This window comes from Tauraco erythrolophus, chromosome 9 (assembly GCF_009769465.1).
Source record: "Tauraco erythrolophus isolate bTauEry1 chromosome 9, bTauEry1.pri, whole genome shotgun sequence".
NCBI lineage: Eukaryota > Metazoa > Chordata > Aves > Musophagiformes > Musophagidae > Tauraco > Tauraco erythrolophus.
The window spans coordinates 7,550,072-7,622,160 of NC_141473.1; the positions used below are offsets into that span (position 1 = coordinate 7,550,072).

General features: G+C 38.2%; 1 protein-coding gene across 1 annotated transcript; it reads left to right on the forward strand.

The window, feature by feature from the left end:
• Positions 1 to 26,914: 26,914 nt before the first annotated feature.
• Positions 26,915 to 55,952, forward strand: RAB11FIP2 (RAB11 family interacting protein 2). The gene is made up of 5 exons (XM_009977493.2): positions 26,915 to 27,267; positions 38,593 to 39,035; positions 39,759 to 40,221; positions 52,351 to 52,396; positions 55,725 to 55,952. Exons 1-5 carry the CDS (start codon positions 26,915 to 26,917, stop codon positions 55,950 to 55,952), a joined length of 1,533 nt encoding a protein of 510 aa, XP_009975795.2.
• Positions 55,953 to 72,089: the final 16,137 nt, after the last annotated feature.

Consider the following 72,089-nt stretch of genomic DNA (forward strand, 5'->3'; position numbering starts at 1 on the left):
CAGAGCAGGAGTCTGTCTGCACTAAGGAAAGAACAAATCAACCTGTGTTATAAATCAGCTTTATTCTTCAGGAGCCAACCTCAGAGGTTCCTTTGCGAGCTCTGGAGGTAAAACCAAAGCAGTCAAGCTCCTGTTTAGGCAGTTCCTGCTCAGGCTGGCATATTTTGTCCAACCGTGCATCACTGATGCAGAGTCTCAGACAAATGACCAAAATATTCCTATTCATATAAAATTTCCAAGTAGAAAAATATAGATTATGTTGTAGAAACCTAGGTTGGTATTAGCACTTTACTTTTTTTTTAAAGTAATAACACATCTGCATTCTAAAATTCATGATTGCATCATTTAATGGCTGTAGCTTGTGCCAGCCCTCTGGATTAGTAAATCAAAATAATGAAATTGCAAAATATCTTCCCGCCATCAAGAAAAGAAAAAAAAAAAGGGTTTTAGGGCTTTCCCAAGCACTTGCAGTGACGAGCTTGCCAATCACTTCTTGTTGTGTAGCAAGCAGAAAAGAACTAATTATGTGATTTATATATATATTTTTTTAATTTCAGAACAAAGAACATATAATAATTGTTGGTCCTGGAAACTTAAATATAGAATATGTTATAATCCAAAGTTCATTATGACTTGAGGGACTCGTAATAATAATAATGCATTATGCAGCCCTAAGGAGCTTCATATCTAGAAGGTAAATACTTAAAAGCCATAATACATCAGCAAATGCAGAGGCAGGAATAGAGATTATTATGGTTTTAGGTGGGGAAACATTATAATTCTTGTTTTTAAATCAGCTTTAAAGCTGATTGCAGAAGACCTTGATTTCAAAAGGGAGATTTGGTGTTCAACAACATGGGAAAGACCTACATTTCAGCTACTTTCTACCACTTCTCTCTTGGTATTTCACAGTAAAAAAACAGCCTGAAAATCATTAAGAATTAAACAAACTGAAGTTAAAAGCTTTGATTATGTAGTGGAAACAGGAAGCAGAAAAATGCGTAGTGTTTTCCTTTATTGTTCTGCTCTCGGACCAAGATGACTGAAATTTAAATTCACTGTTTGCTGATTTTTTTTTGTTTGTTTGTTTACACTCGATACATGTAATGTTTTGACCATCTCGGTTCAGTTCTTCACACAGAAGGACTCTCACTGCAAAAAGCCACCAGAAAACTGCCCTTGGTTTTGAGAAGCTACAAAAACTGGGTGGTTAAAGTTATTAAATGACCTCCTTATCCTTAAAGCAAAGAATAGCATCTCAGCCATAATTCCACGTCAATAATAACATATAATATATATTATATACCTCTAGTTGTAAAGTCTAACTATAGTTAATCTATAACTCTAGTAAATATATTATTGGTAACTAATTAAGGGTTGCAATGGGGTGTTCTGTCTCCCGAAGGGCCAGGTTGCCCTCGGTCACCTACCCTGTGCCTTGCTTTGGCCCTGAGTAGCGCAAGGAAGGAAGACAAGAAGAGGAGAGATCACCTTTGGGGCACTCGGGATTTACTTCTTGGAAGTGTCAGGGGTTTCGTAGTCCTGCTCCAAAGCAGATAAAGGATTTCAGTCATGGGCTACCCACGTTCCAGCTACCTATGCTACCCATGGGACTGCAGGAGAGAGGGACTAGGGGAAGACTTGCTCTTTGAAACACGAATTTGGGTTAGAAATGAACCCTACAGAACTGATTTTCCTACCCGTTGTGTTTCTGAACCGCTGTTTTAGCTGGCCTGGCTGCTGTGAATCTTCTCGTTCAGGTGTTACCTCTCCACACACACCTCGAGTAGCAGAGGACCCAGAGCCCATTAGCCAGCATAAATATTGTCTTTCTATAATGCTTGACTTCAGCCATAAATTGCTTTCTGGATTTAGCACTGATGAGTGACAGAGTGACCTGTCATCCTATAAAAATGGACTTGCTCCTGCAGCAAGGGACTCTCGGGCAAATGTTCTGTAAAACTAAGGGTGGAAAAGACAAGAAGATGAGAAAAGCGTCCCAAAGAAGCCCCTGAATTGAGGGAAAGGTAACGATGGATTAATGTTCAACTGCTTCATTTTGGGGTTTGCCATGAATAATTAAGTGCAATTAATAAATAGTGCCCTGAAGATAGGATCAAACAGACTTTGGGTGTGGTGCTTAATCCTTCCTGAGTTGGGGAGTAAGGCCAGCAGCCTATAATGGATTTAACTAATTCTCTTAATTGTAGCTTCATTTGCCTGATCTTTCTAAATGGTATTAATCTAGTGATTTGCAGAATAAGCACTTGGAAAAGACTTACCAAAATCACATTAGAATCTCAAAGATACATTTCTCTTCTTAGATTTTTTTTTTTTTTTGGTGGGAGAAGAGATTTCATTGACAATGCAAATTCCATTAATTTGGCTAAGCGTTCACAGTCTTTGTTGGTATAAAATGAGAATTTTAAATGTCATTAGCAAGTTCAACTTTTAGCATCAGTTTTTGTAATGGCAAATTCTGCAAAGATCCTAATTAGTTATTTATAGATTAAATATTTTGTAAAAACCCAAAACTAGAGCATTTCACTCTCGTTTCTACGCTGGGTACTGAAGCATTGCACAGATTTCTGCATCTCACAGAAGCATTCACAAAAAACACCTCCTGTGTGTTGGCAACCACACTGGGAGATGACAAGATAATCACATTTCTTGATCACCCTTTGCCTGGACAACAACAAATCTGCACAAGAAGCCTTTAGCTCTGAGGACATTTCATATCCTCAGGTTTTCCACATCAGATCTGCCCTGTGCTCCCACCACACACCACCACTCAGGTGTTCAGTTCCCTTCTCTGAAGTGCTCCCTAAGTTGAGCCCAGCAGAGCTAAAGCAAGTAACGATATCTCGAGAAGCAGACTACCACCATTTTTTTCTCGGACAGGTTCATCCGAGAAAAACATAATGAAGTGTAGCTCACATGAGAAGAAGTGAAGCTCAGTGAATGCTGTTGACTTGCCATAAGTGACTGACTGCCAGTTTCGACTCTTGAGCTATTCTGAGTTTGGCCCTGTTCATAAGTACTGCAGAGGTAACTTCTGCTCTCCTTGCCTGAAACTCAACAACATCATTTGTGCTTTCGCTCATGCAAATAAATGGCAAAGTTCCCACCGGTTCAGCAGCGCAGTATCTACCAGCTAAATCCAGTTCTGCTGTGCCTTTAGCTCACGGGGAGGATCATTCTGTCTTTTAATTACAAGCTATGAATAAGATACCTAAAAAAACTTAATCAAACACGAGTAACGTGGGCTGTCTGACCATCCACACAGCTGTGCTGACTTAATGCAGGTTCACACTGCTTGTCCTTTTCCTTCCCATGGTTTGCTGCCTCCATTGCTGTATTTTGCCTTCAGTTGGACTGTAAGTTACTAGGAAAGGCTTTTTTTTCACTCTGTGTTTGTGCAGCACTGTGAGACTCCAAGGGCCTTTCACTCTATTGTACTATTAATAATTAAGAACAATCATTATTTTATTCTCATCATCAAATCAAAGAAATAACGCTGCTTCAAAGCTACACATGCTGTTGCAAGTAGCAAAGTGCTTGTGATACCCATGGCCCTTTTGCTGCTCGTAGCTAGCCACTAACTCACTTAATTTTGTGTAGTTTAGCACATTACAAGATTGTTCAAGAGTGCCATAAATGATGTCAGGCACCATCAGAAACCACTTCAGAAAATCATTGCCTGTAGCCAGATCAAAAGGTGAACACCTGGAAACTTGCAGCTCTGGGAAAGCAGAATAAATCTTCTTTTTTTTTTCTTTTCTTTTCTTTTTTTTTTTTTTCCCCGTTCTCTTCCTCTTGGAGATTTGTTTCTTTTTGCCTTAAAGAATTTGAAAGGTTTATTTACAGCTTTTCAAATGACCCCTAATCTATTTAGAAAAACATAGCATGGCAAATTCATCTCGGGTGTAACTCCATTTGTTGACTTAAGCAGACTTGTGCCAGAAGGGAGCCTGGCCCAGGAGTTTCTCTGCGGAGAAAAACACAGCATTTGAATACATCGTTTAATTGGCTTGTTGAGTGCCATCACAGACTGTCCTGGAATATATTTATTGAAGGTAATTCTCTTATTTTGGTAAGATTGTATCAGTAACTGAAACTCATGGTGTAGCTTTAAACCTTGTCTTGTTCCCCAGGCTTCGCTGCTTGAGGCTGAAAATTTTCACAGCACCTGACAACATTTAAAGAGACACTGTGTTATGTAGTTCAGTGAAATCTAAGACCATAAATAACTGGGAAAGTTGCTTTTTCTGTCAGATATCAGCAATATAATTAATTAAGCAATCCACCAGGGTCAGCTTTTGGGAAATAATATTAAAAAGTTATTTACTGTAGTACTACAGAATTTAGAGATGTGCTGGGAGCCTGTTACAAGACACGCAGACTCCTTAAGTAATATTATAATGATGTCTGCTGTAGATAATTTAATCAAAAGATAAGCGGTTTGTTTAAACTTACAAATTGCTGCTGGCATTCTTCTCTTGACCAGGTTTATATATATCAAACAATTCTTTTTCTCAGTGAGTCTCAAACCACAAATACTGTTACTAACATACAAACCCCAGAAAAAGAGTCTGGACTACAAAGAGCCTCATCAAAAATGGTAGCTGACACTTTCCATGTCATAACTGTCCTAAATATACAGCATGAATCTGTCTGCCAGAGCTCTCTCCGTATGTTGTATATGGAGCATGGGCACCGCTGGATGGCGGAAGGACATTGGGGGAAAGGATTGGCAAAAAGGTTAAGGAAAAGAGACAAAGCAGAAAGCAGGGAGAAAATCAGGAAGGGGGAAATACAGAGATGTTCTGAAAAGTAGAAATCAGCAAGTGAGATTGGGCAGTAGAGACAGAGCCAGAGCATCAATGAGCAACCAACCCGCGTCCCTGCATGGCTGTTGAGCGGATATAACAGTTTATAGTATGAATCATAGAATCATAGAATCATAGAATGGTTTGGGTTGGAAGGGACCTCAAAGATCATCTAGTTCCAATCTCCCTGCCATGGCAGGGACACCCTCCACTCCACCAGGTTGCCGAAAGCCTCATCCAGCCTGGCCTTGAATACATCCTCTCTGTCCCATCCCAAGAAACAAGCCTTATTAACAAACCGATGTTGAAGTCAGTAGAAAACTGGTGAATAACTTGAATATGTTGTGGAAGAATCACTTCCTTTGCTTTCATTTGGACGCTAACGATGTTGTGATTGCATTGGGGTAAGCTGGTTTTTTGCTTTCTCAAGCTCTGGACAATCTTAATGATTTTACTATGAATGAGCTCACTCTAGAGGGTTGCATTTCGTGTAGATTTGTAGAAGATTCATCCCTTTTTTCTGACTTTAATACACCAATGTGCAAGTTGTGCTTACTGTACTACTCTGGCCTTTCACCATGACTTTGGTCATACAGTTTCACAATTTATAGTAAAATCCTGAGGCCACAGAGCATATGCAAACATAGTTCAGGCTGAACTGATGCAGACAGAACTAAGAGGCAGATTCGTTTCAAAAATGAGAATAACCTTCCGTGTGCAAACAAAATGATTTGCAGAAAAAAGAACTAACAAACAGTCTTTTAATGAAACATCCAGACAACTTTTGTTTACAAACCAACTTCTTGCTAAAGAAGCTGGCTGAGTATATGCACACACACTGCTGGTAAAATTGGTTTACTACATATGCTAATAGGACACATGTATCGTTACCTAATTCATAAGCTAATAGTTTCAGCCAGGGCAAAAATATTAGAGGAAAACCAGTAGTATTCTGTAGAAGGCTGGTTTTGATATATCCATAAAAATTTTGAATTTATACACTGAGACAAACAACACTTTTTCTCATAAAAAACAACAGCATGTAATTTAAAAGCAACAAATATAAACAGTATCAAATGCCAAACAATTCTTTTGAGATAAAGTAAACGAAATGCCCAAATTATTTCTGTATATTTTTTCTGATCCAGCATGATTGGGATTTTAAAACTGACTCCATGAGAGCAAGATCAAGCTCTGTAGCAACAACGGTATTACAGACTGTATTTTGATCTGGAAGTATAGTCTGAAAACTTTTGTTTTCGCTCTGGTGAGCTCTCCTGCACGAAGTACACTTACAGTTCTTTCAGTGATTCCAGGTTACAAACAACAAATCTAATCTGAAGAGAAACATTTATATGTTTGATATTACAGCTTTATTCAGTCAGACCTCTTAAACCTCTTAATAAAGCAGATACTTGACACATAGTTTTTATTTTATTTTTGTAATAGATGTATGCCCCAAAAGTTTGAAGTGATAAATCTGAACATAGACTAATATTTCTCAGTATTTGCCATATAGTTTGTACGCATTAGTATTGCATAATAAATAGATGGTTTAAATATTTGTTCGTAGAGGTCTTTCCTTGAACTTAAGCATAAGTTATCTAAACAGTTGAAAAAAGATTTATAGTTATGAAGAGGCCTATATGTCAAGCAAAGTTTTATGATATGTTCCATAATAAATTAGCAATAAATGGATACAGGTGACTGTGGAATTTATGGCCTTTAATGTTTTAATGCTTCACTAAAGAAAAACCTATTATTAAGGTCCTAAAGGGTAATACAGGAATACCATCTACAAATTGTCAAATTAAATAGTTGTTGCCAGGTATTTGAACAGTGGAACATTTTGGCTTGACCAGCAGCAGGGGCAGGCAGCAAAGAAAGTAACAGAAAACTAGATCATTTCAGAAGTACAGATGAAGATTTCACCCTGCAAAGCCTACTCAAGCATGTCACCTCCGCTCCAGTCATATGGAAAATGATGGGCCTGATCCTTAACCATCTTGCACTGAAAAATCTGTAACTATCCAGCTAATCTCAGTCTACTCACAGGGCTCTGAACTGCCCATACAGCTAACGGCTGCAGGATTCATCCCAGTTTAATTGCTGGCTAAAAGCTGGTGAGTGAAGCACTTGGCTGAGACCTTTTCACATGTTTCTGTCCACGTGAAAACTATTGCTTGGATTCAGGAAATAACACGCTGTGGGGAAGAAGCAGATTTCACTGTCCTAACACTGTGACCTCAGGTAACACTAGAAAATGCCCTAAAACAGGTTTGGACAAATGCCAAAACCAGACGACGAGCCTACCACAGATACCTGCGAACCGTTTCTGCTAACATCTCTTGAGTGATTAAGACAAAGATATGGATAAAGCTCATGAAAATCTGACCAGAAAAGAAATAAAACCTTTGGGTCAAAACAGGGATAGTATTTGGTGAGGTAGAGGGAGAGAGATTTATCTTTGAAGGGAAATCAGACTTGGCAGTAAGGAGTTAAGATTCCAAAGTCACTTGGCATTGCCTGCTCGCTCCTGGGAAACAGCCCCCCCCCCCCTCCTCCCTCCCACCCCGAGATGTAACAGGCCCAACTGGGTCAAAATTACTTTTTAAGATATCCAAGCCATTAGCACGATGTCTGCACGTTAACACATCAGCACAAAGGTAGGGCAAGGGGGAGGGGGAAAGAGTTATGCCAAAGTGCTCTGCGACTGCCATTGGGGCAGTTCATCTCTAAGAGGAAACACATGTTATCCAACCCTACGCCTAATAGGGTTGGACAGTAATTAAAAAATATCTTTTATTTGGAGAGCTGGGTCTTGAAACTACCAACTCGCACCATTAATCTTTTTGATCTACTGCAAAGATCTGCAGCAAGGGTCAGCGAGCAGGATCTCTGCCGTTCGCAGGGGGACGAGCACACCAACAGGACACCGAACCGTAAACCAGACACAGTTGTTACATACAGTTATCCATGAGCGGTGGTCAGGAAAGGGGTTGTACGGTAACGATTACCTGATCACCTCACCATCTGCTCTCACACCCTGAGCCGCCATTGGTAAATCGCCTGAAAAACTACCACAAGTTTCTCAGAAATCAAATTTAGGTGAGGCAACTGCACAGGGAAACTCGCTGGGTCAAACGAGAAGCAGGAAGAGGGCACAGGGAAAGGTGTCATTGTCCTCAGGCTGCCTCCTTCTGCTCATCAGTGCAGAGCAAAACCTACTGCTGGAGATGTGCTCAGGACATTTGCACTCCCTCATGTGAATGTGTAAAATGAGTTGTCTAAACTTCAAGATTTTCCATGTTAACTGTGCCATAACAGTTAAAGCAGCAACTCTGTCTCACCTGTCCCGTGCTACGCGCTTTCCTCCCAGAATGAACCCTGGTCTGCTCCACCAAAGGGTTACATCAGTCCGATTCGCCCCAGCTGGGGAACCTTCTGGTGTAAAGCACCTCAACATCTTCTATCAGCGAAACTAAATTAGTGAAACTGTAGAGGGGCTACCACTGGTGTAACCAGTGTAACCAGGCAGAGTTTGTGGTCAGGGGAAGATCTATTCGTAACCAAAACAGTCACCAAATAACAGTCCCTTAGCAGAGCGTGGAGGGCAGTGTTTTAGCCAGTCTCTAACGCTATCTCAGAAGATGTCAGTTTAAGCCTTGTTGTCATCATATTAATCTCCAGCACGGCTTCAGTAAAGAGAGAAGCTCTGGACTTCAGATAGCTGGGATAATCATTAATTAACCCATTAGTCTTGCTCACTTCACAGTTCCTTTCCTGTCCATGCTCTACTGTCATGCCACCACTAGATATTTTTCCGTATTTTGACAGGGCTAAGAATCTCTCTTAAGGACTTTTTTTTTTTTTTTTTTTTTTTAGATTTTGGGGTGTTTTCAAAAAGAATTTGATGAACACCTGTGATTTCATCTGGAAGTTGTTTTTATCCTCGTGCTGTGAAGAGCTAACTTCCAGATCACCCTCCCGTCCATATGTCTATCAGATGTGTTCATGTTGTGCTGGGTTGGGCAGGATGGATTTTTTTCACTATGAACTATGAGTTTATCTGACCCTTAGCAATGACTGCTGCAGGTGAGTTGTAAAGCTATTTGCTGTTCTGAAAAATCTCTACAGGTACGACCTCTGTTCCCAAGAGCCTTCTGCTGTGCTCTGGCCAGAGGGCCACCAGCTGCTTCCCCTGGGAAGGCTTCTTTGTCCCCAGAGAGCCTTATCGGCTACAGCAGAGTCCAATATTATAGAAACCCTAAATAAGTGCTATGTTTCCTTGTGCTTGTATTTGTTATTCATCACTTGCCCTACAAATTCTGTATCACTGTAAATGATAGATTATTGTATAAAGATCCCATGATTATTTCTTTGAATTCTTTCTCCCTCAGGACAGAACAAACTGAGATGACTGTGTGAGCAAAAGATTAGTTTAGCTTGAGCCCAGATCTGGCTCTAGGGTATAATATCACCTTTCTGTTGTCTCTGAAGTACTTCCACTCAGGAAATATGGGGGAAAAGATACCCTCAGATAAATTTCTTTTTCTCTTTAGACAACAGAAGTTAGCAGATTTAGGTCTAATCATGATCTCTCTTAGGTAAATAGTGGTTTTATGACTGACTTCAGTCACTATGACAGAGTCTACATACAGAAATACCCTGGAAAAGTCAGTTCACAAAACACTCAACCTCTGGAGACAGGGAAAGTAGAACAACTCTTGTGTAAAGACAGTTGATATCTTCTTCTAAATAAAAAGTTACAAAAAAATGGGACAGATTTCCTGGTTCAGGCCAACATATATTTAATTTACATATTTAGCTAGCACACTAGTGCACTACTACTTTATCACGGGTAAGGTTCTTCATTATAACCAGAGGCTTCTCAAATATGGTTTTCAGGCTATTCTGCCTCTATCTACTATTCCATCATGGTAAATCTTTACACATATTATATGGCTATGTTTCTTGAGATTTCAAATGTATGAATATTTTAATGGCATCTACAGTAGTGTTTAAATGAGCATAAAGAATCAAAATTTATGGATTTCAGATGCTTCCGAGTTTAAAAGCAGACTGAAAAATATGAAAGTGAGGAAGTGATGAGGTATAATGAACTACAATTGCTTTGCATTTGGGATTTTCAAACATGTTGAAACCATTGGAGTCTCTTCTTGCATTCAGGCAGATTTCAAAGAGCTTTAAAGATTCTTTCTTCATATAGATGCTGTGCATTGGGAATGAGTGTGAACCAAATCCCTACTCTGAACGCTTCTGTTCCAGTCTGTGGCTCTGCACCACAACCCCAAATTTTGCAGCTGAGGTCCCTCCCTGGTATGTGCAGGATTGCCAATTCTTGTAACACTTTGTGCAAGGCGCCGTTTTGAGCATTAAAACTGTATCAGTGACCTCTGAGGGCTACAAGTGGGCAGAAGGGATGCTGGACTTCAGCAGCAGCCACCAGACTGCTGCTTGGAGACTGGACTGCAGGGACTGATGGTGTTTGTCAGATGGCAGGTCCTGCAAAATATGATTGCCCTTCTTCCAGAGGAGCATGTACCGAGCTAAACCAGTACACGCTGAGGTCAGTAGAGATACAGGAGGTGCATTACCTTCATGCCCAGGCTGTTGGAACCTGTCTCTCTGTCAGAGAGTAACCAGGACAGGAGGGTAAGGGGAGAAAAGTTTGCTTCCAGACACAAAGGCGAAGTGAGCTGGATGCAAGCAGGAGGTCTTCTCCTGACAGGAGACAACACAGAGCTATGTCCAAGCAAAGAAGAATAAATTAAGATGGGGGTTTTTCTTCTGGGGACAAGACAGGACTACAGAAAATCAGAAGTAGTGAGAAGAGGTTAAGCCTGTCAGAAGAAAGGAGTTGCTTTTTGCGAGACGAGAAGGAAAATGCTGCATTCAGCTCTGGGGCTTACAACATAAGAAGGACATGGAGCTGTTGGAGCGGGTCCAGAGGAGGGCCACAAAGATAATCTGGAGCACCTTGCCTATGAAGACACAAAGGAACAAGGAACTGCTTGAGAGAGTCCAGCACAGGGCCACAAAGATGATTAATGGAGTGGAGCATCTCCCTTATGGGGAAAGGCTGAGGGAACTGGGTCTCTTTAGCTTGGAGAAGAGGAGACTGAGGGGGGACCTCATTAATGTTTATAAATATGTAAAGGGTGACTGTCATGAGGATGGAGCCAGGCTCTTCTCAGTGGCATCCAATGATAGGACAAGGGGAAATGGATATAAGCTGGAACATAGGAGGTTCCGCTTAAACATGAGGAAGAACTTCTTCCCAGTAAGGGTAACAGAACACTGGAACAGGCTGTCCAGAGAGGTTGGGGAGTCTCCTTCTCTGGGTCTTGTGTGATCTGATCTAGGTGGTTCTGCTCCGGCAGGGGGATTGGACTAGATGATCCTTTGAGGTCCCTTCCAATTCCTAACATTCTGTGATTCTGTGAAGACAGGCTGAGAGAATTGGGGTTGTTCAGACCAGAGAAAAAAAGGCTCTGGGGAGACTTTAGAGCAGCCTTCCAGTACCTAAAGGGGCCTACAAGAAAGCTGGAAAGAGACTTTTTACAAGGGCACGTAGTGATAGGACAAGGGGCAATGGCTTTAAACTGAAAAAGGGGAGATTTTGATTAGATCTAAGGAAGAAATTTTTTACATTGAGGGTGGTGAGGCACTAGAACAGGTTGCCCAGAGAAGTTGTGGATGCCCCATCCCTGGAGGTGTTCAAGGCCAGGTTGGATGAGGCTTTGGGCAACCTGGTGTAGTGGAGGATTTCCCTGCCCACGGCAGGGGGGTTGGAACTAGAGGTTCCTTCCAACCCAAACCATTCTACGATTCTATGATACTATGCTGAGATATAGCACTGTTTGAAAGAGTTGCTGTGCCATACCATACCGATGAAAAAAGAAACAAAAGAAAAAGAAGTATATTTTTAGATATATGTCATATGATTTTAGACATTTCAGGAATTACTGTAGAATCTGCACAGAAAAAAAAAAAAAGGCCAATGATGCTGAAAAAAGGAAAAACAAAACAGGACAGAGAAGTGAATGAGTCAGCCTCAAGATCTATGATGCTGGTGATACTTTCCACTTGCCCAGTAGAGGCTTCCTAAAAACTAGAGCATCTTCTGGTGCTGAAAGAGAAACAGGTAAGGAAAGCACCAGTAGCTACAACTGTATCTCGATAAAACTTAGAGGTACGCTTGCACATGCAGCTTCCCTAGGGAGAAACGGTCTGGGAGGTCTGGGTTACTGTCAGACTTCCTGGGTTAATTTATTTATAGTCTATTTTTTCATGGTAGATATTTCAAGGTTGGTGATAATGGAGCTTTTTTTTCTTCTCCTCTCCTGAAGGTATGCAGGAAGCTGAGTTTTGTATCCAAATACGTGTCTCATTCGATCTCAGCTTAATGGCTACTTTCCCAAATACACCATTGCCTACCCTCAGCATCGTTTCTGCTGTGATTTATATTACAGCCAAGTTCAGAGCCATTTCTCTTTTTTTTTGCCTTCTCTGACAATATCTCCTTGTCTTTTTTTTTTTTTTCTTGTTTATTTCAACTCAAGAGGAACTCACTGGGGAAAGAAAAAAAAAGTGGAAGTTATGCTAATGAAATTCTGTGTTTTCCTTTTAAAGATATAAGCATAATCTTTTGCTAACATGCTTATTGCAAATTCAAGCATGCAGGATCAAAATTCGAAATTATTCTCACTCTCAAAAATAAAACAAATACGTAAAAATCTCTAGAACACAAATCTAAATCACTGCAGAGAACACCACACGTTGAATCAATAGTCAAGTACAAATATAAACCTGAAATTCCACCACTAAAGATGCTGCATGGTGAATCTAGCCGAAGATTTTGTTTGTAGATGTATTTTATCAAACATCCCCGCCCTGGGACTGGGAGAATGGATGGACAGCAGAGAGTCATCTCTCCAGGAACTAAACCGACTGCAACTTGTCTGGAGTTGGATGTCTGTTTCTGGTTTTATTTCTACAAGGCTGAAGTTAAACTATATATTCTTGCCCTCTGTCATTTGACAGAAGAATGTACTCAGACCCCTAACATTTGCACTGCCTGCCTTGCTGCCATCGTTAAGAGAACCTACTGCCTTGTAAAAATGTAACTACACGTGTTTCATAAAAATCGATATAAAAATAACAACAGTGGGGTACTTACATCTTTCTGGAACAATTGAATTCTGAAACAAGCATCTCTGGTTCTTCCTCCTGCAAATGGATCAAATTACATTTCACTAGGTAATAAAATGTGGTACACTCGCCTGCCCAATCTGTTTTCATCTTGTCTTGTACAAAGTCTTGGATATATTTACTCATTATTCAACCTAATGGGTCTGCGTTTGGCATGTATTGAACGTTAGCACTCTCCTTGGAAGTTGCAGAGGTTAACTGCTCCTAACAGTCTCTTTCCTTCCTTTCTGGGCATGTTTTCACCATGAATAATAGGAACAACAGAACTGAATGTCGTAATACCTTAGAATGAAGGTGCCAGTACAAACCACAATTATGAAGTAATGGTAGCATTTTCTTCTGTCCTAATCTCTGATCATCCCAATGGAACCTGGTCCATACCTGGAAATATTTTGAAACGTACCAGGGAAGGAACCCACTCCTGCTGAAATGCTTGCAGAATTGAAAGCCCACATTACAATGCATTATTTTAATTCTTTATTCATTTCACTGGTAGCATTTGTGTGATTGTGGCTATGCATGAGCAAAAAAGCTGTTGGAAGCTGAACCCGAGATGTTACACCATTCACTCTACTATCCTTTCAGTGGAGGAAAAAAAATCTTTCTAAATACAAATGACCTAATTTAATGTTAATTATGAGCTAAATCATAGTCATTGTAGTCCTGTAAGAGGTCCCGGTGCAGCCAGTTAAAACCAAAATTGATTTTGAAAACAGAAGCTTGAAAAATATTTTTATATAATTCATAGGCTCTACAGCAAGGAATGACACAAATTGCTAATTGCACACAGAAATTAATAAACTCTTGATACAGTTGAAATGTTTTCTTTGCTCTTGTTTTGCACTATAATATTTTTCTAGTCCCTGCACTCAAAGTAGATACATCACATTTTGATGTGGTTCGGCTCTTTTCAAGGTGTGAAATTGGTAAGAACCAACACCAAAGGAAAAAAATTCTTTTAATACTGTGCTGTGCCACTTGAAGCAGTATTACCCTTTGGCTTCGAGCCAGCAAACTCCAGTGAGAACTATTTTATAGCACATGACTACAATAAAAGATATTTAAACATGGCCTAACAATGGATTAAACTAGTAAGACATAGTTTGTGTTAGATCCCAAGGATGAATATCAAAAATAGAGGCAATAGTTTTGAAACAACAGCCAGCAGTGAAAAGTTTACTTCTAATATAAACCAGACAGTCCCCAAAATAATTTGTGGTTTATTTAATTCTTACTGTTCATCTTGTGTTCTTTTGAGTAAGCTAAAGTAAGACACCCGCCTGAAAACACCAGCTGGTTTAGATTTTGATTCTGGATCTCTAGTGAGCTAAAAAACTGTAATCTGCATCTGCAGGGGTGGGGAGTCATTTCTGTAAACACGAAAAATAAGGATTTGCCGGGGGGAAGGGCAGCTTGTGGGAAGGTGCATTTTGGGAGAAGAGAAAAAAAACAACCTCGCTAATATATTATAATAAATTACTGTTTTGCCATTATCTGGTTATATTTGCACAAACATCAGTTGCATGTGAGCCCTGAAAAAGAATGTCTCATTGCCTTTAATATGCACTGCAGCGTGCACCCATACAAAATCATTACTGTAACAAAACCAGCTGCGTGTAATAGAAAGCAAATGATTTACAATGTTACTATAAGAAACTACTTTATTTCACATTATCATAAAAAGAACAGCACTGAAAATTTGCATGACAAACACAAGAATCCAGGAAATTCCAAATCTAATTCATTTCTAGGTTTTAATAGGTATTAACTTACGGAGGTGAATTGTTAAGAACATTTCTTGAAGAATATTTCCAGAGAGTTTAGCTGCAATATTGAAACTCGTATTCAATGAAATGCAAACTAGTCCAGTAGATGAAGAAAATGCATAAGCCTTAAATAGTTCGGGTTCAGTGACGGACCTAAAAAAGCATTTATTTCCATCACCATGCTACGGCTGAAGGTTTGGGTCTATCAAGGATCTCTCTCTTAAATCATTGGGACTTCACTCCTCTGAACAAAGACCACTGGATTAGGTGCTGTTCTTAAAATTTCAGTTGTGTTATCAACCTGCACAATTACAGTTTTGAATTATTGTGAAATGATAACCAATAAACATAAGCAGTTCCAAACCCATGTTCTGTCCAGCCATACGGAATAGTTGGGTTACTCAAGTGATTCAGCAGATTGCGAAGCATCGACTCCCCTGAGTAAGGATGCAGAACTCCATCTCACACAAGTCATGAAACTCATTTCTGTTGCATGGCAGAAGGTAAGTCTATTTTATGCAACTATCGGAGGAGATAACAGCTGTTACCAAAAAGGTGGCAGGCACGTAAAACAAAAACTAAAGTCTTGAACAAATGAAGCTTTATAAGACCCAGGCAGGACTCAAACAAACGTTCAATGAAAGTCACTTTTATGGCTTTACTTTGGTTTATCGCAAGGCAGTAATAAATGTGTCTCATTAAAAGCCAGTAAAAGAACACCACCTACACCACCAATTGCTGTAACTGCAGATAGAGCAGATCTGGAATAGTTACCTAAAGACCCTCATTTCCTAGCATTTAATGCTTCCCTGTCCATATAAACTAGACTTCTATGGATTTAAAGACTGTTGGATGCTAAAAGCAGCAGCTGTTGCTGGGAAAACGACACTTTGAAAGCCCCGTTTCTTTCTCAAGGTGAAGTTAGAGGGAGGTTGAATGAATGTGGAGCTCTCCTTGGGTAAAAAAATTGCCTGAGGTGAACACGTCAACGGAAAGACAAGCGATTCCCCCATTCTGGCTAGAGTGTAAGTGTTTTGCCTCCGCTTTATTGCTCAGCGGGTCAAATTCATTCCTGGTGAAATGGCAGTTCCCATGGCGGAGCCGCAAGAAAATTCTGAAACCTTCTGGCACCTGTCAAGAAAGGGGGCTGTGAAAGCGGGGGGAGGAACTGGCATGTAGAAGCTGGGATTAAGGGTGGGAGCCACCACATAAAAGGTTATTCTTGTTCTAGTTGTTAGAACTTTTTTATTGCGTAGAATTTACATACATGCTTATTAAGTGGTTTAAAAAAGAAGCCTGACAGATATTAAACAGCATGCCACACTCTTTATGCTGCTGCCATACAGATGTGTCCAAAGCATAAACAGACTTACAGCCAGCACTCGGTTCCTCTATGGGAGAGTATCTCTGTAGTAAATTTCTCCAAGCTTTTCAGGACAATTAACTTGAGAATTGGAAACTGTTTTTTCCCCTAGATTTGATCCTTTGCTTGATCTCTCAGTGCTTTCCAATTATGCAGGGAAAATATATAGCAAGTGTTTTAATACCCCAGATTGAATTTCCTAAACCTAAGCTAGCAGCAGAATTACTGGGCCAGGGATTCTGGCACAAGAAGTACAGCTGTGTGTGAGCTGGTGGGAAAACTACTGGAATATCATGACTACTCTTGGTGTTCACACTTCAAAGAACCCATGGAAAATTGAAAATAGATCAGAAAAGAATGATTTCAAGATCTGGAATATCTGCCTTGTCGGGATAGATGTATGCAGGCTAATCTGTTTACTTTATCAAAAGAAAGGTTAAGAGTCTTGATCGTGATATATTAATACCTACATGTGGAGAAGATTTGTAAAGGCTGTGTAATTTAGCATATAAAAATGAATCAAGACCTAGGAGCTGAAAATGGTCAAATTCTGAGTATGGATAAAGCAGACAGGATTAACAGTGAGGTTAATTAGTCATCAGGAAAATTTCTACAAAAGGATCGTGCGCTCTTCAGCCCAGAAGCTTTTCAGTCAAGACTGGATGGCTCTTTGACACAAGGAGACCTGTGCACTGGGCTGGGTGCAAGATTCCCAGCTGTGGCATTCTGGCCAAGGAAAATTTGTCAGTCTTGATCCCTATAATCAAAGATGTGCCAGGGCAGGTCAACCTTATTCAGTTGAACCAGCTGGCAAAATCAACGGCAGTATATGAACCACAGTAAACCCTACATGCTGAATGGTTCCCTCTTCACAGGATCGCTAGTGCTTTAGGAAGCCCTGTCACCTGTGCTTGGCTTGGTGTGCAGCTCCTTCTTTCCTTCCTGATAGCCTCCATGCCTGGAGTTTTCTGTATAAATATAAAACTGGAGTCAGGTAATCTGCTTTGTCTAATCCCATTGGTGTCACGCACAACCCAACTGCTCTAAACTTTCTCCTACCTCTCTACCTTTTGTCTCTCATGAACTCCTAAATCTCAGGCTTGCCACTGGATAGAAAAGTCTGGGAAAATGTCTTCTCTGGGAACATATGCTGGATACTCAAATGCTGAAGTGAACCTCTGTTTCTGTGATTTAAGTCATTTCAGGGATGAGCCTGGAAAGAGGTATCTTGGCTGGGGTGATATTTAAGCTAGTACTTAAAATTGCCTGTGAATTTTGCTGAGTAAGGTTATTTGCACAGTAATGTCAGTCTTCTCCCCCTTTAGTCAGCATTATTGTGCCGCTCAAACCCAGCAATGGTGCAATTATTAGTGCTTTACTTAAAAATTTCCATGCCCTCTTGATATTGTCACTACAGATGGAAGGACACAGGTAGCGGCAGGACACTGTACAAAAAGATCCTGAGATAAACTAATTAGCTAGAACGTCTGATTGCCAAAGTGGAGCAAAATATATAGATATTGATATAAATATATATATATAATATAGAGATATAAAATATATTGCCAAATATATAGACTTTCCTATCACCGTAAATGAAGGTGGACATGCTGTTGCAATAGTATAGGGGAGAGAAAAAGTGAGATTGAGTGGCAGCAAAAAAAACAAAGGAGAAGCTGAAGGAAAACAAAATATGGAGATGATTTAAAACCACTCATGAGACCTGTGCCTGCTAATGTATTTTTTTCAAATGATTACGACTTACATAAAATACATTCAGACATCTTCTCCTCATTAGAAATACTGAGTTGAAAAAGATATAACCAGTATCTCAGTGTGTTCCTCTTACATGAGCTTTTGAACCACAGCTACGAAGTCGCTTCCAACATTGGTATGCCTTAACATCATATGCTGCTGGATGACAAGACGTCTGTGCTCTTACATGGACAATCATATTTACTCCACCACCAGTGAGAGTGTTTCTAGAGAACCATTTCTGCTGTGTTAGCATGGTTTCTATTTTTCTATGGACACTGGTATGCTCCATCTTTGATTTCATATTTTTCCAGTAGATGGGAGTTTCAAACGAGCTGCTACAGAGAGCTTTTACTGTTATTCACCACTTTTTCACAGTTAGATAGACAATGCTGTCAAACATCAATGGAAAAAGTGGGAGCACCATTGGCTTAAGCCATAAAGATACAGAGCAAACCCTAAGGTAATGACCAAAGTAAGAAAACAAATCACTTTTGCTAACAGGTCCATTCACAGTGGTGGGTGAAGAAGCTCAGAGGGTCACATCTGTATCCTAACGCTGTCAGTACTGACTTTTTGAGCAAGGCTCAATCAGAGAGCACTCCAGTGGCACACTTCCACAGCAATTCTTCTTTTAGAAGCAAAGACAAAGGAGCATGAAGAGCAAAACTATATATCCAACAAGAGATTGTAACACCAGGTAACTTACCATTTTTATCTACTCAGATTCCCAAAAGAACTAAATCTGACTGCATCGCTTTGCTTTCATGTGCAGGTAGGTTTTCTGAGCACAACTCTCAGACGACAGTGGACAAGCTGACAGAAGAAACTCAGTAGATTTCTAGTGCAGGGGAAAGGGCTCCAGAGCTGCAAATAATAATCGGAGACTAAATTCTAAATTCTGTCACACTAGAGAAAATTCAAAGTAATTACCCCACTGACTTCAGTGGAGTGATCCTAGATTTATCTCACTGTAAATGACAGCAAAAATTGGACCCAATATAGAAATAATTTATCTAAGGCCCTAAGTATAGTTGCACAATTCAATCTGTAAATAATGCCACTAATGCACATATGGCTAATTTACATCCAGACTATGAGAACATACCCAGTGCTGATTTCCAGGACGCTTGTAGGACTAGGCAGTGCCAAAATAAATTTGCAGTATTCCCATGGCCCTTGCAATCCTTCAAACTTTTGCTGTTGGGAAGAAGATGCACTACAGATATTTTGGAAAAGTGAAATTTTATCTGTTACACGACTAGGTTTTGGATATTTCTTACAAAAAAAAAAGGCATAGATGGCTGTCAAGCAGCACTCCACATCTACTTGCATGAGTTCTGCAAGCCCTTTCCTCTCAGTAAGTTGTTTTTATCTAATTTGCCTCTTACTGGGAGCAGAATTTTAGGAGCAGCTTGAGTTTTCTAAGAATAAACCATGCTTCAAAGAAAGGATGGTTGTAAGTACCATTGGAGAAGAGTGCTTGGAGTACATACATTTAATGCACATAAAACTTAACTACAGCAATTTCATTTAGATTCCTTCTCTAATCACATATTTATATTAAGACCTTGCTGAAGCCAAATTGAAATTTATACTGCTAGGAGGCAAAGACGATATAAAATCTGAATTATTCATCAACTCAGCAAGAGAAAAAAATTCTCCCAAAATACCAAATATTGTTCTGGGCTTTATACCAGCTCTGCAATGTGGGGTGAAGAGTTAGAAAATCCATGTCTTGATTTACCAGGGCTTGAAAGGAGACACGTTAAGTCTAAGTCTAACAAATACATCTATCCTCCTTCCTTCCTTTATAAAATATGTTACGTTATTTTATTTTAACTTTTTTTCTTTTAATGGTATCATCAGGGAAGAAGGGTTCTCCTGTTACCAACACGCAGGAGGTGTTGAGACCCTGCAGTTAACTGCAGATTAATCACGGCTGACTCCGTGCTGCAGGTGGATTCCATTAGACCCTCCAACAACAGAAGAGACATGGGGTAGGCCTTTGATAAGAGAAAATCCCTGGGAAGAAATTTTGGGGGCAGCTAAGCCTGGGAAAAAGTCTTGAGAATAAGCAGGAAGTTTAAATGTTTTGTTTTAGTTAAGAAGACCAAACTTCAGGGAGGACTTTTCACTCCTTTCAAGGAGCACACTATGGTTGGAGGTGGGTAGGTACTTTACCAGCTTGCTGCAACTGCTTAGTACACAAAGCAATGATAGAAGTATAACCATTTAATTTTCTTGCAAATAATTCCCTTTTGTCTGCTCTCATATGGCAGCCTACTGATGTTGAATGTGTGGGTCCTGTAAAGCGTTTTGAAGTCCTAGGGAGGAAAAAGAAGTAGAGAAGTTCAGAACTTCCATTATTAAGAACTTTTTTTAGGACATAATTTTCTGGTATTTGCTGAGATTTTCCTTAAGAGAGTTGATAACCTTGGATAATTTCTGAGGTAATGGTCTCTGGGATCCTTGGAGACCTATAAAGAGAGAGTAAATGCATGAGTTATTTAAACCCAGGAAAAATACCTCTGAAGAAACCTCATACTCAGACAATGATAAAAGTCTTTTTTTTTATTTTTCCCCCTTCTAGTTCATTAGGAAACCAGAAAGAAGGTCATAATTTTCAAGTTGTTTGTTTCTATTGCTAATGTTTCTTAGGTTCTGTCAAGCATGGAAAAGATTATTCTCTGCAGAGATGGCAAAATTATCCTTGAGTCTCCTTATATTATTTATGTCCATTTTCAGTGCATAAGAGTCATTTGTGACCTTCAAGCATCGGACATGTACTGAAAACAAGAAAAGAACATGCATATTTAAGTCTGAAAATAGACATCATATAACCAATTTTCATTTCTAATGTAACTCTTTAGTTTGAGCTTCTATGATTTCTGAACGGGTACTTCTCTCTAGGTCAGTGTTAGGAGAGCCAATGGCAAATCCGGGTTTAGCCCACGGCTACTTCGGGTTAGAAGTGCTCAAGGAGTTTGCATGATGGGGATGCTGTGACAGAGGAGCAATGTGGTTTGCCTGCTTACGATTTGTGCAAAAGCTGCTGAGAACTAGGCGTCCTCATGTCTTTGAAAGACTGAACTGCAACCTAACCCAGACATCTGACTAATGTCTTGAAGCACAGGCAGTTTGGGTCAAATCTCGATGACTGGCAACTTTAATTACAGCATTTGATGACTTCTTTAGAGCATTTAAGCCTCTTAGAACTTGACAATGGATGACAGTATTGAAAGGCTGTGAAACAAGTTCAGCTAAAAATGAACAAAAACGGTGATGCTTCCTGCACTCTTAGTGGTACCTGGTATTTATTTGAAGCCTGATTTTTTCACAACGTTTGAGTGTATTGGTGACTCCAGGTTTCTAGTTGAAAAGAACCAGATTTCTATCAAAACAATGGACAATCCCATGGGCATGTGGCTGATTTCAAGCCCCCACTCTCCTCTTTAGAGACATATTTCCTTAGCTATTTTTTGTATGATCCTGTTTATCACTGTGGTGCAAGAAAGCCAGCCAAGAACGAGGCAGAGGAGGCACAAATTGCATCCTGAGCAGAGGGGAAGATAAACCCACGCCTGTATAGAAAGAATAACAGCACAGAAGCGATGAGAGTGGCAGTACCCAAGAGCTCAGTACCAGTAAGGTGTGTGTAGGCTGTGCGTCACAAGCTGTCAGAGAGGATTCAGCCCTAGTGTTGAGGCCAAAGACGGCTGGAGGATGAGGTCGTACTTCTCAGGAGACGTTCTGTAAGAATGAATGCGAAAGGTAAAAGAGCACACAGAGCAGGATGGTGCCTAACTAATTCAGCCTCAGAAAACCATGAACTCTTGGGGATGCAAAATTTGGGTTCAAGGCAGAAATGTGATGAACAATGATCTAGCTTTTAATATTTACATCAAAATACTTCCAGCTTAATGAATTCTTCTCAAACCAAGAGAGCAGACAAAAACAGTAGCTTGAGAAAAACTTTCCAATTCCAGTGGTGGGTTTGAGCTCAGCTATTTGACTTCTGCAACCGATTAATTCTAGTGAATTCCTGAAGAAGTCACTAATTGAAAAAATATCGAGAGCTAAGATAAAGTTAACAGACAACAACATTCATCCTCAAAATTTGCATAGGCTCTCCAGAAAATGTGCAATCTGGACAGTCGCAACAGCTACTGAAAGTTAAAGTCAGCTCAGCAGAAAGCAGAAGCTCGTTACATGTCTAGACAAAACCAGCCTGTGTCTCACAACTACATGATGTTCAAAGCAAACACATCGCCCAAGATCTGCCAACAAAGAATTATTCAGCAAATAGTCTCAAAGAAGAGATAGCATTTTCATACAAAAAATAACAAAATGCTTCCTACTTCATAAACAGAAATCAGGGAGAAATTAAATCACCAAATTATCTGCTACAGTTTACCACTGTAAGCACAACTGCTCTGATCCTCTTTAGCAAGTACGCAACTGCAAATGAGAAGCAGAAGATGGAATTGTCTCAGCAGCACAGGCAAAAAGATTTTCTTGCTTTTTTTTTTTGCAAGGGCAGCCAGAATATCAAGCCTGATGTTTAATCAGATGTACCATTGGCTCAGGAGGGAGAACGGAGAGGGTATTTCAAATTACTGAAATTGAAAAAAATCCACCGTCATTCTTGGAATTCCCTCTTTAAAAAACAATGTAGATCTCCTGGGCCAGAAATGCCTGGAAGAATGCGTAATAGAGATAGATGGCACACATGAGGATTCAGGTTCCATATTAAATACACCGTGGATATCCACTGTTTTGTGATAAACAATCATTTTTTTAAACTCTTTCTCATCGCTCTATTATTTTCTGTCCAAGTCCACTTCACCCTGAGGTGAATTCTATCACGAATTGTCTAGTCCTTGGTTTTGCTTCTTTTAGAGGATTTTGAGTCAAAAATGCTACGTTTGGAGCTTGCACTCAAAAGTTGCTCCCTTGAGTGCTACATCGTGGTAAAAAGGATTTCTCTCTGAGGATGGTAGCTCCTGTATTGTTCTCTGCCTTGTCCCTTTTCCCTGTCCTCCCATCACCTGTGTAGAGCTGGAGAAAGACAGCTGAGAAAAGTAAGTCCAGAAATCTTGCTGCTGAAGAAAAAGCCATCAAAGCTTGAACACCTGGCCTCAGAAAACTGTTTCTACACTTCTGATTTGCATTGTCTGTACAATGCTCCAGTGCCCTCTCTCCTTGTAGATAACGTCCTCTCTTCTCTCACGTTGGATATTCTCTGATTTAGATATTCCTTCCTAAATAAACCACTCACAATAAACTTCTGGGATTAAGCTGCATTTTGATGACGTGTGCTAGCTAGAAGAAGAAATATGGTGACCTTGATACATAAAAAGCCATTAAGTCCTCTTCACAGAGAAAACATGAATTACAGATCTTGCCAAAACCCAATCTAAGAAAAATTCTGCCTTTACCCAGGAGACATTTGAGTTTTAATTATCTCTTTCAGAGTCCCTAGACTTTCCTTCTCTTGTGTCTATTTTTGTCTGCTTATTCTAATCAGCGAAGAGACAGTGAAAACAGATTTTGTCCATCACTTCTGTCAGCTTCACGGTCTCCTTCCCCACGTGAACTGTTGTTTGGTTAGTGCTCACTTCAAATTCAGGCAGAAAAAATGGTTTCTCAAAGATTAGTCATCCTCATTAGCATTCCCACTGTACCGCTAAGGCAAAGTATTTAATATTAATGACCATTTATATTCCCACACTGTTTGTCCTGCATCCACAGTGCTTGGTCGCAACATGGGGAGGAAAAGCAAAAGCAAAGGAACAGTACGGTCTCGTAACCAAAGTGGTGCATAGAAAACAAAATGGATTTTCTAATATAATATTCACTAAATCATGGGGAGTTATGAGCAAAACCTATAGCGCACAGCCACTGAGCGGTGGCGGTGGTTTAGTAAGCGGGAATCCGAGTCGGTTTTGGATTAATGCTCTAACACAGTGCCAGGGGACACTGTGTTGCTGGAGATATCATTATTTCTCCGAGATGTTTTGTCATTTATATCGCACGTTACATTCAAGAAGCTGACAATGTCCCTATTCCAAAGAGAACGAAATCAAAAGGCCGGATTGCGACTTGACCCTAGAGGAGTGTAAGAGGGAATAAAAAATATCTGGTGCATCTTTGAGCAGAATTCACTTCAAGCACAGGGGTGGAGGAGTTGAGAGGGCATCTCCCCAGTGCCTGCTCCACCAGCTGAGCAGAGAGGAGAGTCATGAGAAAGGGAGAAAGGCTCCACTCTCCTCTTCTCACATGCCAGGTTGCACAAAAGGAGTAGAGGACTAATAATCTGCTTATTTTTGAAAGCCCAGAAGGCAGATTGGGTATTGTATTGATATATTGTATGCGGAGGTACAAAAGTTCTTCCACCTTCTCCTGTTCAGCTGCTTGCATATGTATTCCCATCAGACTCCATTTAGAGAGAGTCAATAATAAGAAATGATAGAATACCAATAAAAGAGAAGGAAAAAGCACAAATCCTGCCTGTTATAAGAACCATAAAACTTTTCCTAAAACACAGCATGCAAGACATGATGTTCGATTTAAATTTCTGATTAAATAAATACATTCTGCCTACCTAAAATCCATTTCTTGTTTTGATTTGACGAGCGCATCATGCTCGGTTTCAATTTAGTGCAATATTCTATTAAAACAGAATTTGTATGTGGTAAAATTCATTTAAGAAATAATGTGATGTACATATGTCTCTCTGGTTTCCGACAAGAACCCCGTGGCTTTCCCCCATGGCCTCAGTCTCCTGCAGAACACTGTCACCATAATCCTTCCTGGCTCTTCCAGCCTGAAATGCTGCTACTCTTTCCCCAAGCACAGCAGTTCACCCTGGGAGCTTTGTTGACAACTCATGGTGAAACAGTTGGGAAAGATGCCTGAGGATGTGGGACACTGGAAGCTGGAAAGGAGGGGAAGGGATTTCCAGGTGAGGGGGACAGCTATTAATCCCAACCAGTGGATGTGCAGCCTTAATTTGACCAGTAGTATCTCACCAATACAAACCAAGGCAGATAACCATAGCATTTATAACTCTTTAAGAAATTACTACCCTAAATTTACATTTACATGCTTTTGCCTAAATATGATCCCAGGACATATTCTAAAGTTATGATTTCCAACAGGACCATCTATTTTCCAACATCAACAGAAATCAGATACAACGTGGAAGAGGAAAGACGTGCCGGCACTGTGTTAATTATCACAGCACACATATAAATACCATTCCCAATCAAAACTTTAGGGTCGTTTAAGCATTTAAATTGTGTACAGAGATAATGTGAGCTGGGACTCAGACTAATGACTACGTGTAGACTTGTGATCCCCAACCTCTTCTGACTCGCTCAGCATTAAGTGTTGTGGGCAGCATCATACTTTACTCTCCCTAATGGCCTTCAGCTTTAACTTTTTAATTTCCTGCAGGTGTCAGCGGTTTGAGAGGGTCTCCCAAGCTTTTTGTTGCTCGGTAACTTGCAAGCCACAGACTGGGGACTCTTGAGTGACAGGTGGTGGATGAAGTATTATCTGACTTGGCTGCTGATCTCCCTGCTTGTTATGGTTTGCAGGGGTGGGATACGCAGCCTTGCAACCCGAATTGCGTGCAGGCTTCTCTCTTTAATTTATTTATTATTATACTTTATTTAACAAAGTTAATGCCTGTCACTCCACTTACAGGTGCGCATGTACGCACACACATGCACACACGTGTAGCCTCCAGGCATACCATCAATTAAATTATGCGTCCTCAAAACATCTGACAATTATTTTCACTTTCTCATTTAAATCCAACAGAACTGCCAGGGTGGGTGGATGCGGTGGGAAACACAGCAGCTCCTGGAGTGGCCGGCAGCAGGATGGGCTGACTGACGGCTCGCTCCAGAGCGGCACAAGACCACGGCTGGCTCTGCAGCAGCCCCCCTAATAAATAATATTAAATTATGATAATAACGATAATAGATGCCTATAGAAGCTCCCTCCTCCCCACAGCTCCAGTGGAGATCTCTCTCCCCGCCACGATTAAAAATAGCGACGAATTAATTAAGGAGACAGGGATCTCTGGCGAGAAGGGGCCCCGAGGGCTCGGCTCTCCGTTACCCCGGGGGAAGCCCGGCCTCGCCCTGCCCTGCCCTCGGGCAGCACCGCCGGGCGGGTGCCCGGTGCCCTCGGTACTGCCTGCCCCGGGTGACCGGCGGCGGCACGGCGCGGCGGAGAGAGGAGGCGGCGGGCGGCGGCAGGGAGGGGACGAACCCTGCCCTCTGCCCTCTGCCCGCCGCGGAGGCCGCCCCGCCGCCGGCAGCATGGGGAAGGCGGAAGCGGCGGAGCCGGCCCGTCAGGCCGGGCGGCGGCGCGGGGGGAGCGCGGCGAGAGGCTGAGGCGGGCGGGGAGGGCAGCGCAGCGCCGTGACGGCCGCGGCGGCCCGGCCCGACCCGACACCCCCGCGAGGAGCGGGGCGGCGGCGAACCCCCCCGCGCTGCCCGCCGGCCGGAGGCACCGGGCTGTGAGGGGCGGGGGAAGCCCGGCGGCGGCCTGCGGGGCCCGGGCCGTGCCGCGCTGAGCTGCCGGGGCCGCGGCGGGCCGGGCCGGGCGGCGGAGGGGCCCTGCCCGGGGGATGCCCGGCGGGCGGAGGGGAGCCGGGCCGGCGGCAGCGTCGGGAGGGCAGCGGGGCCGGCGGGCGGCGGCAGGCCGGGGGCAGGAGGGGCGCAGCGCCGGTGCTGCGGGGGGACGCGGCGGCCCCCCGCCATGGAGCCGCAGGTAGGGCCGCGCGGGGCGGGGGGAAGCTGAGGAGCGGGGAGGGCCGCCCGCGGCGAGGAGCGCCGGGGGAAGGGCCAGCCGAGCCCCTGGCAGGTGTCTCCGCCGTCAGTGCCCTTACACCGTAACTCGGAGACTCGCAGACGTTGTGTTTGTTATTGCTGCCGCGATCCCCAAAGATGATGTTGGCAGAGCAAGCCCAGAAGTGGTTCCCAACTCACGTGCAAGTTACGGTCCTTCAAGCCAAAGGTCTGAAGCCAAAAGGTAAAAATGGCAGCAACGATGCCTACACCATCATACAGCTGGGCAAGGAGAAGTACTCCACCTCGGTGGCCGAGAAGACCCTGGATCCCGTCTGGAAAGAAGAGGCCTCCTTCGAGCTGCCTGGATTACTCATGCAGGAGAATCCAGAAAAATACATCCTGTACCTGATTGTCATGCACAGGTCACTAGTGGGGCTGGACAAGTTTTTGGGACAGGTGGCGATAAGTCTGAATGATATATTCGAGGACAAGCAAAGAAGGAAAACGGAGTAAGTGGTGGTTGTTTTTTTTCATTATAATTTGTGCTCCTGGTGCACTTGCACTTGGTGAGGGGGAATAGTAGCCTTATTGTCAATGTACATTGAAATTAAATGAGTATGTATGTTTCATCTGTGGTGTGTTCAAAGCCCCTAACATATACAGTTATGTCATTGCAGCCTGACCACGTCCAGAGAGAAGTTTATTGTAGTCACAGTAGTTGCCCTGCATGGGGAAAGACTGTCAATAACCTTTTTTGACAAATTCTCATGTGCAACGCAAACTCATCACAGTCTGGTTTTCTAAAGACTTTTTCTTCGTTCTGCTCAGGGCCATATCCCTATTCAACTGCCACCTCAATTTGAACCACAAATGGGACTCAGACTCCCTCGAAGCCAGGGGTCATTCTCTTTAAAAATGTTTTCCTTCAATTGCTGCAACCAAGTGTCTTTAAGTATTTTATATTTATGTTTAGTGGTCAACAAACTGTGACTTAATGAGGGTTACCACAGCAGCACAGCACTTTTCTGATCCTGATCCGCTTTAGGCTGGGATCCTGCAGGCTGCTCTGTACAGCAGGCCTCAACAGAGGAGACTGAAGAGAAATGTCTGCTGTTGTAGTAGCCTCCATCATTACCTACATAAGCCTTTGTCAAGTAAAATTGCTATTTGCCAGCAAATTCTGGCACTGGAATGCAAAAAAAAAAAAAATCGTCACAGCGGTTTATGAGGCTGAACTGTAAACATATCTAACTCTCTGGGTTTTTCAACTAAATTAGTAAAATCGTTATAATTTCTAGTGAAGACATGATTGCATGAAGATGTCTGATACCAGTGTAATTTATCCTCCAAAGTGCATGGGAATAAACTGTAGGTGCACACATACTGCAGGCGTGCCTGTGACTACATGATTTGTGTTGGGTTTAGCTATGCTTGTCCCACAGAAGTAGTCCAAGAACAGCATGGAGACCTCCAAGCTAGCTAGGTGCAGGCTGTGACGTATGGGGACTGACACATCTTTCTGCAGTGGTTAAGAAGTTCCTGCCCCAGGTGCCTTTCCTCCTCCAATGTCTCTTCAGTAGAAGTAGAGTAGAAAGTAGAAGAAGTAGAGTAGAAAGGGCTCCTGTGCCCAAATCTCAGATGTTGAAATTAAAGGCTGGTGTTTCTTCTGTTGGTGATGGTGGATCTATGGTAAGATGCTGGACTTTGCGTCAAAGTGCCTAAGAGCCTGGCATCGTTTGTCTGACATTGGCTGTGCTGGGGAGGCCTGAACCGCCAGCAGAGTCAGAGCAGGCAGGTGGAGGTGGAAATCAGTACAGCAACACCAGCCAGGTCTAGTTGATCAGACAACTCTTTCTGCAGAAACTGTCTCAAAACCTGGTCCTGCTTATGTGCAGTGGCTGAGATTGAAGGAACATCAAAGACAAGTCAAAGCGGTCTCTGCCCTGACATTTGTGGGTTTTTGCAAACAAAATTCTCAGCAAAACAGTACTTTCACTAACTGTGTAATAGGGAACAAGGTGTCTGTGCAGCATCTCTTATGGGTTCCTGGTCTGTACTGTTACACTTTTTAATTGCTTATCTTTTTAAGGACAAATCAGCTAGCTTGATGCAATACATGATAATGCCTGTAGCCTTAGGATCTTAATTTCTGTTTACACGTGATTCCAGAAGTTCTAGTGGCTCTTTAAACATGCATCTGAAATATTCTTTAATCATCAGTTGTAATTATCTTGCAAGTCAGTAGGCAACTGCCTCAGTTTAAACATCTAGCTGCTCTACAGAAAAAAAAGGTGAAGGAATGAAGTAGAAACACTACTAACTGTAAAAACTTTGCAAATCTGGGTAGAAATGTGTATGCGTAAGCTGGAGGAAAATACATAAGTTATTCATGTATTACTGTGAGTAGCAAAACCTTGTTTTCCCTTTGAGGAACCGTATGCTTTTGCACCAATTTTGTTGAAAGTAGTTTGGAGCCGCAGAAAATTATTGCAAAAATTTGTGAGTGAGGTAATTAACATAGTCCTTGTGATCGTTAAACAAACATTCGGATCTCTTCAGTATTTTTCTACGAAGTTGTGCTTAGCAGGGCTTCTTAGGTGTTCTTTATTTTTTCTTTTCTTTCTCTGAAGGTGTGAGAGAGGAGCTCGCACTGTGTAAACATGGTGTGTAAACATGGTGTGGTGCTTCCCTAGACCAGCGCCGGAATGAGCAGGGCTCCCAAGGAAAGCTGCGCTTTGCCTGCGAGCTGTGCTGCGGGAGACGGGGACCTGGGGGGAAGTTCTTACAGACGGCCTACGTCCTCTTTCCAGAAGTTACTTGAGCATTTAAGATTGCAAATCTTACTAGAAGTTGATGGGTGTTAGGCTTCTGGAGCCGAACAGCTGGACTCGGAAAAATCTTGTGTAGGTGTAAAAGTGCGGATAGGCATTTAGCGGGATTTTTGGCAGCGCGCACTCACTTCGTGCCGATTTAAATTCTTACGAGATAGGAGCCATTGAAAGTCCAGTTTTCTTATCGGTCTCCGTAGGTGTTTGGAAACATAGAAAATGTCCCTGTTGAAAGTCACTTCTGGAAAAATAACGCAGAGCCTTTAAGCGTTGAGATGTTTTTGAAGAGTCCCAGGGTTGTCTGCTTGCGCGCCGTGGTGGAGCGCCTGTGTGTTGCTGTCTCCTTTCAGCATGAGTTGGAGATGTGGGTGCAATATTTGTTCGTGTGTGTGTGAGGAAACACACTTTCAAGAGTGTGTTTGCACATGCCATCGTGAACAAAACGCTCTTTCTTTTCTTCCTTTTATTAAATCCTTTTTGCTACAAAATATTCCTAGTCCTGTGTTGGCGGTAAACTAAGGGTAATATATTTGGACCCGAAGACCTTTTAGCCGTGACTGTGGTGCGGGAACTGAGATACCCAGTGCCTTTCAAGACCAAGTCCAATGTCTTTATTACCAAAGCATTCTGGTGGTTGAAAGCTATATTCATTGTTTCAGAAACACTAATCTGTTTTATTAAGCAATGTTTTTACTTTCAAATATGTTCAACAGGCTTGTGGTATTATTAAATCCAGAGTTATTTTCTCATGTTGATGTAACCTTAACATTTCTTGCTTTGTTTGGGGATGAATGAGATCCAGTTATTTGATGAAGTGTCTATTGGTAATATTTCTACTTTTTAATATATTTAATAGCTTCCTCTTTCCAACACAGCTGTACATATGGTGCTGTAAGAGACAGACTCAAGAGTCACCAGGGTATTGCAAAAAAGATATTTAATATTCTGCACAATGCTGAACCCTGTCAGCAATTCCCTAGTGCTTTTTTACTAAGGAGGTATGAGAAGTGAAGGCTACCAGCTGATTTTGAATTCCTAGGATGACCATGGGGTGTGTGACATTCAGCTTTTTGTATATTGTTTTATTTAATATTTTATAATTCGGAAGAAGTAAATTTAAAGATTCACTGCAGCTTCAGAAACACTATATTAGAGAAAAATAATCCTTTTGTCTGTATAGCTTTTCTTGTTACTTGTGACGTCTTAAGAAAAATACTTTCTGCATCAAGTTTTCAGGCAGAGGCCTCAAGATAGGATTTGCGTGTCTTGTGTTCTAATAAACTTGCTCTGGCACAAGATTTAATGAAACAAAGCAGCATATTTACCATAATTCGATAGTGAAAATTTTGTGCGCGCCATCACGCAATGTCCTTTCTCTTTCTGTCTGAAACTGACGATTTTTTCAAGTTATTAGAAGTGAAACTTTCTGGAACAGTTCGATCCAGATGTGGCTCAGATGGTCCCGTACTAGGTCTCTTCCAGAGACCTCAGCCAAAGCATCTGCAGGATCCTGTTTTCTTTCTGCATTGGTGCAAAAGTGCCCATTGCGCTGTGCTAACTTTGTAACTTTGTGTCTCTGGCATCTGCTGTAACTGGAAATGGACAGGCTCTTTTTACTTCTTTTGCTTTTTTCTCTGGAGTGAAGACTAGGCTGCAGATGCTGAGAGATTTTACTGATTTTTTTTTTAATGGTTCAAAAAAACTTGGGAGATACTGCTTTGTTGGATGTGTATTTAGCATAACTTTTCAGATCATGGTTGTATTTTTTGCAGTAAAAAGTAACTGCAAAAAATAATAGTTTTTGCTGTGGGTTTTTTTAATTCATCCTGAGAAATACATGAAATTTTTTTTTTGGTCTGCTGTTGCAGAATAAATATACCTCTGTCTTGTAATTTAAATGTAAGTGATGATCAATGTGTTGTTTTGAAGGATATATATGTTTTTTGTAATCATTTAAATTCAGTTATTATTCATAGTTGCCTTAATACTGCTGATGATCTAACAATGCGTAATATCAAAACAAATTTTTGAATTATCATGGAATAAAAAAATACTCATTTACTGACATGTCTTAATTTACTGAAGATTTTTTCAGTAGTTTTTTCTTAATGACTGGGCTTAGTTTTTTTTTTCTCCTGTGTGCTAAGTGAACACAGCAATAGAAGAACAAATTTCTGTTGCCTTTCACCGTGATGTTTCTTATTTCATTGGTATTTGCTTCATCCTTGTTGCTCTTTAATTGCACCCTATTTATTATCCATTCCTTTATTAACTTTCCTGGAGAGCTACATTTATAATACATTCAGCTGATTTAAGATGCAACACTTGTCTGGAATGTTGTAAATTTGAAGGGGGCAGGCGATGGTACAGTTATTATTTTTTATGGAAATTTTATTAGTGGAGACTTTTTTTTTGTGACTTAATTCACTTTCTCTCTGATATCTATCACACTTCAGCATTCCCCCCGCCCCAGCTGCAGCAGTGTTGTAAAAAATGCTTATTTGAGCATAATACAGTGAAGGAATCTTGGCCTCATCTGAGATGTTTCTCCTCTGCTTACATTGATCATAGAAAATAATCAGAAAACAGCTTCTCAGCAAACAAACAAACAAAAAGAATTAAGGATTGACCACAATCAATACCCCTGTGTTGTAAGCACTTATTTTTCAGTGCTGCCGAGCTTCCTGAAAGATAGGAAAATTGTATGACTTCCTGAAATGAAAGTGAATTCCTTCTTGGCAGCCTCCCTCTTGGATATGGACAGGTTTCCCCTTCACCTGCCTCTGCCCTGGCCTCTCTCTCATCTGTAGCAGCATGAGACAGAAGCAGGCACTTGAGTAGGTGGCTTCAAATGCAACTTGAATTATGAACAAGCAAACAACTACTGGTAAACAGATAGTATGATTGTCAAGGACTCAGTGCTTGTTAATGAATAGTGCCTTTTAAAAAATAATTCTACAAAACACAACACATTATGCATATTATATATTATTTACTATCTTTGTGAGTCTTTAGTTTAAACCAGAAAAATGCATTTTAGCTGATAAAACTAAATAGTAGTGGAAATAGCAGGCTGTAACAGAAATTATCAAAATGTTGTGGTTAAAGTTAGAGAAAAAACTCGTTCCACTCTAGTCAAAAGTGGAAAGAGTAGTAACTGAGAAATTTGTCAAAGGCACAGAAATAATGAGCAGCCTGGAGGATCCATATGGGTTTGTGCTGTTGCTTTCAAGATACTCACTCAGTAAAGGTAAAAAAATGAAGGTAGTAGTGAGGAACAGAAGAGAAAGCTGGTTGTTGGAGGAAACAAAGAGTTGAGCCCAGTTGTAGCTTTATGAGATTATAGTAATATTTTGAAATTATCTAGTAATATTCCCAGCATTTACATTTCAACAACAATTGCAAGCATATCTTCTGAACAAGTCATAATTCTGAGTCAGAGTGCCATCTGGATTGAAATACTGCTCCACTTTCTGTGCACACATCGCACACATGCTCGCACACACGCTCAACTGAAATAACCGGCCCTAATTTTCATACCTTCAGTTATTTTGTTTCTAAAATAAAAGTTTTCACACATAGTCTTTAGCCAAAATAATAAGTAAACTAAGACCATTTAATTCCTTTGATTCCAGTTGATGTTAGCTAACCCCTTAGTAAGGGTTTTGGGATATGCGTCGGTTCCCATATGTTTTGTGGTGTTACAATGTCACTCTGTAATATTTATTTATAAACTCTACTTTGTATATCTCATTTCAGTTGGCTTCCGGAGACTAATGGTATTCATCTTTGTGAATGTCATCGCTGATTTTAATAAATAATTTGTTTTCTTCTTCTTTTCCCCTCATACACGATGTGCTCGGCCCCTTGCCTTAATTTTCCTGCTTACTGACTTTCAGTGTGGTATCCGAGTAATTTATCACAAAACATACTTCTGCATTTTTCAAAGTGCACTTGCTGCTAATGAGAATGTTAGATGGTTCTGAGCTTTGGATGTTGGTTTTTATCCGTTAGCTGTGGACGTTTATGTTAGTAGGATTTTGTGAAGCAAGTTTCTTCAGTGTATCTGGCTTGAACATAGTAATCTAAGATTGAGAAGTACTTCTTTCCTGTGACAGCTGATGGACGTGTTCTTTCATTGGGATTTTGATGGTCTTTTCCAGGGGTAGTTTTAGAAGTACCTGCTGGTGTAGAAAATTCTCTTCATCACTGTGTAGCAGATTAAAGTTGCTTAGCAGATTGGGATGCTGATTTTACCTGTAAAATCAAGGTTAGAAGCCTTGTGGATACTGTGATGATTATGTGGCTTTTTGCATAATTCCTTCAGTAATTTGTGAATTAAAATCAAGATTTTTGCAAAAATTTTTGGGTGCAATCTAATGATTTCAGCAAAGCAAAATTAGATTAGTTCAATAGATATTTACTAGTAGAGTGAAAGCAGAGTGTCATATTTGAGAAGGAGCAAAATGAGTGAGACAATTCCTTTAGCACTTTCCATCTTCAGCACTGGCAAGAAGACAGAGTCAGAAGGTCATCTGTCACGCACGGGTTGAATGTGCTGGCTAGAAGACTTCTAATTCCTGTTGAAATTGCTAGACAAGTATCTCAGTGGTTTTGGAGGCTGTTAAAGTTTCAAGTGTAAAATTAAAATGTAATTAAAATTACATTTTAGTGGTTTTTCTTACCCAGATTGTTACTATTTTTCTTGCCTATACTGTCAGCCTGTCCTGCTCTCTGTTACATGGTGAGCAGAATAGACTGAGTGATGCTTCTTCAAAGAAGAGAGAGGGCTAAGACGTGGAACTTCCAAATTCCATGACAGATTTGGAGGATAAGACGCGACGACATCAGCTTCCTGCTGTTAGAAGAGAAACAAGATACTGCTTTCAAAATATTTGTTGAATGCAGGATGAAGGGTGCGATTAGAATGGTATAGTTAAGCAAAAGTGAGTTGGAAAACCAAGTTAATGGGAAATCAGAAAACGAGGAGGAAAAGAATGGTTGAAGAAATAGTGTTGAAAATGTGTCTTTGTAGATCACTAGCTATTTAGATGGAATAGGCAGGTCGGAGTTTTCCAGCTTGCTCATTTATAGTAACTTAGTTCAGTTCTCTCCTTCACTCTTCCTGTCTATCTTTATTAAGGTAAAGGGTTCAGTACTGCTAATACTACACAATTTACTTTAATAACATGCAGAAGATGGTTATTGTCTTTCTTAGAAATAAGGGAGTTTGCTTTTTCCACTCCAAATTGTAGGTATGGCCAAAATTGAGTAATTTTGTCATGGGTAGAAAATAGCCATGTTTCTTCAGATAAGGGTTTAGTTTTTCAAGGCTGACTGGTCAGCAGGATTTTTCCTATTCAGCCTTGAACGTTGATCTTCTCTTTACGTGTTCAAAAAAATTGTCAGCGTACAGAGTGGCAATTTATATAATTCTTACAAAATAAAAAGGATCAGAAACCTGTGCAAGACAGGCGAAGCCCATTAGCGCACTCAAAAACAGATGAGAAATAGAAGCAAGGGTTGTTCTGATGGAAACCACAGGGGAAAAGTCGAAATTAGAGGGTGTGTGGAGGACATTGTCCTACAGAACATTTGAAGGTGAGAGCAAGAAGCATGAATGTGATTCAGAAGGCAGTAGGGCTTCCTTTGAAGTTGGGAAAATTTGCCAGACTTTGTACAAGACCTGTTTAAATGAAGACTGTCTGCAAGACTGGATGTAATATTTGGTTATTAAATAAAAGGGCATCTGCTCTCATAAAAGCCACCCTGTTTTGTTCGTGTATGTTATTGGCTATTTTCCTACTTTGTACAGGCTTTCTATAGAATAAGCTCATGGCAGCCTGACAAATGGAGCATTTACTGTGGCTAAAAGTACTGTAAACAAAACCAAAATAGCAAGTTTTATTGGCTTTTATAATACATTACAATTTTTTAAATTGGCAGCGGTGTAGTGGAATTTAGTATTTTAGGACCCAAATGTTGTTATCTGAAAACAGTGGACTTCATTTTCCAACTCTTGTTTCTATTATATACAGTGCTGTTTTTTCTATTTGTTGCTCACGCCCATGTGTTGTAGGAACAGATTCTAATAAGAAACATTTACAGACTCAGTTGTTCGTTCATGTGCAGTTCCACACAAATGCATTGCCTGCATTTGTTCTCATCTGTTTAAAAAAGTAATTATTCGCCTTTGAATTTGAAGAAAATCATGATTTGAGTCTGCTTCTCATATTGTCTCGTTACAAGCTGAAGCATATGGAACCTTCATTACAGTATAACTAAACCAAGATAAACTCTTTAAGGTAACAAAGAAACCTCCTTGAAGTGCCTGAGAAAATTAAATATCTGCATTTTATACAAAGATTGGATCCAGCAATCATTATTCAAATAGAAATTCCACTGAAGTCCAGAGGAATTTTGCTGGAGTAAAGAATTTATGATTAAATTCTCTTGGAATCAGAACTTGGTCCCAGCAGGTATGAGGTCCGGTCCCTTATGCTGTTGTGTTCGCTTCTTAGGGTAAGGAGAGTTTTTTGTTTTCCCAGCTGATCTTACTTTTAGTGTCGAGTTCTTCAAAGTCTGCTTTGAAAACAAACCTTCAAGCTGCAAAGGCAATGTATTATTAGTTGTGGGCTGGAATTCTCTCCTTCACACCTGGTGAATGTCAAAATAATGCGGAGGTATGCCAGGTGAGTACTGGTGGTGGCACAGAGTGGTTGTTGATTCATGATAAGAATGCCAATAGTTGAGTTAAATTAAGTTTTAAAAGAAGAAGCTTTCTTCCACACAGCAAAAAGCTTAAGAATTTATGTCTTGATATTGGCCTAAAAGAAGTTAGCAAGTGTCACACATTAGTGTAAAGTTTTGCTAATTCCCAAGTGGAAATGTATGAAAGTTCAGGGATCTTGTGAGAGATACAGCATTAATGTTTGAGACCTGTGAGGTGAGGGAAATAGGGAGAAGGCAAATATGTTTTCTTGCAGTGCAGGCTAAGCCATTACATTTGAATGTCAAAAAGTGAGGTCCTCTCTGCCTATTAAGCCTCTTAAAACACTCATAAGCCTTATTTATGTTTATGTTCTGTGTCTGTCTAAGGAATCATAGTGAGGACTTTCTCAAATTCAAGGTGGTTTTTGATTTGTTTGTGTGTTGTTTTTTTTTTTTTCTGCACAGGCAAGGTTGTCTGAGCAAGGGCTTGCTCATTATAGCTGTGTATATTTTTTATTTTTTGAAGAAAATATACAAACATATTTTCTTTTAAAAAAGAGTTTTAAAGAAAGTCGGCTATCTTGTCTTCCAGTTTTTGTGATACTGTAAATCACAAAAAAGATTTACTTTTGCGTCTGTTGTGTGTTTTCTGTAACAACTCTATAGATTCCTTAAAGTGTTTCTGGAATCACTTACCACAAAATGAAACGTTATTAACTAAAAGGAAAAATGATCCATCTTCTTCAGACACATAACATATTTCAAGTTTTGCATTTCATTTAAAATATATAAAGGAAGTTACCTCACAACAGAAGAAAAACTTTATTCCTAAGGGTTTAATTGTCCTCCTTCTGGTTTGAACTTCTGGATCTACTGGTCTGGATTCCTGTTGTCCAGTGCTGGGACAGAGGAGGACTGATATTTCTTAATTATTTTGTTTTAGTATGGGATATAAAACCTTTTGGGCATCACAAAGCAACAAAAAAAAGTCATAATACCCTTTATCCTTTCATTATTTCTTTGGCTGGTCACTTTTAGAAGTATTTGCTCAACTAAAAATACTATCTCTGCCTGAAAATTTGATTTCAGCTATCACGTTTAAAAATACTTATGAAATCTGAAAGGAAATTGAAGGTTATTTTTCTCCTTTTGTGACCTTGTTTCCTATATTTGGCAGTATTGAATAACGTGTGTATAACTGCATAATCGATTCTGCATCTGTGCTGATAGGCAATTTCGTTTCTTAGTCTCCAAAAGTTACTTCATCGTGATGCTGCTGAGTTAGCATGTGCGCATGCATTTCTCCTGACAGTGGGCTTGGAGCACTTCTTTGCAGCTGGCACATCTTTGAAATATGCTGTTGTGCCCTTTTTTATATAGGAAAGGGTATTGATGATGAGTGTGGAGAAGGGATTGTCCGTCATTCGTTTAGGTGAAGGAAGATTGAGCCATAATTCTGCAGATGCTCCCGTGGGACAATGGAGCACTGTAGGGAATGAATAGGACACTTGGATAATGATTAAGCCTTTGCTGGACCTGTCAAAGAAGCACACTTGGCTTTTCGAAACACACCTTTGATTTATTTTCAAGGAATGGGGGTTTGTGTCATGGTTCCAAAGCCCGTGGAAATATTTCTGAAGTTAATCCTACAGGTGACCTGCAAAAGAAGGGACAGGTGTTAGATACACCTGCGCACTCACTGTTCTGCCACCGGTGCTCGTGGAGCTACAGTCAACATTAGTAGTTGCAGAACTGAAATGATAGTTGACTATTCAGGGGTCTCGGGTATTTGTTTGCTAGTGCAGTTGACATAAATCTTAAGCAGGGGTTAGAAGGAAGGGATAGAGGGGAAAAATGTTTGCTAGCGTATAAACGTGAGCAAAATCAAAGGAGAAAAGTTTACTAGATTAAATATTTGCCACGTAGGTAATATACATCACAGCTAAATGTGTTCTTTTAAAGAGCAAAATAAAATGTATTTGTATTTATAATTAACATTAGATAAAAATTTTCCTTTGTAAGCAGATGCGAGCCCATTAGCTTTGATGAAGTTTAGCAAGCTGCCACGGAGCTGACTTTGGTTCTCGACACAGGTGAACAGTGCAAAGAGCTTCATGCTTGCTTCTCTTCAAAAACAAATACCAGTTTTTTAATACAGGAACGTTTTCATTTTTGGTATGGAATTTGGTTTTCATATGTTAAATTATACTAGCCAGATACATTAACCAACTAACCAGAGTTTATTGAGTTGCTTGCAGAAAACACAACTTAACTTGCTTTTTTCTCTCCTTTAAGGTGGTTTCAGCTAGAGTCCAGACAAGGGAAGAGAACTAAAGACAGAGGAGAAATAAAGGTCAATATTCAGTTTATGAGGAATAACATGACAGCAAGTATGTTTGATTTGTCAATGAAGGACAAAACCAAATCCCCTTTTGCTAAACTAAAAGACAAAATGAAGGGTCGAAAAAATGATGGGACATTTTCGGATACATCCTCTGCAATCATCCCAAGTACTCACATACCTGATGCAAACATAGAGGTATGTAGTGGTGAAGTACAAATGAAATCAAAACCAAAAAAACCTTTCCTTTTGGGACCTCAGCGGCTATCCTCAGCTCATTCAATGTCAGATTTAACAGGATCACATGTCTCCTCTGAAAAAATGAAGTCTGGTGCAGTTGGTTACTCTCATCTTTTCAGGCGTCAGCTAGAATCTTTTGGCTCAGTTGATGAAGGTGGTAAGTAAATCTCATACTACTTAATGTTGACCATTATAATTACAGTTCACTGCTATTAGAGCATTCAAAAGTCTGGTTTTTTTTAGTTTATGAAGTGATTAGAAGGCCAAAAAGTTAAGAATTATTGCTGGCCTATTTTTTTTAACTTTCATTAGTTGGTGTTAACTCATACATGCTGTTTCAGAGCATAAAGAATAATTTATATTGGTCAGAATTTATGATAATTTATCATTTTTCTTCTTACGTCCTCATTTAAGACTATGTTGTTGTAAAGCATTGCATTCTAGAGGGAACTCGAGACAAAATAACATCTTGTAAAAAAAGAAAAGTCTGTTTAAAAAGTTAAAAACTCACCAAAGTTTTAAACCTGATTTATACAAAGAACTGAAATACTCTGCATTGTTCAAAGTTATTATGCAGCAATAGACTACTGTCGCTTTCTGGAATGGCACACTAGTCACAGCTGTCTTCTTTGTAGCACTTAGTTTTCACAGAGGAAACAAAAGTTTGCTGTAGTGTCTATCCATAAATATTTCTGAACCACGAAGTCCAGGCCACAGCTGTTCATTTTATGTTTTTTTAAATAGCTTAGTTACTCAGCAGTGTTTTGAACCAAAACTCAATTGCAAAGCATCTAGACCTAAGCTAAAATGGGTTCTCTGCATGTCATAAACTGTGATACAGTGTCTCATTGAAAATATACTAATGACAGATTGTTTGCAGGGAGTCTAAAATCTCCACATAGAAGGACATTAAGTGTTGATACTTCTAAAATGAACCAGCTTGACAGCACAGTCGATGAAACGGCACTTGAAGCACAAAATGACCCATTTACCAACGTGAGTGCTTCGTTACCCCAAAAATTTGCTACGCTGCCAAGACAGAAGAATCCATTTGAAGAAAGCCCAGCAACGTGGGATCAAAACATAAGCCTGTTTTCCAAACCTGTCGAAATCAGAAAAGAAATTAAAAAAGAGAAAAAAGAGAAAGTTAGTCTTTTTGAAAGAGTGACTGGAAAAAAAGATAGCAAGAGGTCAGATAAACTTAGCAACGGGGGATCAGACAGTTCTACTGACTTGAAATCACCTGGTGCATTTGGGGAAACTCATCAGGAGAGTTTTGATTATGAGTCAACTAATCCGTTTATGACAAACTTCAAGCCTACAAGCATGTTGCCATCTTCAAGGTAGGTTTTTGCTGTATTTTGATCTGAGATCTTGAGTGTGTTATATAAATGAAAATGTGAAGTGTTGGGAAACACAATCTTTGTGCTTCGTATACGTTTATATCATTGCTTATCTGTTTCTAAGTTACAAACTTTTATATAGTTTGATCTTCTCTTACTTCATTTTGCAGTTACCTTTATATTACTAATAAGTACCGTGAGTATCCTTGGGTACTTGCCTTTGTGGAAGACCTTGTTTGTGCTTCAGAATGGGTTCTTCCTGGAAGTCTTCTGCTCTGAGTGAATGCTCATTGCTAATTATTACACTACCCTAAGTGAAGATTTTAGAGGGAAAGGTTTCAATCCTAAAATGAATCAGAATAAATAAAAGGGTGAAGAAAACGTGAGTAATGAAAACAAATCCTGTGGATGTCACCATTCAGGAAAAAAATGGATTTACATTCTTTGTGTTAAAGCACACGAATTGAAGACCATTCTGTTTCTAAATGGGAGCACCCACATGGGCCTTTATTGCACTGGAATTCATTTGGCTCGTTGTAGCTTTGCTGAGTTTCTGGGTGTTCAAGTTGTTGTACAAGGCAGCAGTTTATGTGCTAAGCAGAGTGAATTAAGTAACAGGGACTGATAAGAAACTTTGATTTAAATAATCCATTTTAATTTTTGTTTTATCAACAGTTACACTTTCTTTTTTTTTAAGGAAAAAAGTTATCCCACAGTTTGTTTCCTTATATATATACAAAAATATATAAGCACAACACATATACTTTTCCCAGTAGATAAATATTTAAGCAGTTAAGGATTTAACTTTTAGCCATTGACATTCTCATTTTTTTCTGTATATTAATGCCTTTTAACATTAAAAGTTAATTAACATAATTAACAGTCCTTCTTTTTTCAAAGTAATGATTAATTTCTATTTAATGACTTAAATTTGGTAGAAATCGAATTTAAAACTAAAATGTTCTAAACTGGAATTTTAAGGTTGTAAAATAAATCACCATTTCAAATGGAAAACGTGTTTCTGACAAATTTGCCTTTCCCTGTCTATTAATTCCTTAATTAATGACACAGTAGTATTTTCCTTTTTAAAAAAAAAAATATAATATTTGCTTCTTGTTGTCTTGTTCTTTAAGATTTTACAACAGATCGATCTTACTATATCCCAACTCAGTTTTATTCATAGGTTAGGATGCATGCACTCCTGATTTAAACTTCTAATCATTTTCTCAACAAAAGTAATCATGGATATGAACTAGATAAATGAACTGAAATGGAACTGCTATAGAAAAGATTTGGTTGCTAGAAGCTCCCACAGACTTCAGTGAATTATCTTCTTAGTGTCTTCTATGAATCAAGTCAGTTCCTAGTGTCTTAAATAACATGTTTACAGACAGAGTCTTAGAATATTATTTATTTAATAAAGGATTTCTCTAGATTAGAGTAAGGTTAGGATGTAGCTTGGTTTGTCAGAAGTTAAACTTCCATTTAAATAAGCTCCTTTAAAGAGAAGTAATTTAAATAACAATTAAAATTACATAGCTTTTTTTTTTTTTTTAATCGACAAAATGTATTCAGGCGGATGCTAGATATAAGTGGTGAAATCTTTTGAAGTTCTTGAATGCAGCAGATCTTGATAAATATAAATCTTTAACAGGAATCATGATGGACTTTTTTTTCTTTATTTTGTAATTAAAAAGCTCATCACAGTGCCCATTCAGAAGGACTCTAGTCATTTGTTCCCCCTCTTTGTATAAGTCTCTTTTACTATTCTTGACATTTATGTAAACATAAACTTTTGATAAAACAAATAGATATTCTGTTATTTTCAAAAAGCAAAAAATAGTAAACATTTTGACCTTTTTTATAAGACAACTGTTATGGAATAATATCTAGCATGCAATAATTTAAGGTAGAAGCTCTCAATTTTTATATGCTCCAGTATTATGTTCTGTGAGAATCTTTTAGAATAAGTTTACTTTCTTTCAAGTGTATCTTGTACAGTGATTTTCTTTTGAAGTAGAAACTAATACAAGATGTGCATATTTAATAAGTTTACAGTTTAAGTTTACCTTTTATCTGTGGAGGATTTGTTGAATAGAATCCATTTTTAATTTTTCAAACTAGTAATACTGTGAAGAAAGAATTGTATAAATCTGTGGGCACAAAATAAATGAGGTTGAGTAACAAATTCAGTATGCAGAAAACGTACACAGGGAATTTAGACGTTGAGTTGCTTTTTATTTACTCAGCATGCTATTAAGCTCTTGTGGATGGATACCATTTCTGCAAGTAAACCAGGCAGTGTCTTTTTATTAAAGTGTGTCCAAAACCAGTGTTCTGGTGCAGATGAGGAGTTTGCTTTGCAGGTGAATCTCCCAGTTAACCCCGTTTAGCTAAGCCTTAGTTTGAGTGACGAAATGGCCCCGGGGCATAGGAACTGGATTCCAATCTGATGAAACTCACCTGGAGGATGTATTCCAGGAGCACACTGTAGCCACAAAAGGGTGGTCAGTCCATGGGACTCGGCTGGAGATAGTGGAAAGTGTAAGAAAAAAAATCCCACAGCAACCTTCTTTCCCCACCCTCCAAAAAAATGACCAAACCCAGCTCCTTCATGTGCAGAATGTGGCGGTCAGGTACTTAGCACCAATGAAGCTACGAAGTCAGCAGGAGTCTTCTCAGTGACTTTGGAGAGTTTTGGGCCAGGCTCCAGTCCATCCTGATTATTTGTGTTTGGTACTGGTGTGCAGGACAGCAGCTCATAACGACGTCCCTGTGAGTTGCAGAACAGAGTTGCTGAATAGCCCTTCACCCATCCAGTCGTTAAGCGCTGACTGCTGTATGCCTACTCTGTCACTAGTTGCTTTTACTTACTATTTAAAAGAATGAATATAAATACATCTTCCACCTGTTTCTCCGCTGCTGATACAGAAAATGTAGAAGTGGCTTGGCAAGTTACAGGATTATTTTATTTTTCCTAAATCAAGAAGTATCCCAGGATTATTTGAAAATTATTATTTATTTTTATCACTATTATTTATTATTGCTATTTCAAGAAGGTTTAAGAAGTATTTTGGAAAAACAAAACAAAACCTGCCTGGTTTTTGTATAACACCAGCTGTCAGGAAATCACAAAATATGGACCCCTAATTTCTATTAATCACTGCTCTGGCAAAGGCTTGTTCTGTGGCTTTGGCTAAATCACTTAGTCTCCCTGCTCCTGATCTGCAAAATGAGGATGAAATTTTGTTACGTCTTACAAATGGTGAGTGGATAAATTAGTATTTTTTTAAGGGTTTTATAGATACAGTGTTACAGTATTACATAAGTGTTAAGATTGGAGTTTTTTATTGTCTGGTGAAGGGGTAATATAGATATTTATGAGCTGATTTCTCAACAATTTAAAAATACTCCAGTCTCATAGTGAAACAAGAAACACTGTTTTTGCAAATATTATAAAATCTGTTAGTTCCACAGGATTTATATCATAGAGCCAATGAAGAATTTTTAAGCATACAATATGTCTAGTATTTTTAGCTAGCATTTACCAATAATAGTTTTGTCTTCGTACTTCTTAATCCACTGGTTTGAAACTTTTACCTAATATCATCTTAAATTGCATTCATTCTTACAATTACTGCTATTGCCATGGCTCTTAAGAGGTTAATTTGCAGTCAGGAGCCACGTGGATTTTGTGTTGAACGCAGTTAAAGAAATTGAGAGTACTCCTGGAAAACAAAGATTGTTTTGTGCCATGACCAAACCTTGTGCGTCATTTCTCTAAAATTGTGTTTAGGAAAATACACTACGGTAGGCTGATAAACTGATGTGAAAATTTCTCAATTTACACCACTTGACAAGTGCTAAAAGAAAAGCATCTTTAATTTTAATGTGTTATTAAGACCTTTTTAGAGAGATTGTACAAGTTATTAACAAGGTCCTCTGAGACAGGAGACGGGTAATTAACAAGACCTACAGAAAGAGAGTTTAGATAATTAACAAGATCTTAGGCACTGGACACAGGGAAACAAATAGCCCAATATTTAAAGCTGACAGGTTGTTACTAGTCTGATCAAATTCCAGATCTGGGAAACTGAATTGATGGGTGTTTGGGAGCTTTCTAAGAAACATTTTATACACACACACACACAAAATCATGTTACATATATATAAATATACACAGTATGTTCTGTATATACATATATGCATGCATATATAGAGAGGTAAATTAAAAAAAAACCACAGCGTTTTAAAGTAGCACTTCCATGATTTAAGTATTGTTAAACTTCGAGAAAAGAAGATAAAGCTGGTGCCTACATATGGGTTACACTTTATCTCAAGTTCTTGCAATAAATATGTTACATTCTAAGCAGTATGGAAGATGGAATAGAGGAGGAGAAAGAAAAATGTATCTTACTAGGACTCACTGTAACAATTATAGATAATGCTTATATTTATAACATTAGTTATTGGTCAATTGACATATAAAATCCAAAAATATTATTCAGGGTTTTTTTTCTGTTCTTTTACTGCTTCAGCCTTTTATAAAAATTGCAAATCAAAAAACCTCCAACCCAACCCTTCGACTTACCTCTTTTACATCTTCCCAATTTGTCTGTCATTTCTGAATGCAGTTATTTTCTTCAGCATCTCTCCCCCATACTGTCCTCACGTGGAGCCGTTAAGGCTGCCCGCCTCTCCAGTGATGCCTGTTCCACTGAGTTTCTGCAGTTTCATTTTTCTCAATGAATGGATATAGTGTTTGAAAGAAGGAATTTCAAATATTTGATATTTCCATTAGTAGATTTGAGAAAAAAAAAAAAAAAATGAAATGCCATGAAAACATAGGGCTGATAGCCACGATGTGTTCAGAACATATTAAATTGTTAAATGTAAAGAACAGCCGATGTCTGTTACATTTCAGCAAATATTAAAATTTTGTATGTGTGATGGTCAGCTGGTTAGAGATGCTTTTGCGAAATCATGGCGTTACTCTGAATTTCTAGGTTACTACTTGTCAGTTGAGCTATGTTAGTAGACCAGGTGCCTGGTTCTAGTCAACTTCAGTTGTAAAGTAAAACCAGTTAGCTTAAACCACAGTGAAGGTAAGTTATTAGTGCAATAACTTCAGCATCATCAGAGATAAATGACAGTTAAATGGGTTCAGTCTCGCCTGTTACATATGGTGTGCCAGAGGCATAGTTACTGGCCACAGCTCCGTTGGAATGAACCCCAGAAGTTGCCTGATCGGAGCAAAGGGTTCACAGAATCACAGAATGTTAGGGATTGGAAGGGACCTCAAAGGATCATCTAGTCCAATCCCCCTGCCAGAGCAGGACCACCTAGATCAGATCACACAAGAACGCGTCCAGGCGGGTTTTGAACATCTCCAGAGAAGGAGACTCCACAACCTCTCTGGGCAGCCTGTTCCAGTGTTCTGTTACCCTTACTGGGAAGAAGTTCTTCCTCATGTTTAAGCGGAACCTCCTATGTTCCAGCTTATATCCATTTCCCCTTGTCCTATCATTGGATGCCACTGAGAAGAGCCTGGCTCCATCCTCATGACAGTCACCCTTTACATATTTATAAACATTAATGAGGTCCCCCCTCAGTCTCCTCTTCTCCAAAGAAGGGTTGTAATGGCTGTGTATTTCTTTACCAAGTCGCTCATCCTTTTCCGGTGTACAATACAACTCCACGATTTTTAATTTTCATATACCTTGTTCAGAAGTGTTGATCTCTAGCGAGTTTGTTACTGTGCTTGCTAGAGCAATAAAGTCCCTTCTGACATTTTAACCTATATTTCTCTGTTAGTCAAAAAATGACACCAGGTGAGCTATGCTATTTTCAGAATTTCGTTTCCTCTGTCAGTGTTAGCATGTCTTATTTTAAGAACAGCGTACTTCTGCATTGCTTTTCTTGAAATGAAAGGATTTTTTTCAGTTCTCTACTGAAATTTGACTAGACTTCTCTCTAGTCAACTGTGGTTATCTATAGTCTAGGTAGAATATTAATAGACTACAGCAGTGTATTAATTATACTGTAGACTGCTAATATTTGTTAATTTGGTGTGGTAAAGCTGTCAGTAGAACATTATTTCAATGAAACAAATACATTACAGGTATGTGAGAGGTAACGGGAAATGACAGAACAAGCAGAAGTCGTGCAAGGATTCTTAGTGTACTGGTCTGTCCTGACAAGACTGTTATCATCCAGTTTAGAAAGATCATTGCATGTGATGAAAGAGCTAATGAAATCTTCCCCAAAGCTACTACAAAGCAATGGTCGCAGTGTTTGAGATATTACTAGGGTGGTTTGGAGCAATCAGTTCCTAGAGAGATATTGTAGAAAAGGCTTAGTGTTGATCTTGACTTTTGCAGACTCTTCACCAGCAATCACCTACTCCTAATGAGTTGTCTGTTTTACAAACGCTGTTGGGAAAGTTCATCCTGCTGGCTGCACGACAAGATTTTTTTCAAGCTTTCATTGTCTGTTGATGCACATTAGGGCATGTGAAAACTTTTTTGAGTGGATGCGTGAGTCATATTACCTGTCCCGAGGGGGAATGCACTGCCTGTACTGTTTTCTTTGAAAAAAAAAAAAGTTACATGCAGTTTCTATATTAATAAATGCAGAAGCTATGTAAAATTGATGAACATTTTTTTTTTTCTGCTTCGTTGTAAGAGCTAAGAATTAGTGCTATTTTTTTTAAGTATTCAGAAATGGTTCTGGAAGTTTCAATGCCAAATTTTACTTTAGGCTTGTTGGGTTTTTTGTTTGACTTATAGATCTCTAGTAGTAGGGTCTATTTATGGAGGTGCTGGTACAACTTTATACAACAAGTATAAAAATCTTCAGTGGTCTCCTGAGGATAAAACTTCATTTTTTTTTAGCCATAGCACAACTGCGTAGTAAAAGGAGAAATATTTAAATGCTTAAAAATATTAACTTTTTACGTAAAACTATTGTTGTTTGTTTCCAGAAACTTAAGTTCATGTTCAGTTGAGTTCAACGTGAGAGATCGCTTTGGAGTTCAGAATGTCTTCTAAGTCCTGAATAACAAGTGAATTTGCACAAGTAATGTGTCCAGCAGTGTGCAAGTACAAGTACCATTGTTTTAGGATGTTTATATTTTTGGAAGGAGAAGGCTAGCATTCTTACAGAGCTCATGAATGCAGCCCTCTATGCCTCCAGTTCCCTTGATCTGTCTCCAGCGGTATCAGACACCTCAGAATTGGCCACCAGCCTACTGTGGATCCAAATTCACATCTATTTTCAAAATGAAGGAGTTCATACATAAAGGCAAAATTTGGTTAAATACTTTGAGTTGTTTTAACTGAAAACTTCTAGGTAGTTGCATAGTCGTGTTTCTCCTGCACTAAATTCAAAATAGACGTGAGCCACAAGAGAAAAGGCTGCTTCCTTCAAGTCCATATGGTTCAGGACCGTTATCTAGCACTGTACTCAGAGACTGTAACTGCTTATCTCATGGAACCCTCTGCCACCTTTAAAGGGCTCCGTAGAGTGCAGCACTATACTCCTGAACAGACCATTTCAAAAGTAGTCTGTGAAAAGAGTATGTAGCTTGAGAACAGATGATTTACAAGAAAAGTGTGTCTTACATTCACAGTTCAGGGGTTTTGGTCCAGTTTCTTAACTCTTGGCTTGAGACTTTATAGTGATAATAAGAAAATGGAGTAATAGCAACAAAACCTGATACTCTTTTTATGTCCTCCTGGGGTTACACAAACTCCAGAAAGCCTTGGAGCATGGCTTGACAGCAGGACGATTTATATAGTGAAGTGTCTTAAGTGATGTTCCGCAGAATCTGATTGGGAAATAAATGGTAATATGCTTACTCCGTACTTGCTTAGCTGCCAGACATGACAGTCATTCCTTCCTGGAGTATAAAGTGATGTCTGTGTTGCCAGGCACAGCAGGCTAATAGTATTCTATGGAAAGCAAAGTTTCTGAATTTCATTAACTGTATCTGATTTTATTAATTTGTTTTGTTTTTCTAGTACATTGGTAATAACTTAAACTGCATCGTAATATTTCAAGGTTTTGATACGTGTTGTAAGAATCTAAAGAAAAACGCATAGGCAATAAAATAAGAATCAGTCCAAAGATTGAGAAGTAGGAATAGCAATAATTTTTAACTCTAATGGAAAATGAACATGGTAGAGCTTTGCTGATAACTTGTACTAGATGTTCCATGTTAAAGGAAAAAACTAAAAGCTCACACTGAGCACACAGGTATTATGGTTATTTTACAAGATGTCAGGTTAACGAAGAAGGTTTCAATACTTCGAATAGTAAAGATTAATGTAAATATTGTAGTTTTAATTTCTAATAGTATACAGTACAATGATCATATAACTAATACGAATAGCTAAAGATATGCAAAAAGCTTTTGCTCCTTAAGAAAACAGGCTTTCCATACAGCATAATTTAGGAGTCTGATTCCCCTTCATTATGTTGTCAGAGTAAATGGTTCAGGCACTAAAATGTTTAAATCAGTTATAGGAAAGATTTTTTAAACATTGTTTTAATCTCTAGGCATTTAGAAGCTAAATATTGAAGCAGCCACTAGACCTAATGTTTGAATTTTTAACTACCATTAAACTTCAGAAGACAAAATTACAAGCTCCAGTCATAAACTTGAGCCTGTGATACATCCTAAGCTCAACTCCACTGTATCGAAGTTTCTGTGCAAACTGAAAATAATCAGCGTACAATGTAAGCATGTAACTACCTCATAAAAAATAGGTGTTATGGAAAAAAAGTACGAGTTTCATATAGTTCTAATGAAATGTGTTTAAATAGGGAAAATAACAAAAAAGTATAAAATAATATGCTTGTTATGATTATGAAATAGTTATCCAAAATGCTCTACAGAATCAGCATTATAGTGTGTCTGTCTCCATTATTAGTTTATTCTATTTTTATTTCTCATCACTTTTCTCCCCCCATCAACATGGAAATAGGGAAGAGTTCTCATCTCAGATGAGCTAAAATTTAAATCCAAGGTAATAAAACCCCAGAAATTCAAGCAAACTTTACTATTCGGTAAAAATGTCCATGTAAAGAAAAAGTTGCAATAAAATAATAGATATGATTTAATCTGGTAAAAAATATCTGATATAAAGTAACTGTTAAGGAAACTAATTGAATTCCCAGAAGAGTGAAATGGAGGACACGACTAATTGCTGTGCTAGATTGAAGAAGCCTAGTCTACCTATAGTGGGGTAGAGGCAATGTAGAAGTTGGGCAGCTTGCTTGGTCAGAATCACCTGCATGATCCTACTGCAGCTGGTTTTGAATCTGTGCTGGTGTAATTTACCTCCCTTTTCCTAGTTCCTAACTTTCTTGAAGGTGTTTGGAGCGAATGAAAGTTTATTAGCTGTAAGAGATGAAACACCGAGCTTCTGTTAAAAATTATTATGGGACCTGGAACATCACCTTGAGGCACGTAAGACTCCACACTTGTCTGGAAGAGGTAGAAAATTACTTGATTCCTTGAGATGATGAAGTACACAGGAGTAAGAAGGCAGATTTTGTAGGTAGTTTGTGTAGGTTGGAAGGTATGTCCAGTGAGGAGACATTAGACAGATATAAAAACACCTTGGAGTTACACACAGTGTTCACAACCATGAGCCAGAGAAGCCCAGTTTGACTGCAGTTCTCAGAGTGAGTTGGCAGAAAGTCCATTTGTAGAAAAGAAGCATCTTTTTACTTGCAAATTTACTGAGAAAATTTAGGTTGAGCATAATTGAGAAACAATAATTATAGAATCCCACAATGCCAGTTTTGTACAATCACCGTTCACAGTAATCTGCACTCAAAAAACCCCACAAACCAAAATTTTTTTCCAAGCTGCAAACAGTTTTTTCATGCTTCCATAGCAAAAATTCCCTGCCAATTTATCAAACCCTGGGGAAAAAAACAGAGATGAGACTATAATTATCACTGTGAACTGTGATTGTAACACAGTAAAAAATGACATTATTTTCTATAATTGCTTAGATGAATGATTTCAAAATGCTCTTAGGAAGTCAAGAAAATGGCTGCTTGAGGGAGGCTTATGCTGGTTGTAAGGCGTGTGGGCCGTGGTCCTAGAGGTGTGTTTTCTGTAAGCTCTTACCGGTAACCAAGTGAGATGGTAACTTTAGGGGTGTAAAGTTAGGAATGAAATTTAAATTAGAAAATAAACACTCTAATGAATTTCAATACCCCATATGCACAACTGCCCCAACTGTGTGCATTCATGATTTTACTATATTTTCTTTTGAGGTATTACACAGTCCTTGGACAGTGAATTACGGGTACAGCGCCGAGAGCCTGCATCTGCTCACGCTCACCTCGGGCTGGAAGCTCTGGCAGGAAACCCTGCGGGGCTCAGCGAGGCCATGGAGCTCCCACCTTACTTAGCAGACAATCTGATTTAAAAAATGTTATATGCAACCTCAGCACCGGTTTCTTCCTTGAGAAGCAGTATATTTTCCACTTATCTCTTTAAAATATGAGTAAGAGTGTTCATGGGGTTTGGGTTTTTATTGAGGAATATTCTGTTTAATAGTTTTTCATTTTTTGCACGTATATTCAAATTGCTTCATGGGAAGTATGCAGATGTGCTCTTTTGTAATTGCAGTTACAATGTCTGCAATGTTACGGAAATGATTGCGGGTTTTTTTAGCTTAAAAAAAAATTAGTCCGTATTGCCAGTGATTTATATTTCTAATTTACAAACGTAACTTTTCGTAGTCAGGACTGCTGCTTTTCTTTTAAGCTGCTGCCATGAAAAAGAGTCCCAGAACTTATTTCACAGAAACTATAAAGTCATTCAAGGCAATGAAAGATCTTGCTTTTTTAACCTTTCAGAAAGTCTCTCAGTTGAGCAGTCAGGCCGTATTATTCTATATCTTGTCTAACATGAGGAAACAGTCCCAAAAGAAAGATATCCCAAATTAACGCCACACTTCGTTAAATAGAGACATTCTTGGTTTTCACCAAGCTAATTCGATCCAGTTCAGTTAACTCATTTTTTTTGTACTCAGATCACAAAAGGCAGCCATGAATGAAGCGAGTTCATCATGTGTTTGACACATCAGTGTGAAACTAAAAGGCGGACTGTGAGGGAGGGTTCCTGCCTTTGGCTTTTTAGACAATACCCGGTGAAAGAGGCCCCTCATTCAAAAGTGGTCTCCAGCAAACTAGGCAGACTGCTGCGGATCACTGTTACAAACAGGTATAATGGGAATTAGCCAGAACTTGATTCATCAGACACCTCTTGATTTCCAGTTGTGACTGTTTGTGTAATCCAATCTTTGTCTAATATCCTCAGTCCAGCAGATGGGCCACAGGACTTCTGCATGAGCAAAAGACTGCCTTCTTTGGAAATGAGAAATGATGTACAGAATAAAAGAGATAAAGAAAATTTGTAATATAAAATTTTATTTTTTTAAACAGAAAAAAAAATCCATTTTTACATAATTTACAGATGTAAATTATGTCCCTTCAACTTTCACACCATGAAATAGCTTTGCTTTCCAGGTATGTGGGATTTGTAAAATAATAGATTATTTACTCAATTTCAAGTACGAAACAAATGTCGCTGGCAGAAGGTGGCTTTTCAGCCCTAACTTAAGCTGGTGATCTCACTGAAATTTCTAAAGGACTCTTCTCCTCTAACAGCTGCGGTAAAAGCTGGGAATACATTTTAGTCTGTGGGCTTTTGCTGTTCTTTAACAGTCTCATCCCAGGGACCTGTTTCCAGAATATTTCATTTAAAGTATCTCCTTTAGCTTAGAAGCTTGAGGTAAGTCTAGAGATAAAAGAAGAGCTAGGGAAGCCAAATCAGTAATATCCTTTCTCGCGTTTCTTAATCACTTACTCAAATTTTATGACAAAAAGAATATGAAAAATACAAAAAATTGTGAACCAAGAATATATGAAAATTTCCATTAACTCTGAATATTTTCCTACTTTTCGTAAGTTCAACAAATCAAGAAAATAAATCATATTAAATATTTTATAGCAATATACCTATTTTATTAGTATCTTCTAGGACATGTTTTGGTCAGATAAGTATGCACTGCTAATATTTGGGGTTTCGTTTTTTCCCCACAGTTTTAATCTGAATCCTTCTGGCGTTGAGGACCTCAGGAAAACAGTGGTGAGTTACGAAGTGTTATAGAAAGCCATCAGTAAATGCCAACTAATTGGTGCTTGACACAATATCAGATATTATTCTTGTTTAATGTCTTACAAACAAATGTTGGGAGAGGTATTATTTTTTGTTTGACATATCCAGAAAACCTAATTAGAGAATTACAAGCTTAATATGAATTTGGAAATAATGAAAATTGCATTCAATGTGTAATGTACTTCTGGTATGACGATGTAGAGAAGAACGGGGAAATTAGATCTTTACACAGAAAGTAAAATGAAAACTGTTGCTTTGGGCTGTTGCAGATGATTTTTGAGAAGTGATAGTCAGGCCAGGAGCTCTGCGTTAGGCAGACATGTATTCATTGACCTAACAGGAGTTTCCTGTCGCTGTAGTCAGAGACTTGTGGACAGCCTTTAGATGGCAAATCAGAATGGAAGTAATGAACTGAGATATGTCAGGACTAATAATACAGATAATAAATGACCAGCCTCTCAGAAAACACTAGAAATAGAAATACTAGGAGTTATTATTCAAAATACTCTTTTCGACTCTAAAAGTATCTAGATGAAATTGTGTGCTAAGAAAAGACAAAAAAAATCAAAAAAAAAAGATTTCCTATGCAGTGTCTGTTTGACAAAGTGGTCTTACTAGAATTTTTTCTCTGAATAGATGAAATCTTTCAAAGTGGATTTGTTTTCAATCTTTAAAATATATAGAAAACAATTTTCACAAACAGATATGACTTTGTACTGTTTGTTTTTTACTGGTTTATGCAAATGTCTTCTAATAATATTTGATGTTATTGTAAATGCCCAAGATTTTGTAATGTAAGTAACCGGTGGGAGATGTCAGAGTATATGAAGACTGCATTTGATCAGATAGTAAACTGAATTCTACCAGACGGTTACTTAATCTCTGACAAAAAGCAACATCAAAAAAATTGATTTAACTTAGCAGCTATTGTCTGTAAAGTAACCATAATTACAGTTTCTATGTGCTTGCAAATGTACGACCGCAAATCATGTAATTTATTGCTGGTAAAAGCATCAGTTTAATTCTTTTAAGAAATAAGATGTGAATTGTTTTATTTAAAGGATTTAAAGGTGATAAAAGAAATCCTTGATGATTTTTCTTTTGGAATACCAGCTATCCTAAATGTCAATTGTAGGATTATGAGGTGGTGCTCATTAATACAAAATACAAATTAGGAGGAGAAGAAACTATATCTCAACCATAGTTTTGAATGAAACTATTTGAATATTTTTTAAAAAATATTCCAGATTGCTTTCTAAGGTGTTTGAAGTAATTTATTATTAGGTTCTGCAATAATAGCCCTCACCAAGTTATTATATTTCTTCCTTATGCATCACATTTAGTAATTATGTTTGTATGTCTTCTACTCTGGTGCCAACACCTGTCTCTGAAAGCAGTGTTTAAATGGGAGCAGTAGCCAGTTGAAAGGGCAGCGTGAGCGCTTTAAGGCCTAATTAAGAACTGAAAGGAAGATGATGTAAGTAGGACAAAAGATGTGAAAGTAGCTTAGATGATATTCCCAGGGCAGAATTCCTCATTAGAACAATAAAGAGATGATCAGAGATTGCCAGGCCTTCGTTTTATCTAACTCTATTTCCTCTGGCTGTCAGTGTGTACCCCAATAGTACTTTGTAGCTGAAACAATCATTCTTTGCATAGCTTATTATTTAGAATCATTTTTCTTTTAAATTCATTATAAGATTAATATTTTATATTAAAATTGTACTATATGTTTTTGTAAAGATATAGTTGTTCCTTATGCATTTAAGTATCACTTACTTGCTCAGACTGTGCACTTAAAATCTTCTTAACTTTAGCAATATTAATTTCAAAGTGCTAACAACCTTTAACTACAATTTTCTTGTGTAATTAATGTGATGTTATTCCCCCCAAAGATCTATATGCAGCACGTGTATGACAAAACGTCTTTAAAGCATATATACTACACACAGTTTTCCAGTAAACTTTATATAATGATTAAAGACATCATTGCGTCTTAATTCGTGTCCCTTTGCCAAATCAGAAAATTAGGCATACCCTGTATTTTAGACATGGAAGTGTTAATGATGTCTTTTCCAATGTGTACAAAAATTTAGTGCCGTACGAGGAAATTTTACTTCCTTCTTGTGGAAGAAAACGTGCTAAAAATATAATGACCACAAAGTGAAGTTTTCTCTTCTATACTAGTGAGAAATCAATTACTAACCAATTTATAAATTTCATCGAGTTAGACATTTTAATAAAGTGGGAGTTATTGATCACTTAAAATATTGTAACTTTGTTAAGTTTAAAATACCAAATACACGTACATAAACGAGACATTAAATATCTCAAATGTATTGAGAAACCCTTAAAAAGCACATATTTTTGAAAGCTACTATCAGAATATTATTGATGGAGAGAGACTGGTTGATCTGCTGTACTTCAGCCTATTTTCAGTGCCCCCTCACTTTTAATTAGGTTTGTTTGAAAACTTCAGTTCAACATATGCCAATGGGTAAATATGGAGCTGTATGGAAAGAAAAGGAATGAAGCATGGAGAAGGAATGAATATGACTTTACTATGTGTTGTGCTTCCTAGCTGTGCAAGCTTTGTCATTTTTAATGACAAGGTTCTGCTCTAAACAAAAGCTATCTTGTGTTCTTCTTCTGCCCTGTTTGAGGTGCAGGGTTTGAGAGGTTAGATTGTTTTACTTGCTTAGAGGTTCCGTATCTTTGAAACGTCTCTATTTCTGAATCAGATAAAACTTACTGCTTTGCATGTCTAACAGTGCTAATACTTTTATAAACCAACTCTCTCAATCTCTTTCTCAATTACACATTTCCAAATATTTCATAACCTGGTTAGTTAAGGTCACAGCTAATTCTTCTTGACACAGAATAAGTCGTTCAAGCTTGTAGTGTTTTGGATCACATGTTGCCTTTTGGTAAGGGGACTAATTTGTCCATCTCTGTTAATACCTGCACTTACTGAGTCATCAGAAATCATTACAGAAACAATTCTGTTTTCCCTACTGCTTAATTCTGGGCCCCTCCTGCTTTAAAGCAAGCAAGCAAGATCTTTTAGTAGTACATTTTGCTGTCTTAAGTGCTCTGGTGCAAATAAGATGCAGCTTTTAACTTCACCCGAAATTTAAAATTGAAAGTTTTATTATAGGATTCAAAGGCCAAGGCCTGGAGAACCACTGATGACTAAAATTAGAATATGAAAGATAGGTGAAAAGCAATAACCCATCAATTTCTTCAGAGCACTGAACTGTTTAATAAAATTTGGTGTTTTCTTTAAACTTATCTGCAGGATGGAAACCCTTTCGACGCCACTGCAGGGTATCGTAACCTTACTTACGAAGAGGTTTTGCAGGAGCTGGTGAAACATAAAGAGCAACTGAAGAAGAAGGACACCCATATTCGTGAACTAGAGGATTACATTGATAATCTTCTTGTACGAGTGATGGAAGAAACACCTAGTATTCTCAGAGTGCCATATGAACCTTCTCGAAAAGCTGGCAAATTTTCCAAAAGCTAAGATAGTGGTACTTGATGGTACTTTCTGCTGAATACGTTGGTGGAAGGAAATCACACTTTACCATTTTGACTTCTCTTCATTCCTTTTCACCTAAGAAATTCCAGGAATCAGGGGAGAATGGGACTATGGCGTGGGGATTTTTCATTGTGTTTTTTACTCTGAAGACTAGCAGGGACTGCCAAAAGTGTAATATTCTGTTATATTAGCTAAATAACTTTTTTTTTTCTTTTAGAAAACACTTTTAGGTACAGAATACTTTCAGCAGAGTAAATACTACACATTAAATATGTCCATGCAGTTTATATAATAGCTTTGAGTTCACCATGTGGCAATTTCATCTGGGAAGCCTTTGTTGTTATGAATGTTTCCTTGAATGATTATTGGTATTATGCAAATATATCAATTCTGATATTGCAGCATGCCATGAAGACCACTGTTTTCAAGCCAGTGCAGTATGCTTTACTAAACCTAAGTGTGGTTCGTTGCAATGGAATGTAGTTTGTTCTACATATATTAGAGGAAAACAGTGATGTACGATCTTTGCAAAGTAAATGCTGTATTCTAGACAATGTGCTTTTTGTATAACAGTGTAAAAAATACCATGCCATTTCAGTAATGGCACATGCTGGAATCAGTTATGTTGCACTTAAATGCTGAATTTTGTGTATAATGATTGACTTTGGTAGTGAGCTCATGACATAAGGTTGTTATGAGGATCTTTTTGTATGAAGTTATTGCATGCATTTTTATATGTTAAAGTACTTTGAACAGTGTTAATAGAGTTGGAAGTAGAACTGGAGAAAAGTATGGAATAAAAATATGAATACTTTGTTCAGTCAAAGTCTACTACAGCGAAAATGTAGGAGAAATGAACAGACTGACTTAAATAGACATGATAATTCAAAAAATATAGAACTGACTCAATTTAGGGCTGAGTTTTACATGATATGATATATATCTGTCTTAGGTTTTTTAAATCTTATGTCAATAAAGTATACGCCTTTAGAAATAGGCTATATTGCTTAAACACATATAGAGTACTTAGAAAGGCTTTTCATTAAAAAAAACCCTATATTCCTTGTGAGTACTTCTAAAAGTTGGTTTTCATTGAGGCACATGAGAGAAGAATGTAGTAAATGTCTTCCTGATCATTTAATAATTGTAAAATGACATAGGAAAAAGGTATCAGTTATTCAATAATTTGGCAAAATATAGTGGTGAACTTATAATGGGAAAATGCTGTAGGAGAAGAATCCTCACAATATTAACATAAATAGATTTTAATTTCCTTCATAAGAAACTCAGTTGGATTGTCTGTTGCTGTGAAACAGTAAGATGATATTAAAAAAAGTACAGAGAATATATTAGCTTTAGAGTTAAGAAGTCTGACTCTCTTTTCCTCCTCCTCTTCGTTTTCTACACCTGATCTGTTTTTTTTTCTTACACCACCATGTAATGGCTGTTGCTGAGTAGGAAAAAAAACCCGTGAAATTAAATTCCCGTTTTTTGTTGTTGTTGTAAAAGATTTAAATATGTTTTCATTTTTAAAACTGCAAAAGTTAGTCATATCTGGAATAGTTATGATCTGGAAAAGTTAAAAAAGTTCTACTTTCTGAATGCTTTTGAAGATGTTAGTATTGTATGACAGCACAGAATTATTCTTATTAGAAAAAAATACTTCCTTGTCCAATTGTTCTCAGATTTTATTTACTTTTTTTTTTTTTGTAGCACAGAAACGAGCCCACTTTGTCAGGTAGTCTCTCTTCTGGCAACCTAAGGATTTATCAAGTTTGGTACCTCATAAACCACATGAATGTTCTTTTGACCCACTTAAGATCTAAATGACTGTAAATTTGTTGTAATATATTTGAAGTGCCAAAGGTTATGTACTAAGTTATGGTACGTTTACTGTTGGAAGTTAGGTTTTGCACTCAATTAGATTTTAATTTCCTAATTACACCAAGATGTATTTCAGTTACTCAGTATTTCCATAAAAGTTCTTAAACATTTTCAAATGTTTGGCTGAAGCAAGTGCTTTTCTCGTATTGTTAATGGGGAAGTGTTGTGCAATTGTTTTGAATTCCACAGTCATTTTCAAACTAACTGGTATGAGACCATCTGTAATATCTAAAATGATTGAATCATACACACCAATGGGATTTAACAAGTAAACTAACCAGAGAATATGCTCCAATGACTTTTCACTTGCAAGCCAACTTATAATTATTAAAATGAAACTCTACTATATTTAGCACCTCTGAAATCACTTCTTTTAGAATGTAAATGTAGAATATCAAACTGCATAATTGACTAAAAGCAGATCATTTGACATATTTGCATACCAAGAATGATAAGCAGATTAAAGGTAGCGAAAAGATCAATTTTTGTGCATTAGTGAAGACATTTAGTGAAGCTTTGAATGTGCTATCTAGTCTTTATCTGATCTATAAGTGAATAAAAGCACCTTTTGTTTCTAACAGTTCATTAAGAAAGGGGAGAACGACAAATTCAGTTTAGGAAAAGGTAAAGTTACTAAGAGAGGCCGAATAGGACATTTAAAACTATGAAAATATTTTTTATAGAGTTCTTATAGCTAAAGATATAGGCTGCTTTTGGAGCAATTCTGGAAAGATTACTTGCAGGTCATTTTCTGCTTAGAAAATTTTAACACTTTTTTATATTTTGGAATTATTTTCGAAAAGCATCTTCACTCCACATGTATTTTTTGAATCATGCAGCTTTCAAATGAAAACATTTCATACAGAGTTATTTATATGTTGAAAACAAAGAAAGTTCTGTTTCTCTCATAGGATAAAATTGTAAACTTTTTTGCAGCTCATTTTTAAACAATAATAACTTGCCACTTATGGTCAGTCTTTCTTGCTCTTTAAAATGTAGGGATGAAAATTTTGGATGTCTCCATATTATTTTGATTTTTTTCTCTCAAAAATTAGCTGAAGAGTTCATCCATGCACACACTATACTTTGAAATTATCCTTTTAACAGCTCTGCTCGTAACCATGTACTTTACTTACTTTAAAGAACAAATACCAAGGCCATACTTTAGTGTTATAAGTAACAAATTTAAACTTTCTGCCATTCAAGAAGGATGTTTCATATTTGTATGTGTTACCTCTTGCTGCTGTATTTTATGTTTAGCTTGGTTTTCCACCTACTAATGAATGTAGCCTAGATTATACACAACTACATTTATTGCTGTTAGCTCTGTATAACTATTTGTACTTTTCCAGCTGTAAAAACGTTGCCTTGCAATTAGAAAGGTTTCATGATTTGGGGACCTGATGAAACTCGTGCTCATTAGGTACTAGTCTGCATTTCTTTCTGTACAGGATGCCCTTTCTTAGATGCATCTTAAAACAGAACTGCTGTCTTAATATGTTTACTGCTGCACTGGAAGTTTATTTACACTTCCAGCTTTAAAGAAAAATTAATGTCCTACATCAAGTATGTAAACTAAGCTCATGGTTTTTTGCCCTTTATGTATCCATTGCTGTTGTTGATATGACAGAGGCGTTAGCTGTGGGGTCTGAAATGTTGATATTTGAAGCATGTTGACTAACTTCCTCTCTTTGAAGTATGTGGTGAAGGATTACAGCGCTGCTATGTCGATGATGCTAGATTTAAGGGTCTGTCAGCGCTTTCGGTATGAAACCCTATTTTCAGGGATTTATAACTTCTAAATGTAGATACGGTCACTGGAAGTATTTAATATGCAATAGGTAGCACTTTAATCTGTTTATGAAGGGTTTTGAGATTTGTTTCTGTTGAAAAAGTCACGGTCTCCTAAAGCATGATGGGCATTTGCTTTAATCTTTCATCATTTGTACATTGAAGAAGCCACTGGATGTTACAAATGGTGGAGCCATTCCTATTCATCTTAGAAGCTTCCAGATGTCTTGTATTACAATGTACTATAAAAAGCTGAAGATCCAGGTTATATAGGAAGTCTGTAAAAGAAATTAACATGACATATAACTTAAGGGTTGATTTCGTCTCGTGCAATCAATTGTAGTTTGTCTACATTTAATAATGGTACAGAATCACAACTATATGCACATGTGAGAACTATAAACTTAGAATGCATGAAAAACTTTATTTTTGTTTCATTATTGCAACTTTTAACTCCTTTAATTTGATTTAAATGTTATCTTAATATTTTAATTTCTGTTCATTAAATAAATATTGCATGTCTAACACTAATAAAGCACCACAATGCACTACCGCAGTATTTCTCGAATTGTGATATTCATCTGTGTTATGCAAAGCAGGTAACTTCTAAGCTCCACGGGAATAAGTGTTTGTAAGACTCTTGGACCACAGAATGGTGTTCAGCTCTAAATTAATATCCCAGCTGTTTGCAGGGTAGCCATTAAGGGAAATCTCGTCAGTAGCATCCAAAACTTATCATTAGTGAAAAAAAAAGGCATGTTCTTGATTCTGGTAACTAATCTCAGTTCCTGTGCCCGTTTGAGAATGGAGCCAGCAGTTTCCCTACCTCAGAGGCATAATGTTTGTTAGTTGATACCAAGCATCATTCTATTGACAGTGTAAGAGCCCGGCTTCATTAAATAGCTTCCTATTTCCCCAGCATGGAGTTGGTTTTTGAGTTTTCATTATTTAACATCTCAACCCCCTAATAAAGGTTTTCAAGGACATTTTAAATATAGCTTAGCAATTAAAGAGCTGTTGAAATATTTAGATGTAAACTAGAAGGATCATTAAGGACAATTCTCTCTCCAGCTACGTTTATTGAAGTTAATTCTTAATGGAACCATACAGAGTAAAAATCAGGATTTCATTTCCATATTTTAAATGGTTTATTTTGTTTTTATGGGAGTGTTGTGCAAGCTCTGGCTGCAGCTCACTTGGGATGTGTTGCCCTTTTGTGTAACACTGGGCATGTTAGTACAGTTATAAATGATGATGAAAAACAAATCCTGTCCCTTATTGTGCATTAATAAATTAAATGCTGGACTATTTTGTTGGATTATTTTGTAATAGTGCCGTTTTATGAGAGAGAGGAGTAAGACTATTTGCTAAAGGAAGCTGTTTTCTCTCGTCTGTGCTACTTACTGAGTAGTGACGATCGAAGGCTACCACACTAAGCACGGCCCAATGTGAAAATCGTGTGGCACTGTCTGTGTAATGTTTTATAAATATTAGTATATTCAGTGCTGGAAGCCAATGGCTATTACATGGAGATTATTGCAATATATTTTTAACGTATTTTTATAGCGTTTAACGATGTGGATCAGTCTTTGATAAATGGATGATGATTTAGGACAGAAAAGCACCCTCCGTGGCTAAATACTGACATGTTTATACTTTAAAAGTAAGCAGCTTGAAAAGGTTTTAGAGGCATGCAACATTGAAATGAAGCAGAATAAGGGGGAAAACTTCATGGGATGGTCTTTTGTTTCAGCCTTAACAGTATCTGCTGTGTGACATAGAGGGAACAAGTAGAAGCCACATTAGGAAGATTCCACTGTTGGGATCCAAAAAAAAAACCAAAAACACTAAACCAGAAAGTAGGACAAGTTTTCAGATATTAAGGGATCTATTTGCCCAGCATATGCCAGGTCCTTTTTGTAACAGGAAAAGTTAACACAGCATCCTTTCCTAGCAGGATCAGTGTCAGCCCCAAAAATGAGTTTAACAGAAGGATTAGATCGCAACGTGTTAGGTGCGAGGCAGATGTCAGGCAGAAGCACAGTGCTTTAGCCAGCTGTCACCTCTGCTTTTTCAGTCCCTCTGACACTGTAGTATTAACTTTGGAGATTAAACGAACCACTCTGCTAGGAAAGTTAGGGAGTGTCTGAGGAAAGTCGGTGTATGCAGCATGTGACTGGCCAGATTGTCTCTCTTGTTACTTGAAGTAGGTGTCTGGCTCCAGGTCTCGTGGAGTCTAACAAATAAATCACCAAAATGTGTCATATCAGCTTCTCTAAATGATTCATTTGGGGCCTTCTTGGGTAATGAATGTCTCCTTCTCTGATAACTTGCTGCTTACATTATGAATTCCTTGAAAATTGACTCCCTGGGACATCTTTACAGGAGACATCAAGGGTCTACATTTAAATTTAATGATTATGTAATTTGCCAAAGACTTCTACAATGCATCAAGAAAACCTACCTCTTAGGGGCCAGAGCTTTGTCAAAATAATGGCTACCTAATGGCATCCTTTAAAAGCAGCTGCTGACTCTCCAGCTTATGAGTATTTTCTGTTTCCTAATAAAATGTTTCCTCATTAAAGCAGCTTATCTTATAATTTGTACCTTAAATATGATTATATTTTACTAATTGTAGATTGCTTAGTACTTGTTTTTAAGGAACACTGAAGCACAAAATGCAAAATGTCAGAGAAAAGTCTTGCCTTGTGCATAGCAATCGCATTTGAATAAGCATTTTTCAATACACTGTTTTTAAGGAGTTTTTACGTGCTGTTTTAAACTAAATTATTAAATATGTGTAAGAAGAAACAAAGTGTTCATGTAATTTATAGTTATAATTCCTTTATAGATATGTGCTCCAATATTTTATAGTTATGATTCAACAGCTACCACAATTACACATTTTAAATTAGAAGGTAATATTGTGATATCCCACATTATTTTGTTCCAAAATATACAGAGCCAAAGTCTCTGATATAGTCTTTTGTGTATTGTGGAAGCTAAAAATGAGCTCTGGGAGAATGAAGATTTTCCTAAAAAATTGTACAAGCCTATATATTGAACCGCAGTGCAACTAAACTTGGGTAGGTAGCCTCAGGCACTCCTTTATCCAACAGACTAGTGTCAAATTTGCTTTATTTTCTTTATGAAGTGGAGGACAAGCAAATAGGAATCAGATTACAACAGGTGCTAGGTACTACTCCTATGGACCAAGATTATTAACACTTTGTGAGATGTGGTCTTGACTTTTTTGTGTGTGAGAAGCGTCAATACCAGGTTTATGTGTCTCCAGGATCAGATATAGAAAACTTCTTATTTCTTGTATTTTCACATTTACAAACTCGTATAAATAACTATTTCTTTATTATTAAGGGCCAGATTATTGTTGGCTACAATATATGTAACAGTTCACTTGATTAACATTAGTGCCGTTTTGAGACTCTCTCGTAATTGGCCTCCTCATAGTCCACACACAGAATAGTGTGAAATAGTGTCAATTTTAAGTTGAGACATTAAATGAAAGCAGCATCCAACAGCAGTGGAGAGAAATAAAATAATCCTAATTGAAAGCAAAAGAATTGTGTGATCTGAATTACGATTCAGTTGGTGGATACTGAAGAGTATTTTTTCTGGAAAGTATTTTTATTATAACTGTCCAGTATAATTGCTTTGGAAACAAACTCATCCTTCATATTTGATGGTGTAAATTTTACTAGCTCTTTACAAACCAAATGTTAACTGAAGTACTTGTGCTTAACCTTTGTTTCATCAGACTTCATTTCAGAGAGTTGAAGCAACTTTTTTATTGCTGGAGTTGATCACAACAGAGTTATATTTACTAATGGGATGTTAGCTGTTCTTCTATCTGTTTCATGATTTTCTGTGTAGTTTTAAGTTCTGAACATTTCACCACACTCTATTTAGAACATTATTTAAAACTCGTTCCAGTTCTCTTCCTTCTTACGCGTGCCGATGTGCTAAACTACTCCAGAAACCAGCTTCGCTCTCACCATATTTGGAGGCTGCTCCTCTTCTTTGCTCTTGGACTGTTTTGGATGGGGACTTACGTCGAAAGTAACAAACGAAGTATGTGACGAGAGATGACTGCCAAAACTGGGATCAAGGCAAGTTTCTGAAGGGCTCACTGGAAAACTGTCTTGAACTTTGGAAGGATGACTTAAAGCCACAGTCTAAATAGAGTAAAATATAGTGAAATAAACGTCAAGGTGGGAACGGAGTTCTTGAATATGGGGGAGGGGTCCCTAAAAGGAGAGGCGAAAGGAAGTAAGCAGACGAATTTCCAAATGCATGTCAATCAGGATGGGTTGGTCAGGGTGTTTCTCATCTGCAAGCCCACAAAGCTTTGCAGTTCCTCTTCGGGCTCACTATGTGAAAGGGTGTTAGCCAAAGAGCTTTCAAAATAAAAGGCAGCATTTGTTGATAGTGTCCTGTGGGACATCATTAACTTGTCTGAAAAGTTGCCAGCTTTGGAGATGGTTTCTGTTAAATACATTCAGTCTCTTTCTCATCTAACTTAAAAATAGGAGAATATTCAGCTTCGATTCATTAGTTACAGCCACTTCATCTGAATAAAGAGACCACATTTTTCCCTGTATCCCTCTAAGAAACATGTAGACTTGCAAAAGGCATCTGCTGTACCTAAGTAGATAGCTGTACTTTGGGGTCGAATATGTGTGTTAAAAAAAGCTAGCATTGTAGAAAAGAGAGTTCTGTGAAAACCTAACCAAAGCCCGTCTCACAATCACAGTTATCTCTCCAAGTCCCTGTATTATAAGGTGTTCAGTAATAAAGAAGTAGGAGAAAATCATTCAGCAATTCTGGTTGTTAGCAACTGGGAGTTGTGCGTTTATGTAAAAAGTGAAATGTTAATTTTAGAAGGAGAAGAAGACGGTTTTTAGATAGTCACTGTGCTGAAGATCAATCAAATGCTAATACATAAGGTATCTGTAGAAGAGAACAGTGTCTCAGAATATAAAAGGTGAAGAATGAGCTTGTTGAGTTTTCCGGTGGTAGGCATGAGAAGCAATAACTGATTCCTTGCAGGAGGCAATAACTGACTAGCTACAGTAAGCATCACACTTCAGGGTGTGCTAGATGCTGTGAACACAAATAGTAACAGATTTCTTAGATTTTCTTAGTGCCTGGAAAAAAGCTCACAAATTTTCCCTCAACATAAATTGCTTGAATTACAAGTCTCTGATTTTATTTATGTATTTATTTATTTATTGCCCAAAGGACAATTAGCAGATGCACAACATATTAAATTTTCACTGCTTTATTTGATTCCTCCTTTGACTTGGCTTCGAAAGAAAAATTGTGGCTTTGTCTGCATTTAGACTGTATCCGCTGCTAAACACTAGCCAGCTGTTCTTTTACTTAATGACTGGTCCCCATTTGAGAAGGGGAATCAGCAAAAAGAAAAACTCATGGGTTGAGATAAGAACTATTTAATAATTGAAATAAAAATAAAATGAAAATAATAATAACAGTAACAATATATACAGACAAGTGATGTACTTTGCAGCAACAAACAAGTTGAAAAGTCCTTGAGCGCTGCAGATACCTGCATACCATGTCTAGCTTCAAACTAAAACAGAGTGTTTTATCAACTCTGTTCCCACCGAATTGGGCGCTGCAGTCTTTTTAAAAATGCAGCTTACTTTAGAGATATAGCTTCTCTGAACAGAAAATTGATTCTATGATTCTATCCCAGCGAAACTAGGACAGGCTTTTAGTCTGGCAAAAGGAGCCAATGCTTTGTTCAAAGGGTGACATATAACCAAGGAGTGGTGCAGTTATAAAGGAGATATATTAGGCTAGTAGAGTTCTTTTTACAAACAAAATCCTTCCGTGGAATGGTGGTGGTCTTCTGGCAGGAGCACTTGTTGCGATGTCCTAGGAAACATCCTTCCCTCGATAGATCCCCGTACAAAGTCGCTGTCATTCTAGCTTGGGCAGAGCTAACGGCGTAATACTGGCCACTTGAAATAACCACCCACTGCAATCCCAGGTACAAGCGATGCTTTTTCTGAAGTATTTGAAAAGGTAATGCTTTCTCTTTAGAGAAAGACGCGGAGGGATAAGATCAGCACTTATCATAAAATTTCCAGGATTTCTTCTTTTTCTCATTGCTAACGCAGGACTGGTACTTGCTCAGCTGAGTCGGTGTCTGAAAACCTTTGAGCAAGTTGGTCGTAGCCCTTGCAGTTTGCTCGGTAGCAGATCTCAGCCTGACATTTGGATTATTGTTATCCTTTTGCTGCGGTACCCGATGGAACCACCGTATATTATATCAGGTTGTTATCTCTCAACTGCTGGATATTAATTATTTAGACCATTGGAAGACTGAACCTCCCCTGCTTCCCACAGGTATAAAATGTGTTTATTTTAGATGTGGCCCTGGAGTTTACACTGTCTGTCGCTGTGCTGCCTGTGAGAAAAGCTGGCAGCATTATCTGCTAAAAAAAACATGAATCTCTTGTTCTCAAACCACTTCTTATGAGCAGCAAAACTCAGGAGGCTCACTCTGTTTTAAAACTTTTTTCTTTTTTTTGTCTCTAGACCCTTACTAAGTAGAAAGTTGTGGAATTCTCAGTAAGTGTAGTTATTTATCTTTTTTTATTTCAACATTAATGCCAAAATTTAGCATTATACCATGTCAAAATTAAGTTAAAAGGCCACTAAATTTCAATATTGACAATTATTCCCACTTTGCGTGGGTTTTAATGCCTATCTTAGATCCAGGGGAGCAGACCCTTACCACACCTGTTTTCAGAGTAGCAATTAGATTTGCTGACATAGTGGAAAATTTAGGGTTGAGTATAAATCCTGGTCCCTAGGAACGAAATATTTTGGCTTGTCTTATGGTAAAGTTACACAAAACCAATGTTTTTGTAGCCCAGGACTTCTGTGAGATGGCAGTAGCCTCAGTCTGTTTCTTTCTCAGACCTGTTCTTCTTCTGGCACACAGCTAAGCAGTTGAAGACATTGATTTACACAGCTTCAGGTCTGAATATCAGCTTTTTCTTCAGCTATCAAAATCCTTTCTCACATATTGGTGCACCTGTGCTTTCAATTTGGCTTCGAATTAGTACGGAGCGTGCACTTTGGCAAGTTGTAAAAATTAGTTGAAGAATAATAATAATAATAAATAAAATGGCATACTGCCCGAGCATGTTATATTTTCTTTACTAATGTAATTGCTCATTGATCGTATTTTCCAGATACAGTTCTGTGTATTTAAGTATCTGAATAACGGCACTTCTAAATTCAAGAGTCAAGTAGCTACTTTGTATGCCGCGCTTATCTTAAATAGAGTTTGATTTAAAACATTTATCTTCCCCGGTATCATCTCCTATGTCAAAGCACATTTAAATCATGCTCTGTTCCTAGTATCCTCGTGTTTAAAATGTTATCCGAGTACAAAAAAGTTTGATGAGCACTCTGTTATTTGCCCGCTTTGTAGTTATTAGCTGCTCTGTCGTTGTTTTGAATATCACTGAAGTTGAGAAGGAGAAGCTTCAGCAAAGTAAACTTTTAAAAATTAAAGCCAAGGTCAGACTCCAGGGTTAGCAACACTAGAAGACTGCAATTCAAGATGCGTCCAATTATGTAAAATCATGTGTTGAGTTACAGCTTCAAGTCTCCATGGGGATCTGTGAGGTAGATAAAAATATCAGAGGAACTTCAGGAGGGGTTTTCTTTTGTTTTTCCCTTAGTCTTGACAGAGAATAATGTGATTCTGGCAGTATTTGTCATTTTTAGATCAGTAACTCAAAAGGATAACTTTTATTGCAGCGAAGGTGTAGTAGGCACATCACTTTGGTGAAGGCAGCAGACCCAGCACGGGACTTCGGAGGCATTCGGCACCTTGTCAGGTTTTATTGGTTTGCTTAGGTAGAACACTCGGGCAACGCCTCTGAATCTAGAAATAAACCAGTCGAGGGACAGCAGGTGACCCACTAAGGCAGAGCAGATTTTACTGATTATATTCTTAATAGTTTAACCAAACACCATCACATCTAAGTGTTTTTTTCCCAAGATGTTAACTTTTCCTTATCAGTAGTTTATCTTTTCCGTGAGATAACTGGAAAGCCCAAGCACTCCGCGGTGCCAAACTGTGGCTCCCAGAAAGGCTGGAATGGAGAGATCAGACTCGGTTTACTTGGATGATTTGTGTGGAAGTTAGAAAAAAAATCTACTTTACTTCTCTTTTCTGGGTAAAAGGAAAACATCATGTGCTATGCTTTTAAAGTACTTATCCCCAGGCCAAAACGCTGTAGTTTTCCTACTTCAGAAAACATCAAAACTTACCACCATTACATTTTCTCAACTTCTGTGTGAACCCGAGGTATATGGTTTCATAATTTTCGTCGTTTGTATGAAAGCATTCTTAGTAAAAGAAACAGACAGATTATGTTCAATAAAAACAGAAACACAGTTCTGACTATGTTTAAACAAGTTTTTGCATTGATAAACAAAACTACTGGGTATTTTTTTCAATCATGCAGACACAAAAAAAGTCATCAGTACTTACTAAAGAATTTGTACAGCGCTCAGGGCAAGTTACAGCTGGATCCTCTTACAAACCTCAATCTTTTCTAATAAATGACTCATAAAACCATTGTAGCTATGAAGCTTTTCAGAAAATGTATATAATTAAAAGGGATTTTCACCATTTGAACAAATGTGAAGTTATCATAAATATCTTCTTGTAATAAGAGGAAAAACATGTTGCTTTCGCAAAGCATTTCTCTTTCAAGCAGCCCAGAAATTGAGTTTCTAAACTGACAAACACAGTATGATAATTGTTCAAATGTTTTTGACAATGACGCTTCCTACTAGGCAGGGCTAAGGCACCTGGAAGGAGAGTCTTGTGCATCTCCCTGTGTAATTAGCCAAGTAAGTGGGAATTTGCTGTCCAATTAAATCTGTAACAGTTCTGCTGAGCCAAGCAGCCTTTTATTTTCTTATGCGAGGAAAGTATATGTATTTGTAAATACTACTCAAATTCCATTGAGTCATTGACAAAGGAAGTAAATTCTAAACCCTACCTACTTCTGACACCCTCCAGGATCTGCTCTCATCCTTTGATGTTGTTTAGCCCCCAAGACATCTCTTCTGCCTTCCACAGCTTGCAGGTGAAATCCCATTTTAAGCTCTTCTTCCCATCAGTAGCTTTTCCTTCCCCTCCAGGATCCACCATGTTGAAAGCACTCACCTCTCAGCAGTCAGTGTCCGTGCGGAGCCAGGAGACCATCTGGTGAGGCATTAGGAAAAGCTGCCCCTGAGAAGAGGGTCACACAGCCTTCGAGAGCAGAAAAAGTTGAATTTAAACATTGATCCTCTTCACAGCCACTCTAGAAGAACCAGTCTCTGCAATAAGGCCGTTAGCAAGTCTAACCAAGGTGCCTGAATTATTTCTTCACGACCAAAGCACTATCAGGAAAGAAATTCCCAGTCAATTTTCAAAATACTTGGTGACTCGCTGTGATGAGACGTCTCTTTTCACCAAATGCCACAGCGACATTTTTATCATAGAATAACTCAGGTTGGAAGGAACTTAGATTGGATTGTTGAGTCCAGCTTCCCATGTCTTCAAGCAACATCACCCTTCCAGGAAATTTGTGGTAATTAAATAGTTTCTTCACAGGAATGCAACCAGCTCTCCTGGTTTTGTATCTCGAAATGCAGAACTGAACTGGGTAACGTTTTTTAAGATGTAAAACAACAACAACAAAAAAACAACCTTTGCAATCCTTTATTCTTCCATGTTGTCCTATATATGTTAACAGGACTGCATTTGTGAGTAATGGGTATAGGATTAGGTCATTTTCCAGTCAGCTGAATGGTTTGATAATAAGGAATTCAAACTGACATTGCAAAACTCCCCAGAGATGTGTAAAGGCAAGTGTTGTCTCTAGGCTGGTATTAAAAGTAAGTACTACTCCTAGGAATCCAAGAGAAACCTTTTATTCAAGCTAATATGGACTATAATAACAGCTAATATTAAAATGTATGCTTTTATTCTGATTAAAACAAAAAATATTCAAGCTATATTAGCAGCAAATTATTACTGAAGCAATAAGAACAACCACAAGCCTTTTAAAAAATTATTACATTACTACATGATTTTATATTCTCCAAGGGTCATGTTAGAAAGCGCCAGCTGGTAAAAAGGATGAAACTGTGTCTAAATACAATGTCAAATAAAGTTCCCATTGACAATGGGGGAGAAAAAAAAAAAAAATCATTTAGGACCTATAAATAGATTTAGATGTAGAATAAAATGTGGAATATTCAGTCTATTGGTTTATCTACTGATATTAGAGATATAAAAATCATAATAATCTATAATTCCATAAAATACTTGGCAAAGAATTTTAAACATTGTGACGTCCGTTAAATGTATATTTACCTAAAAGTTAGAGGAGGTAAAGGGAGCTGGTCTGACAGAACTGAGATAATGTCTGTTTGACCATTAGTGAATAAGAACATTCAGGAACCAAACTGGACAATCAAATTTGCTATCCCGTAAAGCTTTGGATATAATGTAAGTTAAGCAATGCATTCCTTAAACTGGGCAAAATCATAGTCATATAAAATTTATATCAAAATAATATTACTGAACTTTTATGAACCAAACCCCAAACCTGATGAACCAAATAATAGCAAAGTCTGTACAGCATAGTTGAGGTGTGAGAGCTAATGAGATTAAGGAGGTAAAAATGGAAATTATTGCAACTGGAGTAGAAGCAAAATCAAGACCTTAGCCTGCTGAGAGGACCAAGGTTTCTCTAGCCCAATCTTCTGGTAAGAATGGTGATGTGCTAAGAAAGGCTTGCAATAAAGCCTAGAAATACCAAGTAAGCAGTTCAAAGATAATATATCTTTTCTTATGCTGTGGAGTTTTTAATTTGGCGTTAGAAGAAAGCACCTTTCTCTATGCATGGTCACCACTTCCAGAAACTACCTGCTTCAGGACTAAGAGACCTCCAAGACTGAGCAGCTCTAAAGGCAAATTCACACTTAATACAGACCGAGGTGCAATATGGATAAATTAATTGATCTATTTAATGAGTACTGACATGGAAAACATGGATTTTTTAATTTTTTTTTTCATGGAGTGATGAGGTCCAAGGAAAAGTAAACCTTTTGCAAACAAATATTTTGATTGTGGTAGCAACAAGGGAAAGCTCATCCGAAATGAACCAATATTGCTTTTTTTTAAAAAAAAAAAGGAAATTCATCTTTCTTGCCTAAAAGTCAACGCATAACTACTATAAGATTAGACCAAAGCTACAAGCCATAAGGAAAAAAAAATTGTTTCTGTGAGCCAAGTTAAGTTGATTTAAAACAAAATAGTAAAAAATAATTAAAATAATATTGATAAGCAAACAGAACACCTTTAGGCTGCTATAACTTTGTCTTAAGTTTGCTAGTATGTAAGGCACAGCATATCTAGTATATATTATTTAAGCACTTGTATCGTTTTTTTATATTTGCATTTATTATGTGTTGGATAATGATTGTATCCTCATTTGTATAGAAATTATAATTCCAATGGATAAAAAAATCTGAGAACTAATCTTGTCAATGCTACTGAAATAAATTACCCTAAGTAGGCTAGATATATAAGAAAACAATATAAATTCATCTAAATTCAATTATTTAACAAAGGAATGTTGTATTTAATTGAATTATTAAATTGAATCAATTTACTTACATTCATCCTTATCCTTCATAATTTTAAAGATGATAGATCTCTTCCTCTTACACTGTATCGTTATACACAGACAGAAAGAAGAGAATAATCTCTCTCCCATTTTTCAGTTCCTGTTTGATTTTTTTTTCAGCTGTGGATGAAGTAATTACTAATTAGAGCTAGTGGAATAAACTGAGGCAAAAAATAAGTATTCTTATACAATAGAAAAGCCTAGTGTTGTCAAAACCTGACTTAAGACTTCAACAAACTGATATAGATGTTTAGCCAAGACTTCAGCTCACTCAGTAGCTTGAGTTTCTTCAAAATTTAGAGAAAACTTGTATGAATATTTCTTAGTTTTCAATCATTGAATAGATTATAGTGAGATTAGAAATAACAAAAATTATTATGAATTTACTGAAATGTAATTATTTTTGAAAGATTTTTTATATCTAACTTTTTTTAATTGTTTCTATTAGTTGCACCAATTTATAGTGAGTAAATGGAAAACAAAACAAAGAGTATGAAACTTAAAACATCTAACCCAACTGCCTGAGACTTCTCTGATTGTTCGAGTCCAGTGCAAAATCTGATCCCGCTGAAACCAGACGATCGAGCACAACAAAAGCTAAATGGGCAGAGATGTAGGCCAAGCACGGGGAGGACATGAACTGTGCTCTGATTTCCGTATAAGCAACATCATGATTTTCTTAATACTG

Excerpts from the sequence above, each read along its gene's own strand:
- RAB11FIP2 (XM_009977493.2), top strand. The coding sequence starts at position 26,915 with ATGATGTTGGCAGAGCAAGCCCAGAAGTGGTTCCCAACTCACGTGCAA. Across the intron at positions 39,036-39,758 it reads TGGCTCAGTTGATGAAGGTG|GGAGTCTAAAATCTCCACAT; the intron begins GTAAGTAAATCT and ends GATTGTTTGCAG. Across the intron at positions 40,222-52,350 it reads AGCATGTTGCCATCTTCAAG|TTTTAATCTGAATCCTTCTG; the intron begins GTAGGTTTTTGC and ends TTTTCCCCACAG.